This window comes from Haemaphysalis longicornis, unplaced genomic scaffold (genome assembly GCF_048455015.1).
Source record: "Haemaphysalis longicornis isolate Haplotype H1 unplaced genomic scaffold, Haemaphysalis longicornis Haplotype H1 scaffold_4, whole genome shotgun sequence".
NCBI classification, from domain to species: Eukaryota; Metazoa; Arthropoda; class Arachnida; order Ixodida; family Ixodidae; genus Haemaphysalis; species Haemaphysalis longicornis.
In genome coordinates, this window is record NW_027526361.1 from 108,399,318 (window position 1) to 108,471,162 (window position 71,845).

The 71,845-nt window shown below is 47.9% G+C and overlaps 2 protein-coding genes and 1 long non-coding RNA gene across 3 annotated transcripts in view; all 3 read right to left on the reverse strand.

The window, feature by feature from the left end:
* Positions 1-22,972, reverse strand: part of LOC144180482 (disintegrin and metalloproteinase domain-containing protein 10-like) — a 26,589-nt gene extending 3,617 nt beyond the window's left edge. The window contains exons 1-6 of the mRNA XM_077708821.1: positions 22,897-22,972; positions 16,533-16,710; positions 15,750-15,909; positions 11,467-11,565; positions 3,604-3,794; positions 286-491 (exon numbers count right to left, since the gene is read on the reverse strand). Coding sequence (XP_077564947.1) covers positions 286-491; positions 3,604-3,794; positions 11,467-11,565; positions 15,750-15,909; positions 16,533-16,662 — 786 coding nt within the window. The 5' untranslated portion in view covers positions 16,663-16,710; positions 22,897-22,972. The remainder of the gene's footprint in view (positions 1-285; positions 492-3,603; positions 3,795-11,466; positions 11,566-15,749; positions 15,910-16,532; positions 16,711-22,896) is intronic.
* Positions 22,973-24,115: 1,143 nt separating this feature from the next.
* Positions 24,116-50,701, reverse strand: LOC144179918 (disintegrin and metalloproteinase domain-containing protein 10 homolog). Its single transcript, XM_077708338.1, has 7 exons — positions 50,661-50,701; positions 49,984-50,102; positions 48,238-48,527; positions 45,659-45,886; positions 38,671-38,823; positions 36,883-37,075; positions 24,116-24,327 (listed from the first exon to the last, which is right to left on the reverse strand). The coding sequence occupies exons 1-7, from the start codon at positions 50,699-50,701 to the stop codon at positions 24,116-24,118; spliced, it is 1,236 nt and encodes a 411-aa protein (XP_077564464.1).
* Positions 50,702-57,521: 6,820 nt separating this feature from the next.
* On the reverse strand, positions 57,522-63,956 carry LOC144179250 (uncharacterized). Its single transcript, XR_013324189.1, has 3 exons — positions 63,203-63,956; positions 60,669-60,753; positions 57,522-58,119 (listed from the first exon to the last, which is right to left on the reverse strand). It is a non-coding gene; the product is annotated as an uncharacterized LOC144179250 (long non-coding RNA).
* Between the last annotated feature and the right edge of the window lie 7,889 nt (positions 63,957-71,845).

The following is a 71,845-nucleotide window of genomic DNA, read 5'->3' on the forward strand; positions in this document are numbered from 1 at the left end:
TTTTTATCTCGTTATTTTGCTAACTTTGATGTCTCCTTCTCAGAGCATAGAGAAAGAATCATCAAATTGAGGGGCGTAGAATTACCAGGCTACTAGAGAATTCACAAAGGATATTGCTCGAGCTAGGCCCTCGCCAGGTAGAGCGGGAGTAAGAGGGAGTATCCGGGCACTTTAAACAGGGGCGCGTACAAGCAGGGCCACATCATCATCAGCAGCAGCAGCAGCGCCAGCAACTATGGTCGAAGAGGCAACGAAGGCTTAGTCTACGTATGGCAGGTTGCTTACAACTAGTGCGTTGCTTAGGCCGCCGCTTCCGAAGACGAGCCTATGAAGGCGAACGAAAGGGCCCTCGGCGTCCACCAAGCGGCAACGCTGGAATACATCGCAGTAACCTCGAAGGTCGTGGCACGGAGAGCCCGGCTGCATCTTCCTGTTGCAGAAGTCCGCCATGCGGGCGTAGTGGCACGCCTCCCGGCACTCGCTTCCCGGCACTGGGCATTAGGGCATCGCGCAAAACCGGACGCAACGTTTTGGGCATGCTCGCATTGGTGTCAGTGGTATCCTTGAGAGAGGTTGGCGCATTTCACTCATACGGCTTTATTGTTTTATTCAAGACATATACAGGGTGTTGCAACAGTAAATGAGGATCTTTAAAACTTATAGGGCGAACCCCTGCAGCGTATGGGATTAAGCCTTTACAAAGGTCGCCCTTTGTGGTATATTTTAACACCAGTCTTCACACTGCAATTCAAAAAACAGAAGAAAAACGATTTCTGTCCGTGGATAAGGTGGCCGCCCTTGAAAAAAAAAGGATCAATGCCTAGGAACACACTTTTGGTCACCAGCACCTACGATCACGATTGTTTTTTGTTGTTGTAAGAAAGCCTGCAGTGGCAAGATGGCATGTGCTTTAGGAAGTTCTCATTCTTTTTTGCTGATGTCCTGGTTTTAGTGAGGTAAGCTACCACAGGATGTTTTTTCTCGGCTACGGTGACAACAAACGTACCCTTGTATAGCAGAACTCACTAAAACAAACTGCGTCTCGCTTGCTCGACCACAGCAAAAACCCCACATCATTCGTCCGGAGCGTAGGCAAAGTTCTGAGCATGGGTATACAGTTGCCTTGATACTCTCAAGAGTAAGCAACATTAAGTCCAGGGTAGTGAAAGCCATCTCAAGGACAAAATGGCGCGAATAAACTTTTGAATACATACTTTTGAAACAAGAAAGGTTATCCGTCTTCGGGGTAGGGATTAGTGAACTGAATATTTGGAGTTATATATGTATTTACTATTATTATTTACAAAGGCACCTCTGCTACTTGTCAAACGGGGCAGTACCAATTAGAGTTAATTGCTGCTGAACAAATCTCTTATTCTAATCTGTTCGAGAACACTTAAAAGCATACCAAAAGTGATCGAAGATTGTGTCAAAAATAAGAGTTCTAATTATATATGACAATACTTTTGTAGGCGTAAACCCTGTCTCGTTTGAACTTACCGCCAGTCCCCGAGAGCGGTGTGTCGACTCTGTAATGTGTGTACAGCATCATAAATGGATCTCGTTTTTTTTTGTAGGATGGATGGACGGACGGACGGACGGACGGACGGACGGACGGACGGACGGACGGACGGACGGACGGATGGATGGATGGATGGGTGGATGGATGGATGGATGGACGGACGGACGGACGGACGGACGGACGGACGGATGGACGGACGGACGGACGGACGGACGGACGGATGGACGGATGGATGGATGGATGGATGGATGGATGGATGGATGGATGGATGGTTACTTTTTTAGTCACAGGATGGTCGGAACGAATCAGTCACCTAGGCTCACGCAACCGCTGAGGGCACCGATGATGTGGGTCGCCATTTTCAGTTCTTTGAGATTTGCCGCAACAGCCAGCCACTCTTTGGTATTATTGTGTGGTTGTGGGGACACTCCCATAGAATGTGGAATGGGTAGATGGAATAAGGCAGTGGGGACACAGTGGGACAGGGGCGTCTGGCGCGTGTTGGTATCAATAGAGCCGAGTGGTTGTGTGCAGTGTATATGCTTGTGCTTCCGAATGAGTAGCTTTCGATATATCGGACCCCGTACCTAACTCCCACAAACATTCAAAGACAGCTTTTCCCACAGGGTACAAAAGGGGGGAGAGGACTTCCCTACACAAGCCGTTCTTTTTATAAAACTGAATTTTTGTACGCTTTTTTGACGTCCAAATTAGCATCAACGTTATCGGATACATGCGTTTCATTAGGATTTTTAACTGGTGTGCTCTAGCCTATTGCTATTGCACGAGCTTATTATTTCAATGAATTAGTATATTTCTTTTAGCGGTCATCTATTTCCCCATCTTTTCTTTTCACCTTTTTAATGGTGAAAGGATGTCACGCTGTATACCCAATGAGGGTCTGGGTTCCTGCACTATCTAACACGCTCCTGTTATACCAACACCTGGGCTGCGGTCTCTATGAATAGCTAAATATTTATTTATGTATTTATTTATTTATTTATTTGTTTGTTTGTTTATTTATTTATTTATTTATTTATTTATTTATTTATTTATTTATTTATTTATTTATTTATTTACTTTATTTATTCAAAGTACCTTACAGGCCGGGAGGGCTGTGGGTAAGGCGTGGCTAGCAGAGCAAATACTCACAAAAAAGTTTTACGAATAACTACACGTATAATATGTAACGTCGACAAGTCAGTGCAAAGCAAACGAACATTATACAACAAGCATGGCTGGAGAATGAATACAAGCAATAATAACAAAGTGAAACACTTTGCGGTAGCCCTAACTGCAGAAAAAAAGAAAAAAAAACATCATTGTGATCACAGAAAGTAACGCAAGCGTACTTGTCTCGTGGTTTTACACTAAAAAATAGTTGTGCAGGGGATGGCGGAATGTTTCTGTCATGTGAACGATCCGCTATCACAGAAGCCCATCGTGACGAACAGGAACGATACATTCTATTCAGTAATGTGGAGCTTTCTTGCTCTTTTGTACGTCTTTTTTCTTAGAAGTGGCGCTTACAAAAACGTTGAAATCTGCTTGCTTGGCCTGCATCCACCATTGTATGTTTTTTTTTACATTTTTTAGGTGTAAAAATGTGTCTTACCGGGTCTCCTTACGGTATTCTAGTAATATTATCAACAAAGTTTTTCTGAATTTTAATTTAGTGAGATCAATTAAGCAATAAATGTCCATTTGTTTGCCTAGGCGATTAAGGGCTCAGGCCGGCCAGAAAACAGTGCTTAGGTTAAAATGTTGCTTAACTTTTATGCACTAGTCTTGTACATTCTAGCCTACCCACATTGATCTATATGCTGCCTTTGGAGGGACACACGGGGGACGGACGGACGGACGGACGGACGGACAGACAGACCGAGGGACAGACAGACAGACACACAGACAGACCGACAGACGGACAGTGATTCCTCCATAGCTCCCGAATAAATCTTTCGTTCTTGCAATGTGATCTCGCCCCTCAAAAGTTGCTGCGTCGGGCACGCTCAACAGAGAATGCCCCTAGCATACCGTCGACCGGCTTTCCACCAGAAATAGCCCCCCTGGTTGCCGCGTACCGTCTTCCCTGCAGGCGATCAGGCACATCTCTTCGGGCGTCCAGCGTTCGCCCGTCAAGTAGCAGGCCACCATGCCGTAGCGGCTGCACACGGAGCGCACGCACTCGCCCGCCTCGCACAGTTGTGTATCGTGGTTGCAGAGCGTGTCGTCGCTCTTCCACGCAGACTCGGGACACTCGCTGCCCACGCCACTGTCGCCAATGTCACGATAAAAACGCGCAGAGTCAAGGCTTTTTCTCACAGTATTTACGGCGGGGATGGCTACCGAGAAACTACTGCATAGCACTTACTCCTGTCCTGATCCACTGTAAAATGAAAGGCCTATAGTAAGTCAAACCTAAGGTTCGACGGAGTGAAAAGTTTGGCGAGTTTGTATGTATTTATATTTTACCTAACTACCCACTGTACAAGATGACGAGCGAAAACTATAGTTGCTGACTGCAAACTGGACTGCAAACTGGAGTTCATTCCAGAAGGAGAAAAAGTTGTTTGGTACAATGGATGCACTGTATAGCTGCTTTTTTGTAACACTTCGCAAGTCTGATCGTGGTGGACCTCGATAAATTGAAGATCAGAGAAAACGCTTTACGGCATACCAAGCCCTGGATGTATTGTTAGTCGAGGTCTAAACGTACCTCTCACACATCGAAGTAAGAAATAGGTAAACTTGAGCAGATGCTATTTGGCTACTGTCACTGTAATAATACATTCAATGCTCAAAGTGTGATTCAACAGGGGCTTGTACGAACGTGGACGGAAGGTTTTTGAAAGCCCATGAAAAATTTGGGGCGCACCTGTACTTGTACGCATTGGGCATTTTTACGAGCGCCCTGTAAACCATTTATAAACCTTTCAGAATATATTTCACTGTATTTTTTCCATCAAAATTTTATTTCAGGGACACGTGAAGGTTTGTGAGTGCAGGGCAAATATGGTATGTACAAGAGATTGTTGTTTAGAAATGTTATATGCTTCCAGGAGAACCCAAGAGACAAGAAGCTTCGCCTCGTATTTTATGACTTTAGAACTCATTCGCCGGTTTCGCATTTCTGCAATGGTGGCGCATGTTTTCAATGAAAACGTTTGAGCTCTCGCACTCCAACACTGCTCAATTTACCAATGTTTGTAACTAGTCTGTTTACAAATCCGTCTCCCCAGAATAATTTGTTCGGTTTGATTAAGTGTGAAATAATCGTGATTACTGTAAGAGCAAGTCAGCGGAGGAGTATGAAAGCCAATGGTTGCGCACACTTCCCGGGTAGCTTTCGTCTTGGTCTTTCGTCTTGGTCTTGCCACCTGATGTGGGCCATTGATAACGCCCCTGATTTCGTTTCGTAGCGAAAAGGGTTCTTCTGCAAAGCAGTTCTGTACTTTTCATCGAGTCCAGGAATGCGTTATTATTTGGTATTAGCTGCAGACTTGCGGAAGGATGTTGATGTATTCTTACCAATTTCAAGAATTCCACAAAACACCAATCATACCGTGTACGCTGCCCTTGTGTTTCTCATTTCAAGGATCAATTTGAAATGAAATGCGAAAATCGCCCGAATAAAGATGGTTATGGTTCGTTTCCCCGAAGTCCGGTGTCGATCAGGAACGCAATCGCCCGGGCTCCGCTTGATTTGGCAGGAGGCTGGCAGGGCGATGGTGTTGAAGTTCTTGGAGAGGGTGGTCGAATTGACGAACTCGAGGCGTTGGGGGTGATTAAGTGAAACGAAGAGTTTATATACAGCTATTTAGACTAGGAAACTGGGTACATGAGTAACAAAAGGAAAAACTTCAAACTTCAGCTAGACGCTAGCTCCAAGTGCCCACAAATCACTCGAGCTTCTAAACTTGACTAACTCTCCTATCCTCGGAGCGTACAGAAACCGCTCGAAAAACGACGGCCGAGACCCTGTCTCGCCGCAGGATCCGTCTAGTTTCGCGGTACGGCGCTGTACCCTAAACTTCCGACGCGATCCTAACCTCTAGCCTAGAGGGCTCACAAATCCCAACCTAGCTTCAACGGTCGAGACTCCTTATCCCGCCAGGAACTGCCCAGCTCAGCGCTCAGACAAGAACGATTTCTAACGGTCAAGTTCGGCCTTATAACACCTCGAGCTCACGCTTTCTCGGGAACGCCCCTGTAGCATTCGTACACGCGGAAGGGAGTGCCCAAATTCACGTAGAGAGCTGTCACTCAGTGCGCTACGGAATATTCAATGAGGCGCCACCATCTTTGGGTCAACGGCCCGCTCGCGGACGAGCAAGCGCGCGCGACCCCGCGACGTTAGGGCGAAAGGCGGCGCGTTAACAATGGAGGCTCGCGCGGCGCACGCTCCGACGTCGGCAATTACACCTCACCGGCGCACGACGCCAACGAATCTCGGAAATCGGCGGCGCCCTCTGCGTTTTCAATGGGGGATTATCGCCGTGGTATTCGGTCGGCCAGACAATCCGTCTCCCGTGCGTGCCGTGACAAATTGGCGCCGACTGCTCTGCAGTGTTGGCAGTGCTACGTCGCCAGACAGAGTGGCGAGTTCTCTCACACGCCGCCCGGGCGCCTGGCGGCTGACCCCACGAGTGGGTCTTGCAAATCTGTCGGAACCGACTGAGTCCGGAACGGGGGATCATCCCAGCGGAATCCCGTTGGCCGGACTATCCGGCGCATATACCTGCCGTGACGAATTGGCGACGGCTGCCGCGTAGACTCCACAGTGTTGAGCCACCAGACAGAGTGGCGGGTTCTCACACGGCGCCGGGCCACTGATCTCATAAGTGGACCTTATACACACACACACACACACACACACACGCACACACACACGCACACGCACACGCACACACACGCACGCACGCACGCACCCGCACACACACACCACTGTCGAAAAAGGGCGGGTGAACGGGGACGTTCACGTCCGTCGTGGCGGTGTTAAGGCTGGGAGGCAAGTCAATAATGGCCTCCTCAAGCAACATGCTGGAAGCAGGGTAGTGCATTCGAGTATTTCCAACCACTCCGCAAATGGCCCCGAACATGAAGCGTTGCAATGTCAACGCAAGTCTCGACAATTTAGCCCCATGAGGCGAACACAACTTCGGGGAAGACGGAGCTGTATCACAAATTGCGACCCCGTTTCCTGCCCCATAGGCCAGGCGGCCATGCCTCTCCAATGCCCCAACGTACGGCAATGCCGCGTGCGGTCAACGTGAGCGAAGGGTTGATGCTGGAGCAGAATGTCGGCCCGCGAAAGCGACGACCTTCTCGGGGTCATTCTTTCCCTTACGTATAGAGTGCCCCGCTGCAACCACCTCACCAACGTCTGTTATTACCAAAAACCGCTCGTGCACGCTATGTGCATTCTTAGCAGCGGCCTGACCAAGACAGTTTTTCAGATGTCCCAGCACGCACTCATCCTGGCACAACTCAGAACTAGGGCCTGTGACACACTGCCAGGTCGCAGAACTTAGTGCGTCAACCCTTCCAACGCGGCTCCCGACTACATCTCGATAATGGCCGCAACCGACACTAAAGCTACAAAGCTCTATCTCAGACACCGGTTTCGCGAGATCGCCGATGGCGTCTCGTTCTTCTGTTTCAACTGTAGCTGCCTCCTCACATGGTTTTTCCCTCTCCTTCGCGGCCTCCTCGGGAGCTCTCATTCTTGGTTTCGCACTCTCCACGCATGCGTTTTGGTGTTCTCTATCAGCCTCCTCGGTTACACTCTCACCATCAAGACTACCTAGCCCCCTCGACATCTCCGTATCGTTCCTACCCTCGTCAAATGCTCTCAGCTCCTTGTTCTCCACCTTCTCGCGCTCTCTCTCACTTTCTCTTTTCTTTTCTGCATGTTCAACCCAGTCTACCTTCTCAGCTCCCTTATCCGCCCTTAACTCCTGCTTTTTCTCAGCCTGATAGTCAACACCGTCTCTTTTTCGCTCCATCTCGTCACATGCTTTCTCATCTTCTCTCTCCCTTCCCTTCTGGGCGAGCTCCTGAACGCCCGACCCGGAGTTCACCTTCTCGTGCAACTTTCGCGAGGAATTTGAAGCGCGGCGGGCCCCAAGACTTTTCTGTGCGACGCCAATCTTCTCCAGTTTACCGATTAGAGTTTAGGTACTGCCCGCGCTAGCAAGTTCAGCATGCATTAGCGCAGTGTCTGGTGAAACAGTAACTGGCGGCCCTACACTCGCGACAACGGGGCTAACCCTTGACTCGGTTCTTACACCGGACGCGCTCGCTGGAACTGCTCCGCGTTCTCGCTTCCTGTGCGCAGCCACGGCCGCTTATCTCGTTCTCGCGCGGCTTCAAATTGAAAAACGGGCTGCCCCCATTCAACTTTGCTGTCAGTGCATAACTGGGCCTGTTCGAATGGTTCTGTCTGATGCGCTGCAGCTCCGTCCCGAAATTTCGCCCGCGAGGCTGCTCGCCATGTTGGAGCATTGCTTCATTACATCGCTCTGCGGTATCACCGGACGCGCTTACCTCGTCGCTCCTCATCCCAATGTCCGTCTCCACGCGTTCGACAACGGTGGAAATGCTAGCTTCGTGTAGGGAGTCACGGCTGCTTGCTTTGTCATCGTCATCGCAATGTTCAACTTCCAAACATTGGCCGGAACCATTACTCTCCGCTGTCACCATACAACTGGCTGGGTCTGTGCCCCATTGATTCTGTTCGCGGGTGTCCGAGCGTAAGGGCGTCTGCCTTCCCCGCTCCAGCTCCAACTCATACATTCGCAACCACTCTTCAGATTCGAACTTCAGTTTTTGTATGCGTTCTTCCGATTCTCGCGCTTCTCTTCTCTCCCTCTCCTCCGCTTCTCGCGCTTCTTCTCTCTGTCGCTCCGCCGCCTATCACACTTCTTTTCTCTCTCGCTCCTCCGCCTCTCGCGCTCTTTCCTCCTGGCGCTCCACCGCTTCGCGCGCTTCTTTTCTCTATCGCTCCTCCGCTTCGCGCGCTGCTTTTCTCTCCCGTTCCTGAAACTCCAATACCAGTCGTCTAACAATTATTGTCTCAGACTCCGCTTGTACCTCCCCTCCTGCCGCCGTTCCACCTTGAGGTGGCGCCTCATGTGTCTGACCATTTCAGTCTCCTTCTGCGATGTTCACCAGCATGCTCCGCGTGACTACCATGCAACCCCAGACTCAGCCTACACCGCCACAACGAAGCGCAAGAAATCCCACTCACCCGCACCTTCGGTGGTCGGCTGCCGCGTCTTTGGCCCCGTGCGCTGGCTTGGCTCTGCTGCTCCACTCCGCGCAGAGCTCGGCTGCTGCCGATGAAGGCGGGCTGGCGTCCGCTTGCGGCCCCTGGCTGTGGCCTGGTGATTTCTTCTGCAAAATCCTGTCGGCTGCGCCAGTAAAGATCGTTGTGGTTCACTTCCCCGAAGTCCGGTGTCGATCAGGAACCCAATCGACCGGGCTCCATTTGATTTGGCAGGAGGCTGGCAGGGCGATGGTGTTGAAGTTCTTGGAGACGGCGGTCGAATTGACGAACTCGAGGCGTTGGGGGTGATTAAGTGAAACGAAGAGTTTATATACAGCTATTTACAGTAGGAAACTGGGTACAGGAGTTCTAAAAGGAAAAACTTCAAATTTCAGCTAGACGCTAGTTCCAAGTGCGCACAAATCACTCGAGCTTCTAAACTTCGTCTAACTCTCCTATCCTCGGAGCGTACAGAAACCGCTCGAGAAACGACGGCCGAGACCCTGTCTCGCCGCAGGATCCGTCTAGTTGCGCGGTACAGCGCTGTACCCTAAACTTCCGACGCGATCCTAACCTCTAGCCTAGGGGGCTCACAAATCCCAACCTAGCTTCAACGGTCGAGACTCCTTGTCCCGCCGGGAACTGCCCAGCTCAGCGCTCAGACAAGAACGATTTATAACGGCCAAGTTCGGCCTTATAACACCTCGAGCTCACGCTCTCTCGGGAACGCCCCTGAAGCATTCGTACACGCGGACGGGAGTGTCCAAATTCACGTAGACAGCTGTCACTGAGTGCGCTACGGAATATTCAATGAGGCGCCACAATATTTGGGTCAACCGCCCGCTCGTGGAAGAGCAATCAAGCGCGCCCCCTGCGGGATGAGGGCAAAAGGCGGCCTGTTAACAATGGAGGCTCGCGCGGCGCACGCTCCTACGTCGGCAATTACACCTCACCGGCGCACCACGCCGACGAATCTCGGAACCCGGTGGCGCCGTCTGCGTTTTCAAGGGGGGATTATCCTCGTGGTATTCGGTCGGCCAGACAATCCGTCTCCCGTGCGTGCCGTGACAAATTGGCGTCGACTGCTCTGCAGTGTTGGCAGTGCTACGTCGTCAGACAGAGTGGCGAGTTCTCACGTGCCGCTCGGGCGCCTGGTGGCTGACTTCACGAGTGGGTCTTGCAAAACCGTCGACACCGACTGAGTCCTGAATGGGGGATCATCCCAGCGGAACCCCGTTGGCCGGACTATCCGCCGCCTATACATGCCGTGACGAATTCGCGAAGGCTGCCGCGTAGAGTCCACAGTGTAGAGCCACCAGACAGAGTGGCGGGTTCTCACGCGCAGCCTGCGCGCCTGGCCACTGACCTCATAAGTGGACCTTACAGCCCCTGAGGGTCATTTCCTACAGACACAACTTTTCCCACGGGATCGAAGAGGGGCCAGAACAAGCAGGTGTGGGGACCATGTTTTCAGCTCCAAACAAGCATGGACTCTTGTGCAACAAGGTCATCGTTCCTTTGTCGTGCAAGAAGGCACGACAAAGCACGCTAAGCGCTTCGTGCATGCCGAGATAGCGTTCTGTATAAGGTATCCCTCTCATCCGGTCTCGGGCATGTGGGGCAAACCGAGCGATGTCTCAACGAGCGTCTGAAATAGCCTGCCCTCCCTGCGAGTTGGCACAGGAAGTAATTTTGGCCGCGCACTGTAACGCCAGCAAATGCTCCCCGCGTGTACAAAACACGACGATGCTGAAAGGGCATCGTAAGACACGTGTACGTGGAATCTACGACGCGTGGATGATAGCTAAACGTAGTAAAGACTCTATAAATACTGCTTCAGTAGCGCTGTACCACAAAAAACTCTGTTACTTAAACACGTTATTTGCCGGCTGGTGGCTCAGCGCCTGTACTCGCGCATTCGTTCCGCCTTCACTGACTTAGTACGTCTTGCGTCATTCCACGTTTTCGTTGATATTGCGTGGTGCAAAAAAAATGTCTTAGTTTTTAGTCAGCGCTTATGTCTGAATACCTCATTCCCTGTCACCGGGTTTCAATGCTCTTTTGGTCGTGTTATGCCAAACTAACGAGCCCAAATTAATATTCTCGTCTTACCTATAACCGCTTCTTTTTCGCGATTTGCAAGTAACCGCTTTGACGCAATAGAAGTACGGTTTCACTTACGCCCCGTCTGTCCAGAAATATAATCACAGTATTTCACCCCACCAACCAGTATATGAGGGAATTCATTAGTTTTTTTGTTTTGAGACTACGCCATCCGTCCGACAAAGGAAGCTTTCGCTTAATAATTTGACTAAAATCTTTATTAAACAATATTTTATAAATAGGGATGGTCATGCAGGATAGTGGCGCCCAAAGTTTGTTAAGAAACCGAGAGAAGCAATTATATAGGTGTGTTGAATTAGAATGAACATAAACAGAGACCAAAATATAAAATTTAGTGTTACCTGGCTATTCAACCACGTGTCCTGCGTTAACGTTTCGAATGTTTTCTGGAAGAAGTTAGACCATAGTAACGTTGGAAAATCGTGTCACAAATATCTACTTTTACCGTGTGCTTGCGCATGCGCTACTGATTTGTAACACTTGCGTCAAGTTTACGTTTGCAAAGTTCTTAGGTGACGGTCAGCTGTAGGTTAAACTTCAGCGTAAAGGATACTCGCAGTAGGCCTCAAAGCGGCAGTCCTCCTCCGTGCGGCAGAGCATGGACGAGTTGTGTACTTGGCACATCTCGCTGCAGCAGGCACCGTTCGCTGGGCTGCGTGAGAGCAGCCGTCGGTTCAGGTATCATGGCATGTTAGGCGTCATAGTAGCGCGATACAAAATAGTATAGGTTGTATTCACCTGCGTGGCACACAAGCGGGCAACCATGTGTGTGCGCCGTCACTGCATACGTACACACCGAACACAAATAAGCCGGAATGGGAGTAAATGGCTTGTGTCATAACTCAGTACCAATTCGGAGTTTTCAAAACTCCTTCCAATGGGAGTTTCGCCTTACTCCCATTATTTCGGCAGTTTTTCCAGTAGCATATGGGAGTTTCATTTTACTGCCACTACAATGGGAGTTTCCAGGGGTACCATTGGGAGTGTATTGTTTCCTCCAACTGGGAGTTTTCAGGGGGCGCATTGGAAGCAGTGTTGACCTGCATTCGAGGATTTTTTTTTTGTGTGTTTTTGTGCGCTTCATATATATGCGCTGCAGTGGACTTTATTACTGCATTTGGGAGTTCTTAATAAGGGCACAGACCGCATTTTTATTTTTCGTTGGGGATCACGTAATTTCTAGTCTTTTTCCGCTTCAAACGTTGAAAGGCGAAACGTGAAAAGTTTATTTTCTGCACAGTCAATTTATTGCATAAAAATTACATGAATACGATATACGTGTGAACACGTTAATAAGACAATAAAAACACTGAATCAACAAAACACCTACATCGAGAACACAAGGTATCTTGGTAAGAACTTTATCTACTACAACACTCCTCAACAAAAAAAAAATGTAAGCCATTTGCAAACAATGAGGTCAGCATGTCGTCGGTGCGCTGTTTGCTTGCACGTGCCTCCCAAACGCTGACGTTGCCGCACCCCTGGCACGTTCTTCTGGAAGCCACAGCAGCACATTCATTAGAGGGATAGCAAAACGCTTTAAATCTGCGGTAACAAATACGTAAGCATATGGGCATCTGACCTGAAAAAAAAAAAGAAAAGAAACGGCACTGTAAAGACGCTGAACTTGTCACTCTTGTGTCCAACTTTCCGTAATGTCTGAATGTTTGTTTAAAGCTACGCAAAATTGCACTTCTGTCCGAGACACCTGCGCTCACTAGTTCGTCAAAACGAAGTGTTCTGCTGTTCAAAAAGGTGCGCGACCCTTCCTTGTGGCGACCAACTTCTCAAAATGCTTCATTTCCCTCTTTTCCTTGCGTGTAGTGTTCTGGGAACGAGCTTCAGGTTTTACCCCCCGCACTGCCCCTCTCTCCCCTCACCGAAAGTTACGGAAAAATTTCGGTCGGTGTGACGCCTGCGCGTGCCCCCCTTCAAAAAAAAAAATAATAAATAAATAAGCAGTCGTCTGTCGACTCTACAGAATGCTCCCTCGAATGGCGTTTGCTGGTTATAGTTACACGCGCCTAGCGTACGGAGAGCTCCCACGGTGCCCCGACCTTCTCCCTTTCCAGTGAAAGCAATTAATCGCCGGCGGCACGCGGCAGTCACCCTCCTCGTAGCAGGCGCGGCTGGCACCACACCTACTTCTCAAGAAAAGCGGCAGCCCTGCGACGTTTGACCGGCCAACTTCACCCTCGCTTGCCAGTAAGCCACAGACACAGCCTAACAAAAACACCTAACAGCCGTCCAGAGTTCGGACAGTTTTCATTCTGCTTGCGAGTGTGAATGAGTGAGTGTTCTGCTCGAGACCCGCGCAAATAGGCATTGCTTTCACACTGTTCGGCCTCCCCAATGACGTTCCGGGCATGGTGCCGTCTTTCACGCACAACGCTCACCTCCAGTGGCGGAGAATCGCCCGTGCAGTGGCGCGGGAAACACGTTGAATTTATTTGACGCTAGAAGGGGCACAAGTCTCCCAAAATGTTGCGTACAATAAAAAACCTGAAAATCTTACCTTCAACCACCTCGCAGAGGCACAACCGCGTTGTTTTTTAACGAGCCACTCTCAGCGATCACTGCATTTAGGCCTCGCGTCGGCTCGCTGGCGTATTCCGTCGGCTCGAAGGTCGGTGACACGGAGGCGACGTTGCAGTCCGTCGCACGTCAGTCCAGGCTGGTTCCACAATGTTCGCAACGAGCTTCGGTTGTTGGGAAGCACTTCACATCCGTTCGTCCGGCCGCAAGTTCACACTGGCAATAAATTTTCGGGGACGCTGGAGCTCACACGACACACGACACCATCTGGCAGCCATTTTGTAAGGACGCGTAGAGGAGGAAGGGGTGAAGGAGGAGGAGAAGGAAATGGAGGTGGCGTGGGAGTTTTTAATACTCCCATTAGGACAAACGCAGTAATCACAGCCAGATACTGCGTTTTGTGAAGAGGTACAACCGTGGTAAATGCGCTTATTTACGACGGCTTGTGGCCCCCGGTGTAAACTGGCAGTTTTTCCACCATCATACTACCACACGTGGGAGCAGGCCGTCTGTCGTGAGGAGTTTAAAAGACGTATTCCAGCCAAGAAACTCCCATTCAGGCTAACTTGTGTTTTGTGTGTAGGGCTCAGCGGGGTGGCAGTACTTGTCTGTGCTAACCACACGACATGTGTTTGATGTTCCAAACTGTACACCACCAAATGCGAAGTAATGCCTTTACTGCAAAGTGAGTGCGATTAAGAATATATCTGTTGGCACCAGCGCCGAGAAACGGGTTGAAACGGGCAGACGACGCACGCAGGTGTTATTTTATTTCTTCGAGGTGCGGGTGCATTTGCTGCATCCCCGCCATGACTGTGTCGAAGAGGGCACATCACCCTTTCTAGTGTCACCGAGTGGAGAAATTGACGGCTAAACTTGTCAATCATTTACCATCTATAGCCTCGTTGTATGCGTTTACCTACTTTTCTTCAAACGATGAGTTAGTTATGGGTGTACAGTGTAAATTAAAGCAAACCTTCAAAATAAGCTATGTTTGTGCTTTCTCGTATCAACCGCGTAACGGCAGATTTAGTGACCACAAAGAAACGAGATTTTTTATAAAACCCGTTACATCATGACAGGGGATTTTGTAGAAAGCAATGGGTTCAATCAAACGGGACAGACTTTGGTTCTCAAACACTCTATTACACCCATGTCAACAACGGGTGAACAGTATGAAGAATTCAAGTGGTAGCGCAGTTTTATGAATTATCCATTCTGTTTCTGGCCTGAAAAGAAAGTCGGGCAAAAGCAACTAAAGTACCAGTTTTGTAATCCTTCAGTACATGAGCGGAGGGGGGGGGGGGGGTTTAGCAGATTTTTTTGACGCCAGAACAAAACTGGGACAATCTAATAATGAGATATGCCGTAATAGTTGCTCAGGAGCGCGGGAGGAAGGATGCGGCTACGAAATGTCGTTAGCAACATTCCACTAGCCATTGTTTGCAGCCAAGCTGCGTATGGCGGTGATGTCACGATTTCTAGTTTCTGTCTGTCAACAAGACACCAGCTGGTACATAGCCTTTTACGTAACGTGCTATTGTGGTGTATTGGCCAAGAATTAATAGAAGGTCCGCACACTACGGAAGGAACGTGGTTCTCTACTGGTCATAACTTTTCCAGAATGAACTGAATTAACCCATTTTCTTTTGGTTTGAAGGTATCGACGCTGATGTCACCGATAAAAGAATAACCGCTGAAACATCCGCACTCACGCAAGATGCAATTCTCGGAGATTGGCGTATTAACGAAGGTCGTGTACCATAGTAATTATGCCGGCCTCCCCCTGTACAAGCTCTTTCAACGTAAACTTGACGAACCCCTTCTGCTCTGCTTTGGAGAGATCGACATTGGTACCACCAATGACTATTACTGGAGTATGTTGATCACACTTCACCCAGGCAAAGTGCGTCACGTGAACTTCTTTATGCCAGCTTTCACGGTGTTTCAATGAGGTGATGATGATTCGGTGGAAATTCAAGGTACGGTGGAGATTGAAATGACGTTGAGATAAAGCTATTTGCAGAGCGAATTTCGTCGAGAGTTTGCAGCTTCGCTCAAACTTTTGTGTCAATTTATCTTCGCTGGTCACGCGCCTTGATACAGTGGAATGGCTGATTATTTTTTACTACTTTCCGGAATCCCGCATTGGTCTTCCACTAGATGTTACCAGCCTAGGATGAACCCATTATTTAAGCCTTCAACAGAATCTTTTTCAATCGTTAAAATAACCTCAAACAGCTGTTTCTTCCGTGCACAGTCCGTCCATGCGTACAAGTCGACCAGTCCTGGACCCACCTGCAGGCAGCGCCCCTCCGCAGCGTGCAGCCTTTTCGGTTCAATTCTCCGTGTTCCCGCGCGTAGCAGCAGTTCTCGCGACATTCCCGCCAGTCGTAGCCGCAGTCGCACTCCTCGTTCGTCTCCAGGATCGAGTTGCCGCAGAACGGCCCTCGCGGCTCTGCGATCGCAACAGCCAAGCCACCGAAAAAATGCACCGCAAGCCAAGCAAAGCGGATGAGGTGCTGGACACGCGTGAATTCCTCGATCACGTGCAGTAAACCCTGTTTAAAACGAAGTCCTCAGCACAGAATAATGGCTTTGTTATAAGCGATATTTTGTTTGAAGGGGTATGTTTTAGGCTGTAAACATGCGGTTCTGGTAAAACGAGGTTAAAAATACCGTGTTTCCGTTGTAACTATTAGATACTGTACGTTATAACGCTGGAAAATTATAATTATTTTCCCCCATGAAATATGTCACTGCAAAGACTGCTTACACGAATACTCCCGTTCTGTTCATCATCGTAGTAACGTTCTTTAAGATCCGTTTGTTCTTATTGAAAACAGCACTACTTCTTCCCCTTAAAGCTTCACGCCTAAAAAGATTACAGCAAAAGATGACACCAAAAAGGTGTCGACAAAAAATCGACGGAACACGGAAAAATGCTTCGCATCTGAAAGTTAAACTTCGCTAGTTTGTATAACCTCAAGAATTTACATTCCCGGAGGAACACCGGCGGGGGGAAGACAATCCGTCTAACCTCGTGCAACTTGCAGAAAGAAGGTTCGAGCTCTCTCTCACCTTGAAGGCAGTTGTCGCGGTGGCCCTGCTCGTTGAACATCGCGGTGAGCACGGCAGAAATATTGCGAATGCTGCAGATTGAGAACTTTCGGTTGTTCGGCTGAGTGCCGGGAGAGGCGCTGGCGAACATGATGTAGTTGCCTACGGAACCTCCGGGGACGCACTCGGGAGGGTCGTGCTACAGGGACGGAAAGACACGGTGCAAGGGGAAGTTAGGCGGCCACAATTTAGGGCACACGATTCGTTGGCTTGTAAATTTGAGTTTATGGTCATTCACTCAAATTTAAATTCAAGGTATTCTTTTGTGCTGCGCGAAACCGCCAACGTTCACATATGCGCTATAGTACGTGAAAGGAGCCTTGAAAAGCGTTTGGAGCACACTTAATGAACTGGCGCAGTCGTTAGGTTGGGTGGCCAACGTCATCTGTGTCAATGATGACATTTTCACGTGCAGCATACAGCTCACACTTGCGTCGCAAAGTCAGTTGCCGCATTCCAACCCTTTCCTGCGTGTATTCGAGCTCTGCCACCTTCCCCCGTGCACTTCATCGATGTTCCCATGCGTGTCACGAAGCATAAATCTTGCTTCTCATCATGCAGCATTGAAAAAATGAGTTGCGCTTACATTCGTGAAAGGGGGCAGCGCAAAATCGCGTCGGATGCGGTATAATTGCGTTTGAGCGTTTACACCTCACTTATAAAGAATTCTGCATGGGTGTGTGCACGGGTGCGCATTGCGGGTGAGTGCTAATCTGTATATAGCAGTTTTCTAGGTTTCAGAGCGCGCATACAAGATTCCAAGTAGAGGCACAGGTTCCGCGTGGTGGACGGTTTAGTTCTTGCCCTGTGATTGATTGATTGATTGATTGATTGATTGATTGATTGATTGATTGATTGATTGATTGATTGATTGATTGATTGATTGATTGATTGATTGATTGATTGATTGATTGATTGATTGATTGATTGATTGATTGATTGATTGATTGATTGATTGATTGATTGATTGATTGATTGATTGATTGATTGATTGATTGATTGATTGATTGATTGATTGATTGATTGATTGATTGATTGATTGATTGATTGATTGATTGATTGATTGATTGATTGATTGATTGATTGATTGATTGATTGATTGATTGATTGATTGATTGATTGATTGATTGATTGATTGATTGATTGATTGATTGATTGATTGATTGATTGATTGATTGATTGATTGATTGATTGATTGATTGATTGATTGATTGATTGATTGATTGATTGATTGATTGATTGATTGATTGATTGATTGATTGATTGATTGATTGATTGATTGATTGATTGATTGATTGATTGATTGATTGATTGATTGATTGATTGATTGATTGATTGATTGATTGATTGATTGATTGGTTGATTGATTGATTGATTGATTGATTGATTGATTGATTGATTGATTGATTGATTGATTGATTGATTGATTGATTGATTGATTGATTGATTGATTGATTGATTGATTGATTGATTTGTACTTGCTCAAGAAGACCCTCTGGCTACTCATGGTGCAATGCTCCTTCACAAGTTGCCGCACTCGCTTCTTAGCGCAGATTCTTGTTTATAGGGCATTGTCCAATACACTACCGGGGTTATGTGCTGCTCTGTGGGTACATCTCACCTTGCCGAAGCTTAGGCCTAATATATCCCGTGGAGGTCTTACTACTAGCACAGGTAGGCGCAGCTTGAAGTATTTTGTGTGGACTGAGTACTTTTTTAATGGGTACACCTGATTGGCAACGTCATGCCTTAGAGCGGGATGTTAGGCGTAACGTACTAGAGCTTAAGTTGGGTAAGGCTACGTTCAGACTACCGAGGCAAAAGCCAAATCGTATTATGAACGTACCAAAACGGAATGTTACATATTCGGTTGTTTGGACGTGAAATGACGTGATTTTTTTGGATTACTACTACAGTCGCGGCAACAGTCTATATCCAGCCTAACCTTCAAATTGTGCTTTACGACATACCAACCAACCTCATACGCATTCTACGTCTAGTTACGGGTACCGGTATAGGACGTCAGACCCCAGAGCTCGATTTCAGGCCTTATGTAGGGCCATGACATGTCCCGCTCCGCCACCTCCCTCTTCTGCGCATCGACCTTATCTAACGGTTACTGGTTGACAGCCTTACGTTATCGTTAAGCTTAAAGGTCGGCCGTCGCACGCATACGGGCGTCGGACCTCCCTCTATTCGACCTCACCCTTTGGGCAAGTTAGTTGTCATCTCAAAAATACGGGATGCTGATAGCCGGAGCGTTGACTTTCGCTGCCGTGCCTTTTTTCTCGCGCCGTATGCCTAGGAACGGCTTCAGGCATTGTATCAACGATTCCTGAGACACTGCTCTTACACTTGAGCGTAAAATTTCTGCATCCATACTACCGAGCAAGGAGACAATATATATAGCCACAACCATTTCTTACTGCTACCACTGGTAGCGCGGGCCATACATGTTACGATAAGCCAGAGGTTTCCTTTGTACTGAGTAATGCGGACATGTATGAGCCATCGATAGCATCATATTTATTAGCTTGAAGCGTATAGCCGATATATGCCTCGCGTTCCAGCATTATTCCGTTTTTTTTTGCTGTGTGGTAGAGTCCAGCGACAGACAGACAGACGGGCAGATTAGAAAGAAGCCGAAGAAAAAGTATCGTCTGTAAAGGGATCCTCTAACACGTTTTAACTTTTTTGAACTCATAAATACTTGCAGAGTGTACTTAAGCAACAAATTCAGTACGTATATTAGGGGGTCGCAAAATACCTCAGCCAGAAATCAATGCTTTATGGCCACCAGATAACTTGCAAACTCTTTCGAAAGGTTTTTCTCTCTTTCCCGGTCTTGACGTTCTTCGACCGCTAGAATTACGTCACTGCCGCGGTGTAGCGGCTATTGGCTGGTTTTCCTTCATTTGAAGCAATGAACTCATTCGACAGCCACTTAAAAGCGCCACAAAAGCAAAGCTGAAATGGCAGCTAGGCGTATCAGCCGCTCTGTGATGACGATAACTGTAGTTTTATCAGTGCTTAAAAGGCAGCGAAAAGAGTAAGCGTTTATCGAAAAAGTTTCGGAATCGCTTTAAAAACAATCCCGTAGTCCTTTAAGCAAATCTATTGGACAAGTTGGTGCTATTATACACTAGAGAGGAATCTGGCGCCAGCGTCTATGCGGCTCACATCAAGGTCATGTGTGTCGTCATGGACCGCCATCATACATCGCGTTCGCATTAGTTTCATCATTGGCTTGGATTGATACGTTTTAGTGACCGCACATTTAAACAAAGTGCCACAAAAACGCGAAGAATAGTGTGCAATTAAGTAAGTGGAAAACAAAAACAAGCTGTTTTAAAACTAAGGAAAAAAGAAGTAAAGCGTGTTTTTGCCGGAACGGTTGTGCCTGCTATTCCGCAGGCCAAGGTTGTAGTTACGAACAATGTCAGTATTTTTTTTTTTTGGGGGGGGGGGGGGGGGTAACTCATTAGAGACTTTGATTTTATTAATTTTACCATTATTTCAGATAACAAGTTGTTTGAAGAGCTTCGAAAGTTTTTTGAGCGTGCCTATGAAAACGTTGCCTTCATGGTGGACCGGTGCACCCTGACCGCCAGCAAGTTTAACAAAACAAAAAAAAAAGAAAGAAAACGTGGCGTTAAACAGTCGTGCCCAATGACAAGATAGGATGCGTACACAAGCGCCCGTATCTGCCCCATCTTGTCTTCATCGAAGTAAGTTTTGTTTCTTCTTTTCGTCGGCTACAAATTTCGCGGCGGCATATTACCCGCTCAGTCATACGTCCTTCGACTGCGGCATGGGCAACGTCAGGTGCGATCACGCATTGCCTGCTGTTTCACTAACACGGCTACCACAGAAGCGGGAGGATTTCGGCTTCCTTGTAGCTCGTAAACGTGTTAATGCATAGTGAAGAAAGCAAATCCCCAAAACCGCTTACGAATCAAATTGTCATGCCGAGCCCAAACCAAAAAGGGCGTCTTCCCATGGACCCCTATGACGACATGGCTTACGAGGCGCAGTTTCCTCTCTAGTATACTTACTAAGAAACTCTATGGTGCATTATGATTCAAACAAATAGAGCGCGACCTCGACAACGACAGTAAAGAAGGACAACGGGACAAGCGCTCACTTGCAACTAACATTTATAGAGCCATCGTCTCATAATTATACATGAATCATCAGGAGCATGCGCCCGCGCACTTCGGTACACTACATGGAACGCATCAACCAGATAACATGATCAAAGTGACGTTTTCAAAAATTCAAACACGCTGGCACGCAAAAGCACAAAAGCATCGCTGACGCACGTGTGCCCTTTCTGCTTAATATAAAACGCTTCCAAGAGCTCCCTCGCCACTGTATTATCACTTCTGCCGAGAATTCTAATCTGCTCAAAGAAAGGTCTGCATTTTTCCAAAGGACTGACAGGCCTGCAATCTTCGCAATGCCCGAGTAAATCCGCGCGCGTATTATTGTTACGAGAAGAACTATGCTCACGTGCCCGGTCATTCACACATCTGCCTGTCCGGCCGATGTAGGCCTCCCCGCATGAAAGCGGTATCTCGTAGACTACCCCGACGTCACAGGGCACAAAGCGCTTGGCATGCTTCTTTTCGCACTTTTTCGGTTTGGGCTTGCCATAAATTTGCGCACACAGGCGGCCAAGTTTTTGTGGAGCAGAAAACACCACCGGCACTTGGTACCGTTTGGCCACTTTTTTTTTAGGTTGTGCGCCACCCTATGTATGTAGGGCAGAAATAAAGGCTTCGCCTTAGGTTGTTCTGGCCGTTTCGCACCTACTTGGCTTTTGGCTTTCCGCAGCAAGGCTTCGGCAACACCCACCAAGACATAACTAGCTCGGGTAACCGACCGACAGAAGTCTCTTCAGTTGAGAGTCAAAGATCTCTTGAACAGCATGTGCACAGCACTTCTTCAGTGCACATTCTAAAACCAGAGACGCTATGGCTCTTTTAACAGTCTTGGAATGAGATGATGAAAATGGCAGAAGCTGTTTACGGGCACGCGGGCGATAGACCCAACAAACATGGTCGGATGAAAACTTAAAATGAATATCTAAAAACTGCAGGGTGTCATCACTGGGAATCTCGTGTGTAAATGCAAGACCGTTCCCATGGCGGCTAAAATTCTCTAAAATTACTTCTGCGGTTGCAATGTAGTTAGGTGAACACTGTTTTCTTAAAGCCACTAAAAAATCGTCGACATATCTAAACACACGCAGAACAACATTCTTGTCAAAACTTAAAAGCAAGTCCCGGTCGACACCAGCTAGGAAAATATTGCATAAGACTGGCGCAACGCATGGTCCGATACAAATACCTTGTTTCTTAATATACGTGCGTCCTTCGAAAGAAACAAATGTTGCGCCCAGATAAAACTCCAACAAACGCATAAAACAGACCACCGACAAACCACAAGAATTCTGGAACTTGACCACGCCGTTTAGATCAATGCATTACCTAACAGACGGAAACAGTTCCGAGTGCGGCACAGAATAGAATAAATCTTCAACTTCAAAAGAAAAGGCAAACCCCACCGAAGCGTCATTATTAATATAATCTATGACTTCAAGTGAATTCTTGGTAATAAATCGGTCGTAGATGTTAAGGCTACCGAGATGCCACTGTAAAAACCGGCTTAAATGCGACTGCCAAGCTCCGCGCTCACTAATAATACACCAAAAGGGCATCTTATCTTTATGCGTATTAGCTGTGAAAAACACTGAAGAGACTTCTGTCGGTCGGTTACCCGAGCTATGTCTTGGTGGGTGTTGCCGAAGCCTTGCTGCGGAAAGCCAAAGGCCAAGTAGGCGCGAAGTGGCCAGAACAACCTAAGGCGAAGCCTGTTGTTCTGCCCTATATACAAAGGGTTACGCACAAGCTGAAAAAAAAAATTCCCGCGCCTTCCCGCGAGGGGAACACTAGTAAATGCAGAGCATTGGGGCCTCAGTACTGGTTGAAGGCAGTGTTGCTTCCATCGCTTCTTCCGTGATGCTGGAGTGGCAAACACGAGTAAACGTGGGAGCGAGCGTCAACCAAGGAAAGAAGGAGCAACGCAGTGACTGAAGCACGAGCGACCGCTAGCCGCTTTATCTTTGCAGCGCGCGCAGTAGAGGGAGAGCAGTACGGGGGGGAGAGCGCGCATGGGCAAGCAGCGCGTGCCCTTCCACGCCCGACCGCGCTGCTATCACGCACATGTTACGCCGAGACCGCGACGGAGCGAACGGGCTGACTACGACGCATGCGCGCGCCAGCTGCTGTTGAGAGAGAGGAGGGAAGAAGGAGAGGCGCACCTGCTGCGGACGCGGAGCTGTTGACGCCGTCCGACGCAGGAACAGGCGAGACTAACAAATGCTCTGCATTTAAAAGCAGACGACGCTCGCTTTCCTAGCGCAACTCGCAACCGCAGCGCTGTGGTGGCGAGAGTCGCGGCCGGCCGCCTTCTCTCCACGGCCTTGGCGGGGAGATACGGAACTGAAACTAAAGCGTGGCAAACTGTTCGCATGTCAACGCAGTGAAACATGCCCCTCGCGAGGGGTACGATCAAATGCAGAGCATTTCTGGGGGCGCACGACGTTAAGTAGTTTGTGTTACGTTAATGTTGTTGCACTTGTGGCAACTGCTGACGAGAGAGCGCTCATCAGCAGTAAAATTGGCAGCCTCGGCGCACGTTGACTACGAAAGAGGGGAGAGAGTGTCCTTGAAACGTGCCTGGGCGCGCTATCGAATGTTGATCGCGCCGATAGCGAAACGTCTGTGCCGGTCATGTCGAGGCGAGCGATGCGGACAACTACGGACGCCAAGAACGGGTGACATCGTGAGTTAAAGAAATGCTCTGCACTTAAAAGTGTCAGAACGGTACCAAGTGCCGCTGGTGTTTTCTACTCCACAAAATCTTGGTCGCCTGTGTGCGCAAATTTCCGGCAAGCCCAAACCAAAAAAGTGCGAAAAGAAGCATGCCAAGCGCTTCGTGCCCTGTGACGTCGGGGTATTCTACGAGATACCGCTTTCATGCGGGAAGGCCTACATCAGCCGGACGGGCTGGTGTGTGAATGACCGGGCACGTGAGCATAGTTCTTCTCGTAACAATAATACGCGCGCGCATTTACCCGCGCATTGCGAAGATTGCAGGCCTGTCAGTCATTTGGAAAAATGCAGACCTTTCATTGAGCAGATTAGAATTCTTGGCAGAAGTGATAATACAGTGGCGAGGGAGCTCTTGGAAGCGTTTTATATTAAGCAGAAAAGGGACAAGTGCGTCAACGATACTTCTGTGCTTTTGCATGCCAGCAAGTTTGAATTTTTGAAAACGTCACTTTGATCATGTTCTCTGATTGATGCGTTCCATGTAGTGTACCGAAGTGCGCGTGCGCATGTTCCTGATGATTCATGTATAATTATGAGACGATGGCTTTATAAATGTTAGTTTCAAGTGAGTGCTTGTCCCGTCGTCCTTCTTTACTGTCGTTGTCCAAGTCGCGCTCTATGTTTTTGAATATCGTAGTCGCGCGTCTATGGACACACGCAGGGGCTGTTCACCTGTGCCCCGAAGCTGTGTCCCAACTCGTGTGTGAAGGTCACCTCGGAGACACGAGCCGGTAGGCGCACGTTGTTGTTGACGAAGGTGACCACGCCCGTGTTGAGGCTCACACGGCCCACGTAATCGGCCGACGCGTGCACGCCCAGGTCCGACTGAAACTTCTCGCAGATGCCGCCGGCATTACCTAAAGCAGCGGACGATGCAATTTATGCTGATGAGACAGGGTAACAGCAAAGGTACTGTGGAGCCATTCCCTGTACCGCTACGAAGTGCGAAACGTCAACGTGAAAAACAATGCAAAACACCAAGCAGTAGTTAGTGCGCCTGTTGGCTTCCGTCTCTCGTCTATGATTTTTTATTTACTTCTGCCGCGTTGTGTACGTTACGTATAGTAGAACCTCGTCCATAAGCTAAAAAAACGCGAGGAGAAAACATACTATCAGAGAAAACGTATGATTCGAATTAAAGAAAAGCAATCTAAATGCGAACATGACCATTTATTGGCCTTTTTTGTGTACATGTCTGTCCACGTCTGCGGCCGCATGCTGCGGCCCTTGGAGAACAAGAGCTCCTTTTATAAACAATGAAGACTTTTATCCGCACTGAGATTGTCCATCGCGCAGAAAATAACTCCACACCGCTACCAAGCCGACTACGGCCTGAGCACATCTGACCGCCGGAGACGCCATTTGTTCCGCCCCGTCCTCACCGCCATCTTTCTCGGAGGCTTCTTCCTACGTAGGCGCAACTTCGTTTCGGGATTCCCGCTCAATTTCTTCCGAGGTTAGCGTTTCGCACGTTGGGACGTCGTCGTCGATGGCCACAAACTACTCAACGCGAACTTTGCACCGGTGGACCGCAATTCGTCGCCCATGTCGCCGCAGTCGTTCACGCATGGCGCATCCTTTCTCCGCTCACGCTTCTGACAGACGTCGGAAACCACACTTCTTGAATCAGCTTCTCACTGCTCCCAAGTAACTACAGCAGGCCCAGCACTGCGGGTAAGCCTCACGGTGACCCAGTGGCGTTCCTGGCTAACCTTGCACCCGGGGCCCCAGCAAATTTGTCACCCCCCTCTCATACAAAATGTCAGCCATAATCAGAACAAATGAGCACAATTGCCACTATTTTATTTAATATTATGGTTATTCCGTTTATTTTATTTCTTTTATTTTATTTATTTCCTTTATTTTATTTTCCTGTATTTTGTTTATTTCATTTCCTTTATTTCATTTATGTTAGTTTCATTTATTTTATTTATTTTCTAAATTAGGTTTAGCCACTTATTTTGTTTTGTTAAAATAAAAAGTGTTGAAATAACAACAAAAGACGAATCTTTTTTTACATGGAAATGAACAAAAACTTCGCATGTTTTATTTAAAGCGAGGGCTTTGCGATACACAATACATAATACGAGCGTTCGATACAGTTAACCACGATACAGAACTTATGGGGGTAGTTTGGCAATAATGAAGAAAGACTGATGCTAAAGTTAGCGTGCGTTGCTTCTTTTAATGTTATTTTTTTCATGAATACTCGCTTTTTTTTAGCCTCTGAAGGCAAGCCTTGGTGCAACGAGCTCTGGACGCAGCTCGGACTCGCGGCCTCCTCGACTTGGGAGGCTGAGCACATCGTGGTGTGCACAATAAACGTTTATTCCTCCTCTGAAGGATCCGGGCTTGTAGATTACCTGAATATTTACCCTTACAGAAAAGCCGCTTGTTTTGGTTTTTAGAGCGCTAATGATTGCATTAAACCTATTCGAACTACGGTTCATTAAAATGATCTTTTCTGGAATATACAAGAACTGCTTTAAACGTGTACCACTTTTCGTCAACCAAACAATTTTCAAAAATTTTCATTCATTTATTTATGAATCGGGTTGAGCAGCAAAAGTGGCTTTCCCATAGTCGCAAATTGTTTTTGGTTTGTTGGACGAATGATGAGATGGCACATGCAGCGGGACAAGTGCAATACAAACAATACAGAGATCGCTAACGTCAGGCATGTCGCTATTATTTGAAACAATGTCTGGGACACTTAGTATTATGTGGAACATACAGATGAAGATGTTGTCCTGCTTAGCTGGGTAGTCGCTTGTGTTAAGTAAAAGCAGGCGCATAGTAGAGAGTTTTAGCATAGCATTCCCGTTTTTACGCCACCATATTTGCGGGAGTCGACTGCGCAGCGCGAGAGTTACCGCGAACGGCAACTTACCGGCACAGGCTTCACTGTCGCCAGCGGCTTCCGGTAACACGGTAAACGGTACCGCAAACACGGTAACGATATGCTAAAACTGCCTAATGATCAGAAAGTAGAGGATTCCGATAGCGTTGTCACAGTCCTAGAGGATTTCCAGGTAATGTGGGGGAAATAAAATTGGCAAAAACAAACATGGCACGATTAGGAAATTTTGTAATAAAATACATATAGTGCGTCGAGTAGGTCATTAGAAAATCCCGCGTTAGCGGATGGTGTAAAATAGCAGAAAAAAATATTCTTCTCATAGCCTGCAGTTATGCGAAAGGAAACAAAATCGAGCTTTGTAAAAAGATTCATTTAGAGACAGTTAAAATACGAACGTGTGGATCAGTCGCCGACGTCGATGATCGAATCGAAGCGATGATTCGATGACTCACTGGCTCGTTAGCTGACGGCACATACCCGACGATGGTCTACTCCAAGTAGCCTCAAAATGTACAATATGTACACTTTATTTACATTACGTATTTACAACTCATGGCTCGTGATCGCAAACAAGAGGTCGGGCAAGGCCCGCGTCGAGCGGGGCTCGACGCACTTCTCTGTCTCTGTGACCTCTCTGTCATCGTTCTCTCCGTTCGATCTCCAAAACATCATACTCTCGATTTTACCAACAAAACCCTGCCCACAAAAGGGACGTTACTACTTGAGAGTGAGGATTGCTCATTGATTAGCACATACTCGGTCACTGCTTGGCCATCAGGACAAACAAATCTAGGTGGATTTAAAATAGTCACGTGACCCACCTCTCTCACTCTCATACAGAAACCCAAAGGTATTCCGCAAAACACAAATATAACATAAATGAAAACCAACCAACTAAAAGCAGACCCAACTCCGGTAATCGGCTCTCGGCCGACACATCTCAAAGTATTGTCATACCGTGCACGCCTATGTTTGTGCTCCGCGCCGCCAGAATTCCTCCCCTTTGTTAACACGTGGAGCGCCTAACAAAGCCTGGTCGTCCTCCCTATTGACGGATACAGCAGCCAAGTCGTCAGGCTCAGACGTGTGACGAACTGAAACTTCGCCCAGTAACTCTGAGCAGTGCAACTGTCCCAGACTGAACGTCTGGTGACCCAATGTTTGACCCCTTGACCGACCTTCAGCTCCCGTCCGCTTCGGGAATTCTCGTGGCGGAAATCCTTATTCGAAATCTTACATCGCTTTCAGCCATTATGAAGTTACCGAAGCGTTTGTATGAGTCGTCTCCGGACCCGCTCGCCGGGTGGACACAAAAGCGCGGCGAATAACAAAAGCCTCCGTGGTTCTCCTTACTCCCCTCGCGCCTAACTCAGCTCGGCCGGCGGGGAAACAAACACAATACAGGTAAAGAAGCTGTTACAAAATGTGATCTGGTTGGTTGGAAGACGACGACACCGAATTGAAGACGAGCAGCGACCGCACGAGAAGCGAGGCTCGAGACATCATCTTCATCAAGCGAAGAACGCTAGCCACTCGAACGTCGTCAATAAAGCGGCGTCCTCTTACCCTCGCTTGCTTCCTGGTTTTCAACAATTTGGTGCCGTGACCAGGATGAAAGGATTACACCGTTGGAGACCCCTACCGAAGAAGCAGGCCCATTGAAGAGGACACAACGGTCACGAACAGCGCATCGAATCAGCTCCCGCCAGAGCCATTTCTACGTACCGAGCCCCATCATGGATCGTCCGAAACGGAAGCGTAATGTGCTTCGCGCCTCGACTACAAGGGTCATCAGCGAGATGAAGTCCATGATGGAGGTGACTCCACTACCGACCGGTGAGCTGGCTGAGACTCTTCATATGCTTAAACGGAAAGAGGCTGCTTTAACTGAACTAGACAAAGAGAGAGGACCTAGTTGCCGATGACGAACTAGACGATGAACTGGCAACTGTAGAAGATTACAGGGATTCTATTGCACGCAAGATCTTCCGCGCTGAAAGACACCTTCCAGCCGCATGCACTCTAACGACTAACGGTGTGGTACAGGCCGCAACGTCACCTCAAGAACGAGTTCAAGTTAAATTGCCCAAACTTGAGATCCAACCTTCTGACGGAGAATTCATACGGTGGCCTGCATTTTGGGACCAGTTAGAGTCAACGATACATAAGAACCTGTGCCTAACAGACGTTGACAAATTCAAGTATCTTCGCAGTTACCTGAAGGGGAAAGCGCAAGGCGTAATCAGCGGATTGCCTACAACTAACGACAGCTACCCCTTAGCCATCGAACTGTTGCAGCAACGTTTTGGAAACAAAACCCTCATAATTAACGACCACATGAGCAAACTGCTAAACCTCCCGAAAGCGACTTCCTGCGAAGACTTGAACGACCTTCAGACGCTTCATGAATGTGTACACACTCATGTTAGATCACTTAAGAACCTCGGAGTACATATTGAGTCGTACGGCATTATGTTGAAGACTGCACTATTGCAGAAGTTGCCCTATGAGCTCGTGCTCAGGTTCAACCATTTAACGTTAACGACGCCACAAGCACAGGGAAAAGAACAGGCTGGTGAAGTATCGAAGTTACTTTAACTTTTGAACCTGGAAGTGCGAAGTCGGGAGATCACTTCACTAATGACGGGATCAGACATGCCTGCCAGGACAAAACCACCCCGGAACCAGGTCAAAGAAAACATGCAAGGTTCTTCTTCCGCACTAACGTTAACGATATCCCGCCATGGATGTCTTCTCTGCGAATCGAACGACCACCTCACAGAAGACTGCCGCGCTCAAATTACATTAGAAGAAAAGAAAGCGAAATTGCGAAAACAAGGTTGTTGCTTTCGCTGCGCAAGGCACTTTCACCGCGCCAAGAATTGCAAAAATGCAAGAAGCCTCTCATGTCGGAATTGCAAAGGACGCCACATAACTTCCTTGTGCGATCCAAATTGGAAACGACCAACACCAGAAAAACTGACGACTATGTCCACATCGACGGCTGAATCAGAGACGTCCCAGGAAACGGCTTTTGGGTTTACAGTGCCTGGAGACGCGAAATTTTCAAAAGAAGTGACATGTTCGCACGTAGCAACTGAAGAGCCAGTGTTTGAGCAGGAAAAGGCTTCTTTGGAGGTGGATCAACCAAGAACTACAGACAAAGGAGGATGTTCCAAAGAACGTCCACGGGCCTCACAAGTCCTCACCAAAAACGAACGAAAAGCAGAATATTTATGCTCCACTTCAGCGCCTGAAGCTTCATCGGCTGAGACACTTTGTGCAAGATGGAAGCATGGAGAGCACCTTTTTGACAGACCATGGCAATTAGGCCGCCGGAACAAAGACCTGCTCTTGTTGAGCCCTGCGGAAATGACTCCAATGAAGTCTCCAGTTCTTCTCGACTACGGAAGCACCAATCAATCGCCAATCCATTGCCAGGTTCAAGATTTTAGCCAGCTGAAGCCAACCAGATCCATATTATTGCGCCGGCCCGGAGCCTGTTACAAAATGTGATCTGGTTGGTTGGAAGACGACGACCCCGAAGTGAAGACGAGCAGCGACCGCACGAGAAGCGAGGCTCGAGACATCATCTTCATCAAGCGAAGAACGCTAGCCACTCGAACGTCGTCAATAAAGCGGCGTCCTCTTACCCTTGCTTGCTTCCTGGTTTTCAACAGAAGCTAACTGAGAGATCGCTAATCCCAGGCATGCGATGTGGCTAATACTTGAAACAAGTCTGGGACACTTAGTATTAGGTCGAACATACAGATGAAGATGTTGTCCGGTTTAGCTGGGTAGTCGCTTGTGTTAAGTAAAAGGCGCATAAAGATCGGAAAGTAGAGGATTCCGATAGCGTTGTCACAGTCGTAGAGGATTTCCGGGTAATGTGGGGGAAATTAAAATTGACAAAAACAAACATGGCACGATTAGGAAATTTTGTAATAAAATACATATAGTGCGTCGAGCAGGTCATTAGAAAATCCCGCGTTAGCGGATGGTGTAAAATAGCAGCAAAAAATATTCTTCTCGTAGCCTGCAGTTATGCGAAAGGAAACAAGATCGAACTGTGTAAAAAGATTTATTTAGAGACATGCAAAGATTTTGGAGAAATTTTGGCAGAGACATCGTGAAAACTCAAGCGTGGCTGTTTTGCATTGCCTTTGGTGGTAATGGTTGGTCTTTGTTGGAGTGGAAGCCTGCTACTGTGACATTCATTGATTGATTGTAGGGTTTTAACGCGCCGACGCAACGCAGGCGATGAGGCGCGCCGTAGTGGAGGGCTCCGGATTAATTTCGACCACCTGGGGATCTTTATCGTGCGCCGAAATCTCGTACACACGGGCGTTTTTGCTTTTCACCTCCATCAGAAAAGCGGCCGCCGCGGCCGGGAATCGAACCCGCGACCTCGTGCTCAGCAGCGCAACGCCTTAGCCACTGAGCCACCGCGGCGGGTCTGTGACATTCATGTGAAAGGCACGGGTGACGTTGGGTGGGGGAGGGATTGCAGGACCAGGATATTTTGTGCACGGGTTCCCCGAAAGCCAAACATTTCTTGGGGCTTACCTTACTGCCATTTAGGTTCGCCGTGGCGGCTGCTAAAAGGACCGGTACTAGAAAAAGATTCATTGCAATTGAGAAACGAAATTTTCCACTTCCCCTGAACCGGAGGTCGAAATGATGTTTACGTCTCCCTCTCTCTCCTCGAGAACGCTTTGCTGAGAGAATGTGGAAAGGGGTGTCTCCACGTGCAGGTGAAGCACCGACGCTACAGTCCACAAGTTTCCCCGTATACATCTTTTTCAGGTCTCACGGAGAGCAGAGGACAGCAACCCAGAAATTATAGGAAACGTGTGTGTCTCCCTTTGAGTCGAGATTTCGGCGCAGAAAAGCGCTGCCGGGGACACGCATCTTTACTGTCACCCCCCTCCCCGAAAAAGCGGTTAGTGGCCTAGCGCACGCTGTGTGCCTGGCGTGTGCAAACACGACGTTTTCCCCGCTGAACAGGATAGAATGCAGCAGAAAGTGGTAACTTAAAGAACCACATCATAGACGGTACCACGAAACCACGACATCTCAAACTAGAGTGCAGCGTATTTAGAATAGCGTGCGCGATAGGGTTACACGTTCTGCGGCAATCGACCATTTGTGTGTCCCAACGCAGCGGTGTCTGAAGGACTAATTCAGTTGTGCCTTTGCGCGTTTTTTAATGCACTTTATAAGCGACCCCAAACCATCCACCGCCGGCGGCGGCGGCGGCGGCGTCCGGAGTGCTCCTCTATATTTAAAAAAGAAACAGCATCCGGCGCCAGGTTTCGATCCGAGGACTTTGCGGCCGCAGCGCGACGCTCTACCGACCAAGCCACGGACGCGACGGTGATATCAGTGTTAGTGACGCGCCTTATATCTTTAACGCATTCAAACTACGTCGTCAGCGGCGTGCGTTGGCGACTCAGCGGCGTTATAGCGGCTTGATAACTGCGTGGTGTACACGTGATACTACAAACCCGATGGAAGAGATGGAAGAGAAGGCGGCGAGGCGGTGGGCTGCGGGGGCCGAGCGCAAGCGCCGCAAGCGGGCCGACAACCGTGCATTCGCACTTTCACATTCTCCCCCTCGGGGAAATGCGGGGGAATTTTTTTTTTTAATCCGCGGAAGGATGGTGGATGGACGCGTCGCTACGACGGCTACGTATTTTTTAAATCATGTAGTGCCTGTGAGGTGTATTTTGGTATCGGTGGCGGTGTTTAATTATACTTTACTGGCAAAAAAAATGGCTTCAATCAATGCTGTGGAGGTGGTTGGAAAGCAAAGATTTAAACGACACCCACAACAATTGCCCATGCAACGTCACTTGAATTCACCCATGTGGCTGTACAAAGAGTGAAACCAGAGATTCTGTCAGCCGTTACCGGGAATACGCGGGGGCGGAGTCCCGAACGGAGCAACAGCGTCAGCCACGGCCGGGTTAGAGTGGCGTACGCCGCCGCTGTAGCCCGGCCGATAGTCGGCAGGGAGAAAAAAACGGAGAGGAGCGTCTTTGGAAGGGTGAGACAGGGGAACCTAGCCATCCTGATGTGCTAGCTTGGGGCTACAGCACTGCGCGACACAACCGCAGACACAGAAACAATGGGGCAAGTGAGCTTAATGATTCCCATTTAAACCGATTTAAACTAGTTAGCTTAGTAAGTTTGAGAATTCCCAGAAAGCTGAGGGAACTTTTATAATTTCTTTTTTTTTTTTTCAGAACCTGTTGCTGCTTTCGCCTGTTGTAATACCTCTTAAAACAAAACTGAATTGGCAATCACCAATTTAGAAAATGGGGTCCCATTCGTGGCAAGCAGTGCGCCATAGGTAGCGTTTCTCTAGCGGCCAGATGTCTGTATAGGGTTTGTATATTTTTATTTTTCCGCACTGCAAACCAACCCTTAACGTATGTTTGCCTTACGACCACTTAATTCAGTCGGGTGTGGTTTACCCTGGAAGTGCTGTCGAACAAATTAATCAAGCCGAGCAAAGGCATCGCGGAATGGACGCAAAGCTGCACAGAAACAGGGTCAAAACCACTTGCGTTGAAGCACACGAGAAAGTCGTACCGTGGACGCTGCCACCGGTGATCAGGCACACCCGCGCGGGAAACGCTGGGAAATTTTCGGCGCCATCTCTAGTGTGCTCTTTGAGTGAAACCCGCCGTCCCCACTCCCTCCCCCCGCCGCCTCCTCCGACGCTTTAAGAGCTTTTTGTACTGCACTCCACGAAAGTACCGTTGACTGGTGAAGCTAGAAAGCTTTGCTTTAATAGAGAGTTTTAGCTGACCGTTTTCGACGCTCCGCTCTGGTATCGGCGGCCCGCTCAGCGCAACCGGAGCCAATGCCGTTCGAGGCCAAGCGCGCCACGCATGCGCAATGGCGCTTCCGCTTGCTATCTGAGCGGAGCGGACCGTGAAAGACGGTCAGCTAAAACTCCCTAATAACTCCGTTTGCATACTGCTGCGGGCAACTGAAAATATAAGTCACCATTTCATTTTTCAGTACGCGGTACGCGAGAACGCAAGCTCGTCCCCGCCCAAACTTGAGCTCCCGTTTATAACGGTGGGCGCGCTTTAGGGCTGCATGCTTAGTGTTGTTGGTTATTGCGAAGAATTAAGTTGTAAACATAAGTATGTGTGCTCCTATTTGTGTGACTCCACTTCTAGCTGTTCGGTTGCGGGTGCGTGTTTCCGAACAAGCTGCCGTGCAGGTTGACGACGTCCGTCATGCCTTGAAGGATGACTCGTGGGCAGTGTGAGAGTTGGGATGTCTTAAGCTGGCGCCATTAAACGCTAGCTACAAATAAAGCTTATGTTTCATTATGTCCAAGAGGTATACGTAGAGACATTGCCGAGCGACAAAGTAATTACACTGCCGCTGAGCTTCTCTGTCGTTTCCGTTCGTAACACCATAATCAGTTTAACACCCGATCAGTTCGGTCTGTAGCCTCTCTCAGAATCGTCGGTTTATTTGGTTACGCTTTAAAAATATAACGCACTAAAAGGCCACAGGGACTCGCCAAGGTGGCGCTCAGGGGTTAAAGCATTGTGCTGCTAAACCAAGGTACGCGGGTTTGATTTTGATGGAGGCGAAAAGCACAAACGCCGGTGCGTTCGAGATTTCGGCGCATTTCCCAGGTAGTCAAAATTAATCCGTAATCCTCCACTACGGCACGTCTCATCACCTGTGGACCATCGGCGTGGTTCAAACTCTTATTCAATCCGAAGGTTACAGAGTTCATCTAGCTCCAGGCTGGCAAAGATGTGTTGTGAAAGGACATGTGATAGTTAGTGCGTTCCCAACCCATTGTGTAGTTTGTTGCCTTGTAGTTTCTGATCCTGCGTTGTTAGAAAACAAAACGAATTGCGAATTATTGTTTGTGTGAATACACAGGCACTACAAAATTGCACGGAACCGCTTGCATATTGCTTTGCCTCTTGGACATTTTCATATTACCATGGGCAACTGCTATAGCATCAAGCACCTTTTGAGTATTATTCCTTTGTGTTTTCTTAAGAACAAGCCAAGTGACTCATGCCGTAAAGCACAGTTCTGAAAAATCAATTGCAGTAAGTGTACTACGTTTCATGTTTGAGATCGAGTGTTATCAATCTTAAAGTTTAGGCTGATTATTTTCACAGTGCATCATTTCAAGAGACTGTTGGTACTGTATTTAGTAATCAGCGTTCATTTACCATTGTAGTGAAGGATTTTTTTCCGTATTACAGGCGCTTCAACGTAGAGGTGTTTACCGTGTACAAGGGGCGGATGCAACAAACACAACAAGTCTTCCAAGCTGGACAATTTTACAGTAGAGCTGTTGAAAGGATATTATGATATCTGCAGAACGGCGCATTACCGAGGAAAAGGGTCCCGTTTCCATTTATCTAAGTGCTTCTTTTTTGTAGGCATCTCATGCAGGTGAAAGAAGCATGGAACGGTTCGCGCTTTACAAGCTTTTTTTTGTTTACTATTGTGTTTGTGTTGTGCTCATGGGTTTAAGTTGCAAACAAACTTATTTCGTATCCTTGCCACAGTCAGCTTTCTAGTTGCCAAATTGATGTGGATAATCAAAAAGTAAATAACGAGCTTGTGTGCTGTGGTGCCTAACCGTATTTCGGAAGTTACGTCATTGCCTCCCCAATTTGCAGTTCGTTTATTGTGTGCAGTGACGTTATGTAATTGCTCAGAATACATGGACGCTCCAAATTTTGTCATACAAACCCACCTTAGCCAGAAAATTTGAACCTTTTAAATTTATTTGCATTGTAATGCCTGCTCAAACGCGTTGAAATTTAAAATTGTTGCCCAAAGAAGTAAATATAATTGTCATAATCAAATTTCTGTCAAATGCTTACTTATCGACTTGAAGTAAAAGTGTTTTTTTCAGAATGCTTTGCATGGATATGTGCCTATACAAAGAAATTGGGAAGCAGATTTCCTTCAAATTATTGCAAATTTTATTGAAAAGCTGGTAATGAATAACGCGTGCGTTACAATTATGCCGAGTGTGTATTTCGCCAGTTGATTTGCTGTTTAATTTCTGTTCTTGACATGTCATTGCGCAGAAAATTATTTATGCGTGATCGTTAAATCGTTTTGTGTAGAATGGCATGTATAAAGCAAAAATCTGGCTGCAGGGCAACTCACAGAATCGGCACTGGCCGTAAGGACTGGCCAGAAAACCAGAATTCTGCATGGAAACCTCACGGTGTGTACGCATAGGCAGTGTAATGGCAACATGATTTGCCGAGAATAGTACAATATTGGCCATAAAGAGATTGGTCGATTGTTGGCTTGGTACCTTTCCATACACCAGCCAATAATGGCGGCCGGCGTGTTGCCGAGCTCGGACACACTGGCCACTGATTATTTGCCATGCTTGGGCTTGGCAATTTCTGTTGGAAATGTGCCTTCACATGCCACTCACGTACATAATTTCCAATTCATGGCGCACAGGGGATATTTTGTGTAACAACAGTGGTTGAACTCGGGACTGTTAGGTTAATAAGTCGAACGCTCTACCGACTGACCCATCCCGGCGTCTAGGCGAAGGAAACCACGCAATCATACATGTGCAGAGAACAGCCAAACTGTGACGCAGCTATCTTAACCTTTATATCGCCACCCCAAATGAGGCGAGTCTTGGGCCGTCCAGGCGGGACGACGGTATTGCAGGGACTTCTAGTTTATTGCTTTTGTGCGCGTCATCTCATTCCCGCGTGCGTTCGAGTTCGCCCCTGCTATTTCACTTCCTGATCATGCCTCCAGGTGCTATACGCTCATGACATCAACCAGACAAAATGCAGCGAGGCTAGTACGAGTACATGCGCATTGCGTGTGGTTTTGTTTTGGCACTGTGAATTAAGTTTTCTGTCGTTCGATAAAGAAACATTACGTTTGCGTTAAGACGATAGAAAATCGACGACGGATCCATAGGGTGGCAGCACCATCAGTTAAAATACCAGTTTAGCAGACCCGCAGCAAATAGTTAGGGACGAAACCTTCGACAAACTGGAGCAGCCGTTTCATTCCTGGTGTTACGAGGACCCCTACATTTACATCCAAAGCCCAGGTCTCTCTGATATACCCTGGGAAGCAAGACAATGATATCTTAGTCAGCAATCATTCAGCAAGTTGAGCAAGCGATGATATCTGATTAAGGAGTCAGCACAGCTCCCTTATCTCTTATGCACGCACCACTTGGCAAATGAACACGGAGATAATTGAACGTGTGCATATTGTCCCTAGAAGATGTAGACAGCGGCCACATTACCATGCTCAGTATTTCCCAGTGATAATGTCCACAATGCCGCCCACGCGTGCTCGTGCTTTGATGGCTAAGGCCCCTTAAAATTCATATCGTATATCTTGATTTGTGTCGCCTTTGTCCTAAAGCAACTCGCCTTTTCACACAGGCTGTACCTTAAGTTTCTTTTTCCACGTCCCGTTGCGAACGGATATACAGGCAACAGTCAACCGTACATGATTATCGAGAGCTGCTCGGAAGAAGGTTACCCACCGTTCGGTTCTGCGACGTACGCGAGGCCAAGGGTGCCACCGGGGAAGTTTCGGTGCGTCAAAAGGTACGAGGCGCAGAAGTTGTCGTGATTCACCTTGGAAAGCTCGAGAAGGGCGAGCGTAGCGTCCAGGGCGTCGCTGCAGAATGGGTTCGACAATTTCGACGGCAATGTGCAGGCGCTCGAATCGTTCACCTGCACAGCCAGAGAAGGGATACGCTGCAGTTTCGGGCACGAAAGACAGCCTGTCAAAATGAAGGTATGCGGGGACTCATGTTTACCGCAAACTGCTTGGCGAAGGGATTTTGCGTTGAGACGACACTTCACGTGCGCACTTTGTTCCCCACGCCCCCTCACACTTATGCCTAGGCAAATACACGAATACACCAACGCTAGTAAGTTCAACTGACGGGTACACCAATGCGCTGTCGAATAGATCAATGCGTGAGAGTGCCACTCCACGGGTTTGAGTGCCACTCACGGCTTGTGAGTTTGAAGATACCGAATAAACCTAAAATGTGGAGAGTAGGTGCTCGTTTATACACCTTTGAGATCGTATGTTATAATCGTTGTTGGGATTAATGTTGGGAACCCGAAGGCTAATCCTAACCACACGCAAGGTAACGACAAACTCATTGCGTGGAAAGCTGCGGGCACTGGTAGTTACCGTTTTTTGACCTACGGGAGTAACGTCAAACCTAACGTCTGAAAAATTTAGTGTGACTGCGTTACCTAATAAACCAATGCTGGCAAGAGCATCACTGTGATTATTAATAACTTGGAAGTGATAGCTGCATCCACATGGCCACGAGAATACCCGGCTGACTACACACTACCAGCGTCACTGTAACAAATCAATTAGGGAACGCGAAGTGAGAAATTTCTGAATATATGTTCCGTTATAATCTTGTGCCTGCGAACACAGCAACTCCACAGAAAGAAAACTGTGGCGTCTGTAAGAACTGACAATACGATGAAGTGTGGTTTCCTTCACGAAAGCCCGAGCAACTGAAAAATTATTGGCGGAATGTTAGTGATTATCTGAATAAAAACGTCATTATTTCCTCCTTTCTAATCCTGTCATCTAATTTGAACTCTGTGCAGCGAAAGCCTTATGGCCGTCCAAGTATCTCGATTTAAAGCAGCCGAAAGTTTTCACCGGCTGCGATACAGATATACTTTGATTTTTTTACAGAAATAGCTTATCCCGAGCATTTCTAACATATTCTGACCGCATTTTTGTATCACGGTGCTACGCGGGTCTGGACAACGCTGAGTGCAAGAGCCGCGGGTTGTGAGCTGCCGGGTCTGTAGCATGCATCACATAGTGTACCCTGAAGTAAGATATAAAAATTGCGGGTCTAAGCGCTGTAAGAAATGACAATCTTCCCGGGAATAGGAGATAAGGATATGAAAAGTAAAAGTGAGGTACCGAATAAGTGATAGACGGCTTTCAAAATAGACAACGCCAGTCGTTTGTTCTGCAGACCGAGTAATACGTGCTATATTTGGTGCCAATAATATTAGTGTTACAATTCAGCAAAACTGAAGATATTACCTACTACGCGTACTCTTATGCAGGACACTGGGAGATGAAGTAGAAGTAGTGGCTGGAGTAGCAGCAGGAAACCGCGAGTAGTACACTGAGAGAAAGAAGAGGTTGAGACGGTCGCCCTTCGACTGCCGAAAAGGACCTATTCACCAGGGACTCCGGCCTCAACCCTTAGCTGTAAATAAGTCCGTGCCATCTGTTGAACCCGCAAAACCAGCGTTGGTGATGATGAGGATACCTGAAGGCGCTGCACTGCGAAGGCGATGTCGGTAATGCCGTTGAAGTTAGTGCGGCTGAAGATACCCGAGGCCGCGTTGACGTGCGTGGCCACGAGGCCCGTGATGGCCGCGTGTGCCCGGGTTGTGTCGCCGTTCATGTCCGCCAGCGTCACCTGCGGCCGGGTAGCAGCTGCTGTGCAAGTTTGCATTCCCCGCAACTCGCGTTATGAACCCGCGTAGCTCAAATCGGGGCCGAAGATGTACTTGATCAACATAAAATGCTCCGTGGCCTTTTGATGGAAAAAGAACACTTGTGTGGTACATCGTTTTTTAAAGACGATAGTCTTTCTTGGGCCAGTTAAACCCAGAAATTTTGGTCTGTCTGTATGTATGTCTGTAACTCGATTAAGCCACCCGGCCAAAGTAAAACGTGTACTGCGCAATAGTCTTATATACTCACAGCAAAATGTAAACGACTAAGCCCGGTTTATATGTTCATACTTGTCAACTTTGTTGAACAAGAACAAGACATTACGCAAATATAAGACAGGAAATTAGTATACAAGGGATATTTGCAGTGTTCCTTTATTAAAAAATTTCTATATGCTTGGTTTTTCGATAGCAAATGATATTCTACATCTACTGCAGAACAACGCGTACCGCCGGCTGTTGCCTGCGCCACCTCTGGGCGGCATATGAAAAATCACGCGGCAAGAGCAACGAAAGGTTCCTTTAGCTAGGTTTCACGTTCTGCTTGGAATGCACGTGGAGCACTGCAACGCGCTTCTATAAACCTTGAAGTCGGCGGCCTCAATTCACGCGTGTCTCCGCTGTACCGCAGCGCTGGCATCGAGGAACCCGGCCTGTAGCAATGGAACGCGATATATTCAAATCGCCTTCAGCAAACCTTTAGTGTGTTTACTTTGGGATGAGCGCGACGGAACAGGAACAGCATGAGAGGTGAGCGGGAAAGCGAAGGGGGGCATTTCCTTGGCAAATGTCTACAAAGAATATCGTCTTTTGACGACATTTGCAACGAAACGAGCAGATCCGCGGCCAATTTTTTGGAGCGTAACTTTATTGGGCTACGTTTACAAACATTTTAAAGCGGAGCTACAATGATTGACACCGTACTTCGTGGTCTTCGTCGCCCGATGTGTATTTAAGTGTGAGGCGTTCCAGAGCGCGAGAAATTCTATAGTATGCGCTTCAACTCGGCAGTATTGAAAGGGAACGAGTAGCCGCGATGGGGCTCATGAGCTTTATTCCGGAACTCAAGCTGAAAAAGGGTTAAGCTCGGCCCCTGGGGAACGAATGTCGTCGACGAACGTCGCCCTGCTCGGCAGACTCTCAGCGATCGCAGATCTCCTATATTTTAATTCACTGTACAAGGCAAGAACGGAAACTCTCCCCAAGTAGTGTTAGTCGAGAACAAGGATGGGTCCGTTCGCTCTTGTGTCGACTACCGGGCGCTGAATAAAATCACTCGGAAAGATGTTCATCCGATGCCTCGCATCGACGACGCTCTAACTAGTCTCCAAGGAGCAGAATACTTCCCGAACCTCGACCTATATTGGCAAATCCCGATGCACGAAGATGACAAAGAGAAGACGGCCTTTGCCACCCGACACGGGCTTTTCGAGTTTAACGTGATGCCATTTGTTCTGTGTAATACGCCTGCCACGTTTGAACGAATGATTGACACTGTACTTCGTGGTCTTAAGTGGAATACGTTTCTGTGTTACTTGCAATGCATCGTTGTTTTCTCAACTACATTTGACCAACCCTTACAACGTCTAGCCGAAGTACTCAGCTGTCTTTCAAATGCGGGACTGCCGATCAACTCAAAGAAAAGCACTTTCACAAGCAAATCTATTAAAGTATTTGGACACGCCGTCAGCAAAAACGGAATTCAACCTGACCCAGAGAAGATTTCGGCCGTTTTAAATTTTCCCCGTCCACAACAGCAGAAAGATCACCGCAGTTTTCTCGGACTCGGATCATACTTCCGCAGATTTATACAACATTTTGCAACAGTTACTTAGGCTTTACATAACCTTCTCCGTCTTAGCATCCCTTTCGTTTGGGCAGGAATTTGCAAACGGGTTTTTCAGGCGCTCAAAGCCGCCTTCACATCGCGGCCCATCTTTGCCATTTTAATGACAGCGCTCCAACGATGCTACACACAAACGCCAGTGGCAAAGGCATCAGTGCCGTCTTGCTGCAACTGGATGCTCAACAGAAGGAGCGGGTCGTCACCTATGCCAGTCGTTCACTCACGGCGGCAGAACAAAACTACAGCATAACGTTGCAAAAGTGTCTCGACGTGTTTTGGGCCATCCAAAAGTTCCGTCTTACGAATACGGACGGAATTTCAGTGTCGTTACCTACAACCGTGCGTTGTGCTGGCTGTCGACACTCAAGAACCTTCTGGACGCCTTGGCGTTGGCTTGTTCATCTACACCAGTACAGTTTTACTGTTACTTACAAATCCGGCAAGAAGCATTTGGATGCCGACGCCCTTTCACGTTGTCCGTTGTCCAAATCGCCAGCCCCTGCCTCCGCATCGAAGCAGTGTGCTCTGCCAATCGCACCCATTCCTCGCGACCATCGTTTCAGACAGTCAACGCATCGACCTTGCAACGTGACGATAGTTACTGTCGTCGAATAGACAGAGTTGAAGGCTCCGCACGACCTCCAAACATCCGCCTCTGCCACCAGCTGAAGAACTTAAAACTTTTAGTGGAGTCCTCTGCTACTACAGCCATCTTCCTGCAGGCAGCATATGGGTCACTCTTTTATCTTGGAAGCTGAGGGCAGTCATGTTAGAGGCGTTCCACAATGACGCGTCGGCTGGGCACTTTTGGTTTGACAAAACGTACGACCGAATCCGCAGTCGTTTTTATTGGCCTCGGATGTCGACCAGCGTGGTAAAATACATTTCATCTTGTGCCAAATGCAAGCACAGGAAACGCACTCTGTCTTCCCCAACTGGATCTCTACAACCAACTCCCTGCGCTCCTTCGCCGTTTGACACAGTGGTCATTGAACTGTATGGGCCACTTCCGCGAACACCTGCCGGCTACGGCTTGATTGTGACGGGGTCGACCATTTGACCCGTCACGCAGAAGCATCTCTGCGATCTGATGCCCTCAGCAACTTGCAGATTTTGTGCTGCAAAATATCATCTTGCGCCCCGGTGCACCTCGCATCCTTTTGAGCGACCACGGCAGGGCCTTCTTATCCCAAATTGTGGGTAAAGTGCTTCGAGCAGCAAATACTGTGCACAAAACTACAATTGGGTATCATCCTCAAACCAACGGCATCACCGAACGCTTTCATCGAACTCTCTCCGACATGCTGTCCATGTATATAAGCCGGACAACAGCAACTGGGATCAGATTCTTTCATTTTTACGTGAGCCTACAATACGTTCGCCTACATAGTGACTCACTGCGACCAGGAGGTCCCTTTCAGTCGAAGGGGTAGATACTGTGAGCGTGTGTAAGAGCATTCAACATAAATGGGCACTTGTTCTGCTGGAGGACACCTTTATTCTGTGGCCACTAGCGGTCAGTTGGTGGGGCCAATCTCTCATTTGTGAATTCCCATTATAATCATCATCTGTACATAATCATTACCATGAGTGCCTTCTCCTGTCGAGTCACCGACGGGCTGATTAAGGCAATACCACTGGTACTGCTGCCGAATTGTGGGGGTCTCCTCTCGCCTTAGATTATATACATCATACATACATATCAATACACATACATACATACATACATATATACATATATACATGCATGCATGCATACATACATGCATACATACATACATACATACATACATACATACATACATACATACATACATACATACATACATACATACATACATACATACATACATACATACAAACCAGTGGGTCGAACCGAAAAAATCGGGTTCGGTTACGGTTCGGGTTCACGTAAATTTATTTTGTTCCGGTTCAGTTCCGGTTCGACTAATGCGATCCGCGGACCGGTTCAGAAAAATATTATCAAGGTGCGAAAAAACAGTTTTGTATACTTTAAATTCACCATAAAACTGAAGTATATTTCTTCACTCGAAATAGTGTTTTTTTTTAAATTAGCTGCAATACTACTGTCAAATTTGAAAATCCAGGCCAGGTGTAACAGAAAATGTACCAGCCTCTTTTTCGCCCCCCCACCTACTGTCGTCATAGAGACTACACAAAGCAACCGCCAAGAGACATGAGTGTGTTATTTATTGAGGCCCCTTGCTTCGTTTTATTGTACTGCTTGGATGTTAAGAATGACCTAAGATATTGCCCATTTTGCTTGAATTAATTCCTTTTAACGTCACTGCCGGTACTGAGTGGCCTAAAATTTGAAAGTTTTTTCGGTGTTTCTCACCACTTCTTCTGAAAACAACATCCTTAACGAGTCACCAAAGGCAGATCTTTCAAATAAGGCAAGGTATAGGGCTTTGTTTTCATGGTCCATTTAGGATCCTTGGGCAAGAATGTAAGAAGACGCGGAGGAAAAATATCGCCAACCACGGGCTGCGCGCCCCCTTCGTGATCGGGCTTACTGCGGCGATCAAGAGCCAATGCTGTCTGCATCCCCATTGCAAAACAACCAACACATAAAGCTTCCACGTAAAGCGCGCAAACACACGCCCGCGCACACAATATGGCGTTTTATTCGCCTGTGAACAGCAGCTTTACCTGTACAGTTAAGAGACTACCAAAGACGCTAGTGGAAATCAGCGAAACCAAACGTACAGTGCGCAACGCTGGGAACACCTGTTAATTCGAAAAAAAAACCCGCCCGCATCTTCCCACGGGGGGAACCCGAGTAAATGCGTCGCAGAGTGGTGGGGGTATCGCGTGAATGTTGCGTAATTGGGCATGGTTTGCGAATGCTTAATTGTTATTTCGTCTTTAGTATTCTTATTTATTGAATGAAGGAGAAGTGAAGGCAAGGAGTGTAAAGTTAAAGTGTGGCTTTATTGCTTGGTGCCGTCAAGCAAAGCGTCAAGTCAAGCGAAAGCCAAGCAAAGACGCCCTTGACTGAATTCCGAACGCGCGCTCCGCCGCTTATATACACACCACCCGCGTTCGAGGGAGAGGAGTACGGGGGAGAGACGCGCATGCGCACACTCCCGTACACAAGTGCGCGAACTTTCCACGCACCCACCACGCCGTTATCACGTGTACACGCCCTGCCGCCGTTACTGTTGAGCGCGACGCAGCGCACGGGTAGCTAGGACGCATGCGCGCACAGACGCGCTCCCCCCGCACAGCCGCAGCTGTTGTTGAGAGCGACGGAGCGCACGGGGTACACGCGCTCCTCCCGCACCACCGCACCTGTTGTTGAGAGCGAGGAGGGTACGGGGGAGAGACGCGCACCTGCGCCTCGACGCGACGCGCATGCGCAGTGAGCGCAGTGAGCGCAATATCGACGAGTGACATCGCGAGCCTAAGAAATGCTCCGCATTTAAAAATACAATCTATAGAATTTCGAATAGACACGTATCTTCGCTTACCTCACCCGCCGCGGTGGCTCAGTGGCTAAGACGTCATGCTGCTATATAAGCCCAAAAACGCGGTTTCCATTCCCGGCCGCGGCGGCCGCTTTTCTGATGGAGTCGAAACGCGAAAGCGCCCGCGTGTTCGAGATTTTGGAGCACGTTAAAGATCCCCTGGTGGTCGAAATTTATCTGGAGCCCTCCACTGCGGCGCGCCTCATCACCTGCGTAACATCGGCGCGTTAAACCTCCTAATCAATCAATATACTCTTATCCCCGTGTAGTACACGTTGAAGAACGTTATTTCTCCGGCCCTTTCGCCTTATTTTCCCCTCTTTCTCGTTTCGTTAGGTTCGCCTCGCTTGTATAAAGCCGATGTCTGGCACCAAAAACAAACATATGCGCGTCCCTTCCTTCCTGCGTACCGTTCGTGGCGCTGTTTTAATTCTTGTGATTATGCATGTAACTCAAAGCCAAAATTTGAACTATACAGCTGCTGCAAATAGGCATAGGCAAATCTAGGGCTTGAACCTCGGCTAATACGCAATGCAACAATCTTGTGGACTGATTGCACTTGCACCGTCCCAATGAGGGAGCCAGAGAGAGAGAGTGTGACGAACGTTCTATTGAGCCTTTAAAGCCACTTGTGGGAGCGTGGTGACAGGCGCACCGGCGACCGCGGAAAGGGCAAATTAGGTGTTTCAAACATCGCGCAGGCTGCCAAGGGTTTGACATTTCTTCCCAACCTTGTGCAATGCTTGCTCGACCAACAGAAACATACCATTGTAACTAGGGGCCTTAATTGCTATACTGGTATGCAGTCATTCAACCATGTTGTGGCTATGGCGTTGCAAGCGCGGGTTCGATTTCCGGCCGCGGCGGCCGCTTTTCTGATGGAGGCGAAAAGTGAAAACGCCCGTGTGTTCGAGATTTCGGCGTGCGAGAAAGATCTCCAGGTGGTCAAAAATTAATCCGGAGCTCTCCACTACGGCGCGCCTCATCGCCTGCGTTGCGTCGGAGCATTAAAAAACCTCACAATCACTCAAATAATCAAATGTTCACCATGTTTTGACCGTGACGAGTCCGTTGGGATCGTTTTGATTTATTGAAAGGTAAAAGCGAGCCAGAGATTGCGAAGTTGATGGCACGTGAAAGAAAGAAGCCCCTAATGACACTTACCAGCCGTGATTAATAACGGGATGGTCGAACCGTTTCGTCGAAAACCGGAAACCGTTATTTCTTTTTTGGGTTCAGTTCCGGTTCAGGTTCAGCCGGCTCATAAAATTATGTTTCAGGTTCGGATTCAGTTCCGGCAAAAATACCGGTTCGGTTCCGGTTCGACACCCTGAACATACATACATACATACATACATACATACATACATACATACATACATACATACATACATACATACATACATACATACATACATACATACATCTTTCCACCTGCACATAGCCGCCTTCATCACTCACCTCGAACAAGGTGTGGTCGACGCTGATCTCAAGATTGCATACACGACGCACGCTGAGTCCGAGCTGCCTCGGTCTCCGTGAGCGTCGTCCGCTATTGGCTCGCTTCGACGATGCATTGATGTCACTGCTGTCGCTGCCGTCAGTGGCGACACCTGACGACTTTGGCGGTGGGGCTAACGAGGCGTGCGTCTCGCGAAGCCATCTGCTTCCCCGGTCTTCCCTTCTGACCTGAGAGAAGTTTTGCAATCGTATTACTTCAATTGCTGCGGGTGCTCTGTTGCTCAGCTATCAGCTAGCAGTTCAGCTATCTGTAATATTCGCAGACGTGGCCACACCGGTTAGATTGCGGCATTCTGGCAAAATTGACGGGTTTGGCACTGTGCGAAAATAAAAAAGAGCGAAGGAAGCGCGAATTATTTTGTTTTGATGGTATTAGAAATAGGAAAATGTTTCGCTTAGGCCAAAATGCTTTGTCTGTTCCTTTTTTCTTTTGTACCCTCATAGAGACAAGCCTTCCTGGTGCCAAGCCTAGCAGCGCTGTAACTCCTACCGGAAGAGTTAACATAGAGATTGACACATTTGGTGTTATAAGCCCGTGCTTCTAAGAAAGTGCTTCTACACTGAAAACAGAACTTTTAGTGATACTTAGTTTCTGACTTACGGTTAACCGTCATTACCATGCTGATTGCTAGGGTTGCGTAAGAGTTTAAATGGCTACTTAAAACTACACCAACGAATTTTCCATCTAAACTTTTTCGCATTAAGTGAAAGTAGCACAAAATAGAATGGCGTCCTCATCTCAGCAAATGGTATGATTTGGCGTATATGCCCATCCAGGTATGTTCAACGGACTTAAAAACTATTGGGCACGAATACAAAAAACAATACAAATACATTCATAACCACTTCTCTACTGAAATAAAAAGAAAGTTTTTGCTCACTAGATAGCTAGCGCCATGTAGTTAAACTGGATAAACCAAACTGCGTTTATGCTTTTTTTTATCTGAGTAAAGACATGACATATTTCTGAAAGAAGGAAACTAGGCAATAAGGAACATCTCTTTCAAGTTATAAGCTCTTTCTATCCGTACACGATGCTTGTTGAGACCGCGGGTCGTGAATTAGTGATTCCCATATGAATGTGATCAGGTGAGTCTTAAGCGACCTATTTGCTGTTGTCCAGGTGAACGTACGGTATTTGCAATGTGTTCCGACTATATCAAACTTTGCAGACGTCTGCAAGACTCCGGTGGGTAGCATGCGCGAACTACGAATACCTTAAGGAAGCTTTACCACACTTCACTGATAGTTCAGCTTGTTTAGCCGTTCTCTGTGACATAAATTTAAAGAGCTTAAATGCCTTCGATACGTAGTACTTTTGTGTAGCATGCGGTTCTTGCGAGGCCTGCGGCATATCATACGGAGCGCTGACTTACAATTTTGTCAATGTATTGCATTAAGAAACATTATCTTCACGCTCAGCTCGAAAATGATGTGGCAGTGAACATGGGCAGTAAGACTTTTTGCATATCATTGGAAAAACACCCTGGTTTTTATAGCCATCACTAAGGTTTAATTACCGGCTGTTGAGCAGAGAGCCCCGGTTTCTCTAAGTCGAAATGAGACAACGCCCTTGTTCCGTTGATATTTCCTGTCCATTTACACATTCTTGTGCCAGAAAACGGCTCAACGCACAAACAGCTCAGTTTTCTGGGCCCGTTAATAATGGATCAGCGCATATATTAGTACGACAGCAAAAGCTACGTTTACTTTGTGTCCCACTCATGTTGCTGTCGTGATGCTGCTGCAAAATGACCCATTTTATTGTCGAATTTACGTTGCTCAGTGCGGGAAACAGGGCAGGTGTTTTAGAGTTGTGTCGGTTCAGTTTTCCTATGGCTTAATTATCTCAGCAGTAAACAAAACTAAAGGGTATGGTTTCGGTTGGTACAGCATTTAAATACCAGCGAAGAACATCAGTTGTTTATTGGTGTTGTATTTTTGTACATCTCGCTGAAGGACGTGGAGAAGGCCATATTACGGCCGCGAATTGAAGGTCAATCTTTGTAAAATAGCAACAATCCAGCAAAGTATTGAAAGCGGTGCCCAGGAAACCCAGAAATCACTGCCTAAACTAGTGCGGGAAACAGGACGGGTGTTGTAGAGTTGTGTCGGTGAAGTTTTTTTGTGACTTAATTATCTCAGCAGTGAACAAAGCCAAGGGGTGTGCCCTCGGTTGGTACTGCATTTAAATACCAGCCAAGAACATCAGTTGGAAATGGTGCTGGCCAACATTAGGGAGGACCGCATTACGGCCGCGAATAAGCTCAATCTTTGTAAAATAGCAACAGTCCAGCAAAGTATTCAAAGCGGTGCCCAGGAACCCCATACCAAGGAAGAAATAACCGCCTAAACTAAAGGTGCGAAACTGTATCCAGTGGTTCCCGCCTGCATTCATAAATTAGCTTTTACGCCCAACCCGGATCGTCACCATGTGTCATTACTTCTGTCAGCCATCGCTTTGTAACGCTAGTCGGCTTATTACTGAACTGGGGATATATCAATGAATGCGCCCATACACGTTGTGAGCGTCCGCGCGGCCTGGCGTAGCGTTTCCGCACGGCGTCCAAGGTGTCCCTGGCGGCACCGTGCAGGCCGCATCCGGTGCCGTCGAAGCTCACGTCCCGCGCCGAGTAGATGAAGGAGTGGAAGGAGGGCCCCAGGGGACGGGAGGAGGCTGGCCAGGAGGCGGGGGAGTGGAAGCGGGAGGCGCGTTCCACGTAGAACTCGTCGCCTTCGGGACCCATGGAGATGCGACCGCTGAAGACGCCGTCAATTATGGCGCCCACCACACGACTGCCGGGGGCCCCTGGCAATGGAAATCATGGACCCCAGTTGACAATTGTTACACCAGCAGTAAGGGTTACACACAGTGGTAAACGGCAGGACCTAAAAGGCATATTTGCGTAAACCCTTCGTGCCATGCGTATTATGTACACACAGTCTAAGTTGGCTTCATTTAATGGAGGCGAACTTGGGGTCGCACTAAATGATTTGCAAGGAAACTTACATTGGCCCAATGGGCCATGAAACGTCCACTGCTAGGGGTCATGCTGAGGCATAGGAAAACAGCCGCATGGATTAGGGAACGGACTAAGGTGCAGGTCATTCTATTTCAAATTAAGCAAAGGAAATGGACATGGGCTGGTCACTTAATGCAAGTAACGGAGAATAGATGGACCATCCGTTTGACAGAGTGGCTGGAAAAAGACCGCCAACGCAATAGGGGTCGGCGGGTGTTTTTTCTTTGCCTTCTTTCTTTGAAAAATCATATTCCAGCCACCACATTTTTCCCCTTTGGTTGGCTTGGCTTTCTTGACTTTCTGCGCCCTTGCTTCTGTTTTCATTCAACCAGCTCCTCTTTTCCCATACTTATATATATATATATATATATATATATATATATATATATATATATATATATATATATATATATATATATATATATATACATGTGTATATGGATGTGTGTGCAATAAAATATTTGAAGACCTATTCCCCATGTTTTCTCCTGGGATAACCCCGGATAATGTTTCAAAGTTTACTTCATAAGCTTATGAACTCAGAAATAAGCTAAATAAGGAATTCGAGCAACCCTAGTTTCTCTCCTGCACTCGTTAATTGTTGCATTTATTGGGCAAGGACCGCTGTAAACGCTCGTAAATGAAGTACCGTCGAATTTACATGTGAAGTACACTTGTCCTTGCCTTTGCAATACCCTTCTCCGTGATATTTTCAATAGCTTTTCTTTCTAGTTATTTGAGCGGAGGTCGACGTAAACCAATTTTCTCGTAGCCTAAATATTTTCTGACTGAAATAAGGCATACATGAGGCAAGTTCACATGGACACCTTTCACAGTTAACACTCACTTTGACCGTACAATAAAAGTGCGTCGCAAGTACCTCATTCTGAGAGAACTTACCTCGTCAGATCATGTAAAAGCTTTGCAATAATCTGCGGTGGACAGCTTCAAAGACGGATCGATTGTGGAGTCCGCGATGGGTGGCATGAGTTGATCAGCACACGCGACATCTTTCCAGCCGTATACTGTTTTAGGCGTGCTCAGATTCACTGCATTATTTGTTTTATGTGTGCTCCTTGAGCTGCTGTTAAATGCGCTTCCATACGCTCCTCCCTTGTGACCCTATTTTTTGGGGTGGGCGCATTGTCTTTTGTGGGTCATCAAGTGAAACCGTGCTGTTGTACGCAATGTGCCACTTTGCTGCCTTAAGGGAGTAGTTAGGGTTATGTGACCGCATCGAACCTTCAACGTGTCCGGAGTAGAGGTGGTCGAGGCTGGCTCGGACAGGGCCACGGGTAGTCACCAGGGTGAAGTCGTCGGAGAAGGCAGAGCGGTCTTTCACCAACTGGAGCCTGAATATCCTGGCGGCGCAGAGACACACGTGCAGAAAAAAACCTTCAGTCTCAAGAATAAAATGAGACCACAAAAAACGTGAATTTCGCGGGACATTATGACGTGAGGAAAGCCACCTTCATGCTGTTGAACGTAGTCTGAAGTAGTTTTTATCAGGTTGTTCTAACGTTTGCGCAACGAACTCATTTCCTTACTTTCCTTAATTAGGCTTGTAAAAGCGGCATGTGTAACACAGAGTTACACATGCCGCTTTCGTGCTTCGAAGTCTTTTTGAGAATGTAATTTTAAACCTGTAACAAGAACCGCCATTGCAAGTTTGTGACAACTATGACTTTTTGTTGTGTTAATTATCACCGAATATTTACTCTCTTGATGGCGAGAAGGGGCATTTGTTTGAACGCTTGGAACGTAGGGTTTAAAGTTAGACCCAGGAACCCCTCCCCCATAATCCAAACCTTATTCTTAATAAACGGCGAAATTAAGTTTACGTATCGGTACAACCCCTAGAGGGCATTGCACCGATCAATGCAGCTTTTTGAACCCCCCAGTAGATCTTCAGTCAGCACTTGTGCATTCCGCTTCCATGAGGAATACTTGCCGGATCCATGCCCGCCCCTTCCCACGTGATACATACAGCGTGTAGGCGAGCACAAAAGTGGAACGCGCCGGCACAGTTGTCGAGGTTAAGACGTATTTCGATTATTCATAGCTCTGACGCATAAAGGCCTGAATGCATGGAGCGAATATGCGACGAAAAGTCGACGAACAACGCCCGGCGGCGTGCGCCCAACGCGCGGCGGCGGAAAAATTACGCCCACCTCCCCTCACGGGAACCCTGGTGTGATGCGACGCTGAAGGGGGTAGAGAGAGTGTTCGCTCTCACCTGGGCACGCGCCGGCGCCAGTGCGTCTGCCGCGGCTATCACGCAACACAATCCACTTTAATCCAATCCAATCCAAATCCAATCCAATCCAATCCAAGCCAAGCCAAGCCAAGCCAAGCCAATCCAGTCCAATCCAATGCCCCTCGCGAGAGACTGTTCGCTATCGGAGAGGAGAGGGGGAGAGTGGAGGAGAGACGCAGCTGTGCGGACACCGACGACGACGACGGACGCACGCAGGAAGGACAGGGCCGCCGACAAGAGATGCTCTCAGCGTCGCATCTAAAAACGTCGTCTGCCACCGATCTGGCGACGACAGAAAAGTTCGCCGTCGTCGACGGCATCGGAAGCGGCAAACCAACAGGGTACCAAAACAAGCCAATCAAAAGGTATCGCCGCTCGCCCCCATTTTTGCCTACTCCGCTTGTCTGCGTCGTCTGCTGGGCGGGATGTTCACCGTTCACGCCGCTGCACACACTCGAGGTCCACACAATGAAATAGCGGCGACCTGTGCAGGTGGGAATAAGCGACTGTACATAAGCCGCTTTCGGCTACTTTACGGCCACCCAAACACCCACCGCCCGGATGCCTACCTAATGACCGTAACCACCCAGCGGAGGTAGTAACAAGAATTGGCCCCGTACCTGCTCCTTTCGCTGCAAATGTCGACAAAAGACGATAATCTTTATCCACTTTTGCCAAGTAAATGCCTCCCTTCGCTTTCCCGCTCACCTCTCATGGCGTTCTGCTTGCGCGCGCTCCTTCGAAGGTAAAGACGCCAAAGGTTTGCTTAAGTCATTTTAAATTTCCCGCGTTCCACTGCTCCAAACCGGGTGTCTCAATGCCAACGCTGCCGTACCGCGAAGACGCACGTGAATACAGGCGCCCTACTTCAATGTCCTACTTCAATGTTTATAGAACCGCGTTTCCCTACTCCACGTGCGTTGCAAGCAGAACGTGGAACCTACCTAGTGGAACCTTTCGTAACTGTTGCCGGTTGATTTCTTAAAACGGCGCCAGAAGCTATAGTGGCGCGGGCGACAGCAGGTGACGGCGGAGTGAATTTTCTTTCTGCAGTTGATGAAGTATTTAATTTCGCAAGTCAAGCATGTTTGATTTTTTATGAAGGAACAATGCAAACATCACTCCTGTATTATTCTGTTGTCTTATATTTGTGTAATGTCTTGTTCTTCTTCAACAATGTTGACAAGTATGAACATTACACCGGACTTAGACGGGTAGATTTAGCTGTGACTATATAAGATTATTGCGCAGCCATTCGTTTAGTATGGTCCCTACAAATATTTGCTAGTCTGCCGTCTGCACGCCTTCTCTATGGGGAGGCGTGTCAGCACCAAGGAGGTTAAAAAAATTCCGATTTTTTTTAACCTCCTTGGTCAGCACCGCTGATGCACGTACAGGCCTGCGCAGAGGGTGCTGCGAGCAATCGGAGCACCCCGAGCTCCCGAGCAGCCGCGGCGAGAGCGGCCGCCCGCAGGCCCGTGCTGCGCGCTACTACCGCGGAAAGCGGGCGTGCATCAGGGAGAATTGTGGGCCAGTTACAGCGGTAAAATCCAATGGCTCGAGGTATACCATGAGCCATTGTATACATCAGCTCACAATTGAGGCTGCGATAGAACTACTATGAGTCCTTTCAATTTGGCGGCACGAATTTTTCGCGAATCGGGCTACGGAGCCTATTTGCGGCCGCTGACCTCCGTGAGTAAGACTGAATTCAGGGTGAAACCGCAGCAACAGCAACGAGAGTAGCCGTCTCGCTACCGCCGCTGGAAGCATTATTGCGCGCAATGTTGCGACAGTAAGATCACGTTCAAAGAGAGCCCGGCGGTGCCAGGCGCAGTGTTTGTTCTAATTGTGAAAACTACTGGGTTATCCCGAACGTCATGCATTGAAGGTGGTTGGCATGTACCCGGCCAGGTTGGCTCGAGAAAAAAAAAAAAGCTGTAGTGAAATTCTTTACCAAAAAAAAAAGCAAAAAAATACCCGTCCCTAAATATTTCGCGCCGAGCCCTTCCACTTCCCCTTCGGAGGGGGTAAAGCAAGGAATATGGTCATTGGAATAAACAAGCCTTAAGAACTTAGCTTCTTAATTTGAAACAGCCGCCAATAAAATGATTGGCCATAACGTAAATATTCTCCCTTGTTGCTTTCCCTGCGTGCGATCTCGCGGACCTGCCGCGGTGGCTCAGTGGCTAGGGCGTTGTGCTGCCAAGCACGAGGACGCTGGTTCGATTCCCGGCTGCGGCAGCCGCTTTTCTGATGGAGGCGAAAAGCAAAAACCCCCGTGTGTACGAGATTTTGGCGCACGCTAAAGATTCCCAGGCGGTCAAAGTTAATCCGGAGCGAAACACTACGGCGCGCCTCATCGCCTGCGTTGCACCAGCCCTACTATCAAAAATCGTGCGTCTCGCAATTCACTCCGTGTATGCGGGCGATAAAAAAAAAACAAGAAAACAAAGAAGCCCTGTGCAATGAAGAATGCAAGCGCAGTTACTGTTTGGCAGCCTGATTCTAGTAAAAATAAGTTTCGCGCGCCCCTCAAGTAAGCGAATTTTCCAAATCGTGGTATTCACAATAATTACAGGCGCGCAAAATAGAAGCTAGTACTACAGTTTCTGCTTGTTGATTGAAAGTGCCAAAAAACATCGTATGCATTCGTACACTCATAATATTTTTATTCGGCATTTACATTTAACAGATATTCCCAACTGAGGAAGCAGCGTTCGACGTGCGATGGGGTCTAATTAATGAACGACGCGCATTGGTCAGATGCCGTTCAAGCTTCAAAGCATATATTTGACTGACAAGCAAAGAGAAGTCAGGATGGTTCCAAATGGCCACAAAAATTTATGAAGCGCCCACACATCACACAAATATTTTCACGCGCTTATATATCCACGGCAGTGTACGGCGGATGTATACACAAAAACGCTTCTTTGTTAGGTAACGTAATCAAAATTCCACGTGATGTGCTCCAGCTAGCAAAAGATGCCGTGCCGAGAGTGTGTCCGATTCCCAGGAAAATGTGTCGAAACCTTTTCCCCGGGAAAAGATTTAGAGGATAGAGCGCAGCGACACGATCCCACGGTTTGGCTCGATCGTTAATAATACGCAAAAACGTACTCCCATCAATTCATGCTTTGGGAACAAACTCTTCGTATTTGTAGGAACCAATTTATTTGGCTAATCTGTTTTGTAGACAGAAACTAAGAGAGGACGAAACGCAGTTACAATCGGCAGAAATCACCCAGACCTAAAAAAGGCAGCACGGCGAAGCGCCGTCCCCCGCACTGCTCCCCACGCCGACACTGGCCGGTCGCGCTCCGATTGCCTGCCGCGCCGCCGCTGCATGCATCAAGGAGGAGACCCCTTTGCGGCCGGCGGACGGCAGACTAGCAAATCTTTCTAGGGACCATACTTTTACTGTGGCCGGGTGGCTGAATCGAGTCACAGACAGACAGACCGACAGACAGACGGACGGACGGACGGACGGACAGACAGACAGACAGACAGACAAACAGACAGACAGACAGACAGACAGACAGACAGACAGACAGACAGACAGACAGACAGACAGACAGACCAAAATTTCTGAGTTTAAGTAGCACAAGAAAGACTATCGTCTTTAAAAGCTTCCCGCGTAACTGGAGCAGACGATGAAGTGCAGACTATTTTCGCCCAGTGTAGCCAGACCACAATCAGATCGCTGCTTTCTTTCAACTGCGGCGGTAGATGCATATTAGCACCACAACAAGGAGATTAAAAGCTATTTTTAAACAATCATTTATGCTTTTTTTTGGAGTGTTCCATAATTTTACAAAAAGTTGTAGTGGTATCGAGAGCTTTTTGCTTGTGATGCGCTTCATTTCGCTGCATTTGCCTCATATAGCCACACTAACCACACTGACAGCGACCCAGCAGCAAGGCAGCGGCGGACGCCGTGTCTTCGCCCCGTGTAGCGCAGCCCGACGAACACACGGCGCTGCTCCGCGGCTGATTGTCCGCCCGGCGAAATTCGTCGTGAAAGTTCGCTCCATGTATTAAGGCCTTAAAGGACAAAGAAGAATCTCACACCACAAACGCTGACTTCACAGAACATTTATGGCAAGGGAAAAAAAAGCACCGTGTAAAGAAGCTGCTTTTTTCTGGATATAGGGAAAATCAAAGAAAACAACACGTGGAGAACATGAGCCAGCTGTGAGCATAATGTTGAATTCCAATGCCAGATCCGGAGCGGTCACCGTGCTCTACCGCGGAGCGCGCAGACTCCGCGAAGAGCAGGTACTCCAAAGCTGCCTTTGGAACGCAGCCGCTCCCGCCGGAGCAAAGTGCCGAACCGTGACGGGAACAGGAAATCCCCAGCTTTCTTTGCATCACGCCTTCCCGAAATCGTACGTTTCCCGCGGGTATAGTGCTAGAATATACTTCTAGGCACTGAACCACTGGCGCGTTCCTCTCGCGCTGCGCGGCTGGAGGGGGCACACAAGGAGGCGAGCACTGCCCGGAAGCGCCATGGAGGAAGAAAAATGTTAGGAGGGAGCATGACGTCAGGCGGCCCAGCTTCGGCAAGCCAAGCTCCTCTGACGCCGCTTTCTCCTCTCCTCGGGCTCCTCCCGCGCAATGCATTATGGAAAATCCACCACGCTCAGGCCCGCGGTAGCATTTAGTGGCTCTGGCTGGCTGCCGGTGGAGATGGAGGCGGGCGCCGTCGCCGAAGGCGCCGTACAAGATTGTTCGCCAGCGTTGCGCTCCAAGCTTCGTATCGTGGAAGTACTGCCGCTGTCGCTGTTCAAAGCAAGGCGAGACTTCGATCGTATTCTTAAGAAGCACCCACACGAGCTGCAAGCCGAATTTCACTTCTGACGTTGGATCGCTCGAACGCGCCGCCGTAAACATTCACAAGCATGGAGCGGCGTATACAGCTGCGCGGTGTTTGCCAGGTGTGCTGTGACGTTTGCGTTTGGCATTCTGCTGAGTTATTGCGCGTAACGAGTGTCGTGTCGGCGGGGAGGTGGTGAGATTAGCTTTGGTTTCGCTCGCGCGCGCTTTTGCATACGTTCGCCTTTTCGGTGCTCCGGCGTGGTGGTGCGTTTTTATCTACTTCAGTGCACTGGAAAACAAAGGGTTCAGAACCCTTATGTTGGGTCTGACCACCTCGCGTCGCAAGCAGTACGCCGGCTGTTTGTCCGCTGAGGACCGCTCGATCGGTGCGATACGTATATAAAAAAAAAAACGAATGCTAGATAACGTCTGGGAGGGACCTTGCTGAATTTTGGACTGACTGCGCCTTGGTAATAAATGGTTAAAGAAAGGGTTGAAATGGTTGATCTTTTCAACTTTGCCTGAGCGGCAAAGTTGAAAAGATAATCTCCACTTGTGCACGCGGCGGCGGCACACAACTCTCCGACTGCGGCGTGAACTTCGACGGGTCCGAAAGCTCGAGTAAACAAAGATGTTTTCTACCTCTCCCGTCCGACCACTTTGCCCGCACGATCAGGCCGCTGCGCGTTTCGGGTTGCAGGCAGAGCTGCGCGCAACGACTCGTCGCCGAAACTCGAATACGCGGACGTCCCGGCAACCAAACGGATAAGCGCACCACAACCTCCTTGAGGCGCACGCACGCAGCGTCGGCGAAGGGCATGGAGGAAAGAAAAGGTTAGGAGAGGCCCTGGCGTCACATTTGTGAAGCCGAGTCCCGCCATGACTTGAGCCCACGGAGCCCAGCACTCTATCCCATCATCCTTTGCTGCCTCCGGTTTGATTTGACTAAGATGGCGTCGCCCTGCCCTCCCGCTTCGCAGCGAAAACAGCTTCGTCGCTAATTCCTCGGTGCGATGTCATGTTCTAAGCTGTTGATTTCGCCTTCAATTTGCCCATTCTAACCCTCACCCAAAGTTTCAATCGAGAAACGGCCTTCGTTTTTGAGATAGAAGGACGATTTTTCAGCTCTTAAGCCTGGGAAAGTAGCGTTTGTCGTCGTCATAGCGACAGGCTCGCGAGACGGTGAACGCATACGAGTTAAGGCCGCGTCCGACGGCGGAGTTTTCAAACTTGCCTAATCTAAAAACGTTTGTCGTAGCGACTGTGCTGGTTTGCAAGCGTTACGAGGCAGCCACATACCAAGCGCCTTAAAAATTTGTCCGTTCTATTTGCCCAAATTTGGCCGCCGCAGTTGTAAACAAGTAAGCAACATTGTCCATGGGCTCAAGAAAAATGACGCCACTTCCTCCACACTTTTCGCAATGCATTGGGATGCTAGGGGCCTCTCCTGAGTTTCTTTCCTCCATGGCGAAGGGCCACATGAGGCGCAAAGAACTACCGCTTGCCTGTCACGTGAATAGAACACCTCCCATCAGTCTTTCCTTTTTATTTTTTATGACTAGGCTTCACGATTGTCACGTGACGCTCCCTCCTAAACTTTTCTTTCCTCCATGGGAAGCGCACACGGAGGCGATGTTGGCGACGTCACGCGGCAAAACTAAGTGCCCTGGTGAGTTCCGGCGTTGATTCCGGCCGTTGGTCCCTTATGAAAATTTCTATGTCCAGTCAAAAGACAGTCTGCGTCCCGAAGGAAACAGACTGCGTGCGTCCTGTGTGTTTCCTCTGTGTTGGAATTTCGCCACCGACTTTCTGCGTACTCCAAGTGTCCCGTGTGTTTCCGTCCTCCATGCGTCCAGTCTATCTCCCAAAGGCAACACAGACACCATACGGCCTTTGTGTGTCCCCTATATGTCTTGAAGGCAACAGACCGCATTCGTCCCTTGTGTGTCCCCTGTATTGAAATTTCGCCACCGACTTTCTGCGTCCTCCAAGAATCCTTTATGTTTCCGTCCTCTACGTATCCCACAAGCTTCCACCTTTTGAGTGCCCTTTGCATGCTGTCAAATAACAGTGCCCAACAGCCAGCTGCATGTAGAAAATGTCAGCCAGCTCCACAGTCACTGTTTCATGCTGCAGCTGTTTCTGTAAGAGCAAGCTGACGAAAATCACATGAATCACACGACTCTTGCAAACCTGACTATTTTATTCAGGTTGGATCCATACGTGCTGCTGCCGCCTGCCACACCAGGTGTCGCCTCATCTTTACCCCTCACAGGACGGGATAGCCACTGCCACGCTTGAACCTGAAATGACAAACGCATTGATCGCATATGAAGGGGTTCAAACAAACACGTCTCAAACATTTGCTGGTTATGCTTATAAATATAAAGGAGTGTTCCCATACAAAACTGAACCAAGTATCCTGAAAGAGAAGGTACAACTTCTAGGTTGCAAAATTAGCCACAAAATTTAGACCACATAAATTAACTAATGAGCTTACGAACATCAAATATGACATACTGTTACATAGGCAACACAACCCAGAACTAAGTACTGTTTAGATTCATGGCCTCCTCATGACGGGCATTTATACAGCCTCGCAAGAACATTTGAGATGAGATTATTGCAGCAGCACTGTGGGAACAAAGCAATATGGGAGGGGGGGGGGGGGCAGGGAAGGCAACATAAAATTGCATGAACATGCTAAGACAGGCATTGATCAGTCGTCATCATGAGTAGTTGCTTGTGTCTACGCGTTCTTTGGAACCTATAAAGGCAGCAGTTTTATTGTGCATTTCGTTTACGAGACAGCACTTGCATTGTCTAGTTTGTTTGTCTGTGCTTGCTTACAAAAAGCAAAATGTACATCACCATGAACTGACCAACCTCTAGGTTGGCTCCTCACTTCTTATATTTCCTTGTGTCGATGGGTAGCAGACACAGGAACAGAAATAAAAAACAACCCTAGAAAAACGTGGTGGATAGCACACTTGCACCCATCATTGCACGCGTGCCACGTGGTCACTCATCCCAACAGATGTACAGTGCACGGAGTGACCCCCAAGCAGCGAAAGCTGGGCGTGGTCGCTCTGTACATTGTCAAAATACAAGCTACTAGAAAGATTTGACAGATAGCACAAACAGTGCAGGTGCGCCAACTTTGCACCATGGCACGAATTTTTCAACGCACAACAGAAAACGCACCGGTATGTCAGTGACACCGTGGAGGAGAAATTCGAAGACAAACCAGGACATCAGTGACAGTGAAAGGGTTAAAGCGGTCGAATACAGCAAATTTAATTTCAGGGTTTATGCTTACCAGCAATGAGGAAAGCTACCGCAGTAACTTGAGCCGACTACTCTGTAACGTGCACTCAAATGCTAAAAACACAAGCATTTTTGCATATGTTTGCACACAGAGCATTCATACTGTTCGGAAATAATGCAGGTTTTTCCTACTATCAACATCATAATATTGCCCCCAACCACGCCATTTGATTTGTTTACAAAATGTTTTGTTACAAGCACCTGGCCACACCCTGCAATCTTATCCTTTTTTAAGGGAACCGTCTTTTTCCCCTTTTTCCTTTGTACGCTGCACCAGCAGTCCTGTTTGATATGGAAAGGGTGTTGCTTTTCTATCCCTATCCTAGCTTTTCCTGTTTTTTATTGAAAATGTTCTCGATCTAAATGAATGAGTGCAAAAGAAACCCTGCAGCTCCTCACTTCGCCAACGCTCATCCAACCAATTCACCAACGCTCATCCATGCACGTCCCTTTGCTGACTCCTTCGAGGTTTGTGTTTTTTTATGTTTACTGCGGAGCACAAGTTTGCTCCGATAATCTATATTTTTACAAAAACCCTGCATTATCCGTGGCTACATAACAATATTCCAAACAAAGTCTGATACACAAACCAGAACCCCCCACAGCTCTTTCTTCAATTGCTGAGTACCCTTCTACAATTGATTGATTGTAGGGTTTAACGCGCCGACACAACGCAGGCGATGAGGTGCACCGTAGTGGAGGGCTCCGGATTAATTTTGACCACCTGGGGATCTTTATCGTGCGCCGAAATCTCGTACACACGGGCGTTTTTGCTTTTCGCCTCCATCAGAAAAGCAGCCGCCGCGGCCGGGAATGGAACCCGCGACCTCGTGCTCAGCAGCGCAACGCCTTAGCCACTGAGCCACCGCGGCGGGTACCCTTCTACAATTAGGACCATCATTATATTTGCTAGAGTAAATAGCTGTTCGGGGGGGGGGGGGGGGGGGGGGGGGGGGGGGGGGGGGGGCTACGATGGCCAGTGAGACTCATTACACTACATGAAACACAGTGGCAAAAAGGCACGCAATACACCCTTTTCACTGCTAGGCACAAGTTGCATCTTGGGCATTGAAGTGAATTCACCTAAATTCTATTTCTGGGTGCATGGAATTGTTTCACTCATGTAATGTAATCCATAATATGACTTTTGAGTAGAAGTCTGTAGTTCATCTGTTCATCTATAGTTCATCTAGTTCATCTGTAATAGGCGGTAGAAGAAAAATCCCCACACACTGTCTGTGGGTACCACGCAACTACCACAGTGAACAAGGTGACAAAGTCGTTATTAATTAATTCATGGAGCAAGGACGCAGCCCTGATGCGACAAAAAAAATAAGAAAGGTACCAGGAAGTTTCTCACCCTCATCGGTTCCTTATTTTTTGCCCCATCTCTGCAATGTTCTTATGTCTTAATATCACTAAGGTACCACAAGAATGCCATAATGGTTTTCTATGTTTTCATGTTCTCTCAGCCTTCAAAATCGAGATTTTCATGCATTTCACAGCCGTAATGAACTCCACTTACAGGTCGTGCAGGATAGATAGAAACAGGAGGCAGCCAATTCTTCTGGTAGCTCACAACGTACATCCTCCATGTCAAACACCTGGCCCTGTAAAAAATGGAAGTTCAAGTAGTAAACAAGCCGTAAATATGCGGTATAATGCCGTGAAATACTCGCTCTGACAGGACATGACAGAATTTCTTTTTTGTAGGTGCAAAAAAGGCACCTTCAGTTCTTTCAAGCCAAAAAATAAGTACAGTGCTCACTGATTGAAACGCAACACTGCGAGCGTGTGGCCGCCAATACATGCAGCGCCGTCCATGGACGCCGCTGTCGCTGACAGCGCACCGCTGTCGCTGCGGGGAACCACTGCCCCGCTTATTGGCAACCGGAAGCAGCAAGCTTATGGTCAAAACACTCTCATCCTCATGGTATACCACAATGCAACACCTAGCTTCCACGGGCGTCCACTGGGGCGCTGCATGTAGCGCAGGCCACGCGCTTGCAGTGTCGCGTTTCAATCCGTGAGCACTGTACATAGATTACAATCCTTACAAGGCTTTCAGCCATACTTTAAAGGAACAGAAGCATCCTTACACTGAATTAATGTTAAACTAAGCCTATTAAATATCCCTAGGTTGTAGAAATCTGTGGCCCCAGATTTCCACTGTGCAAGCATATTCTCTGGTCCAGAGGGTGCGAAACATGGTTACGGCTTTTAAAGGAGCCATGAAGAGAAAACACAAGTTTGGTTCATTCAAAGGATTCTGTTGCTAGAATCATGCTGACACCATTTTTAACATAAACTCCACTCAAATAAGCTACAAATTAGGAACAAAGGAAATGGCCATGCGACCCACTAGCTCATTTCCCGCAACAGAACCTATGTCATACCAGCCAGCTCTGCAGTTAGCGGAGGGCGGCAACAGCAAACGCGAATTAGGCAGAGGCTATAAGCTTGCCGAACGAACTATTTGTGCTTAAATTTAGGGCACATTCTTTTTACAGTAGTAAGAATGGTGGGACCAACAGTAAAGGTTAGGAAAGCACACGTAAGCATAGAAGTACCGATGCGTACTGCTGTTGGTACTGCGCGCACTATGCTTGGTTTAGCTGCACAGGACTGCGGGGCTTTGGGGTTGTCTCGGACAACAATGGCCGATTGACACAAGCAACGGTGTCTTACGTGACCATATTTGTGGAACGAGCACTATGTTTCACGAAACGATTATTTTCTCGCTGAACAAAAACAAGCCACGTTTAAATACGGTAAAAACAAAACAAAAGCAGAAAGCGGCTTGCCACGGTATGGTGGCATTATCTAGGTTAACTAACGGTAAAGAAGGTTTCCCAATCGGCTGCAGAGCGGTCGGTTCCTGTGATGTCATTGCAGACCCTGAAAATGCACGATTTAGCGGGAAAACCAAAATTTTAGCTTCAATTAATGAATTTCTCAGTGAATAAAGCATCGTTTGCATTTGGACAAGTGCTGGGGGCACCATACCACACGAAATCTTTCGAATAACACAAACTTGTATTTTGTCTTCATGGCGCCATTAAAATTCTCTCTGAGGCACATGGTGAACGTCTCAGCGTGCCAATACCTCCAAGGGGTAGGCAAGTTGAAATGCTGACGAAACGAAAAAACAGGATGGCGAAGGAGGACGGTGGCAAGCCCACGCCCTGTTTAATCTTTTTCGCACCGTGATTGTATCCCCATCACATGCATATTTGTAAGAATCAACACGTTTAACCCATGCTCAACATGTTACGGTCAACACAATTTATGCAAGCCAGCTACAAATAATGTCACACCACACAAGAATTTCTGTCTGATCATGACGATGCTGGATGAGCTTAGGAAGGTGGAAAAATTTCTTGCATTAAAACAGTGAAAGCTGCCCTGTGACTGCACCAGCAATGCAGGCTGGAACAGCATGTTTTCAAGCTGCGACGTCTAAACAATTATCTGGTCAAATGTTCACTGCCTAAAGACCTTGTGCATGTGGTACTACTTATAAAGTTGCTAGCAATGCTTAAATGTTGAAAATTCAACGTATATGCAACTCTTACGTATTATAACTACAAATGTAATGCAGCCTCCTTGCATTTCTTTACCCGTAAACGAAAACTACCCGTTAGAACAATGCTAAGCTGCCTACGTCCTGTAAAAAAATATACTGTGGGTCAACTGCCTCCTAAAAAAAAAATCGGGGAGTGGGCGTTTTGTTTTACAACCATTAACGCAGTTTTCTTTCTTCTTTTTTTTTCATGCAACAAGCTTTAGCGTCGAATCCACCCAAGCCAAGCGGCGGCCGCTAGGCCGTCAGCATAATATTTTCGTTGCCGGCAATGGCAAGGGGGTCGATCACTCACACAGCATACTGGCCGCCGCTCCTGGAAGCTCATTATGACCGCGCCGACGCAGCCGGTAATTTACAATAAAAGAAGCGCGGCGAGCCGAACACCAAGGAATATACTCAACACGTTTAACAAAACAGCACTGCGGCAACGCGTAATAAAATTTTAACATGCACCACGATAAACAATCACTTACGGCAGAACACGCAGCATTTTTCACACGTCGCGTCGACAGACTGGAACTTGCAGTAGAGACTCTTGATTCACGTAGGCACGCACAACTTGTCAGGTATTTTGTCGAATGGCGACCTCGATGTGCGTTTGCTACAGCAGCGCAGTACGGCGACGACACAGACGCTTTGCCAGCACTCACGATGTTTCAGGTGGCACAAGAGCACTAACACGTAATATTACGGCAGGAGGAGCACGTAGTAATTCACGTAACACCAGCAAATCGAAAACAAACCACCAAAACCACGCACAACGAACAAACCACGTCTTTTCTTGCGCACCTATAACAATGACTGCATATATGCTAGCCTAGTCTAGACTTATTACTACAGTTGGCTATCTAGCAGTCATAGAGTTTTAGCAGTTACTTTCTTCCTTCATCATCACCCCTGAAGCAAACTAGGCAGACGCCATTATAGTATTTTGTTAAAGTTGATAATAGCAAACATATATATAATGGCAGTATATTTTCTTGATGCGAGCAACGTCTTTTGTTGTCGTAAGTTGTTGCTACTCAAAAGCGAATAAAAATGGATTAACAAACGAAGTTATTATCATCGTCATCTACATCTAGATTGACTGTTTTGTGTTTTGTTCAGCGTCCAAGCATTCACCATTCACTGTTTGTGGGCTTTTCACAAACAGAACGGCCGGATAAAAAAATTATTCCCCGCAGACATACGCAAACACACGCGCACACGCATACGCACACACACACACACACACACACACACACACACACACACACACACACGCGCGCGCGCGCGCGCGCACGCACGCACACGCATGCATGCACGCACGCACGCACGCACGCACGCATGTACGCACACAAAAGCACCGTGCGTGTACGCACACAAAAGCATGTACGCACACAAAAGCAAACAATTCACTCAAATGGAGGCTTAGCAAGACTATGTGAGCTCAAGTATTTAGACCTAGGTTTAAGACCTCGTTGTGCACTGTTTTGGTGGCTTCGAGGTTGAGTACTCGCCTACTGATTCAAAGGGCGGAGGTTCGAGACCCGCTCGGTGACCTTTTTTTTTTTTTTGTTACCGTGTTTTAATTGAAGGTTTTCTGCCTTAGGTTATATTTTGACATTGTTGTTGCTCTTGTTGCTCTCGTCTGGCTGTGCCCCTTTTTTTTCTGTCGCAATATATTTCTACCGCAAGCTCTGCCCCCCAAAAAAACAGTACACCGCTTCAGCATGTAGTTGCAAGGATAAGCCATTTTACAACGACCCTGAAGGAAAACACAGACTAGGACAATCGGAAGCCACTTTTTAGGTTGTTTTTGTTTTCATTGCTTCGTTTTCTATTCGGCTTTTTGTGTTCTTTTTACTTTTTCTGGTCTGTATATTCTTCTCCCTCCCACTTTTTTTTCGTAATGGGAGGGACGAGGCACTTCGAACAGCCTCGTTCAATATGTATCCTTCTTACGCCACTGTTTCATACAAACGTACCAGTTGGTAATATTAATTCTGCGAATTTATCAGACCTCACTAGCACGAAATAACGTATACAGTGCTGCAGAATTTCCACAAACCATCGGCATTGTTTCTTACCATCTCTAGCCAAACCAAAAACTTAACCTTTCGAGTATAATTAAGGCTTACATGCTCGACTTTATGTTTACTTGAGGAAGCACAATCTTCAGAAAAAGAATGTAAGGCAACAAATAGTTATCCTTCCTCCCAGTGTCCTAGAGGCAACACAAAATACATAAGTCAGTCTTTTGACTTCATTTTGCCTTCAGTACATACATAAGCAACAGCATTACGGCACACAGAAGAATTAAGACAGCAAATTCAAGTTCTATCTTACAGCCTTTGTCCTAGAGGCAACATAGGGGAAACAGGCCAAAGTCTTTTGACTTCATTTTGCCTTGAGTACACACATGGGCAATAGCATTGCGGAACTCAGAAAGAGAAGAAAGCAAGTCATTTTTAAAGTTTTATACCTCTCATCCGAAATAAAATCTTTGTATAGAAATTTAAACTTTGTCTTTACCATAGTACATATAAAGGTAAAACATCATGGCTGTTTATCCGGCAGTCTATAAAAAGTACACAGCCTGCTTATGTCCTAGAGGTAACACAAAGGAAAAGTCAAAAGAAAGGCCACACAGTCAACATGCAGGAGACACAAAGTAAACAGAAAGGAAAAGTTCATTTTCATAAGGGGTTGGTTCCGGCCGACTCCGCCGATTTCGCCGAAGCAACTTTTCTTGCTCCAGGAAGCGATCTCGGCTGCGACGGCGCACCCGATCTGCCATTGGAACCAGATTTGGTTGCTCTCGACCTGCCATTCGAACGCGTCTGCTCCAGAGAGAGCAGAAAAGTTGCTCCGAAAGTGTTCCGGATGTGCCATTGGAATTCAACAAGAGAAGATATTCATGGACGCGTGCAGGATCCCTGTAGCAAATTCAATTCATTTTTTTGATACCGCTAAGGATGGGGCACTTTCGAGGGATCTTGCAGCCTGGCGATCTCAGCTGCATCTGTGAAATAATGTAGGCATCCGAGATCGCCAGTCTGCAAGATCACTGTGTCAGTGCCCCTCCATAGCCCTATCAGAAAAAGACAAAGGATGTGTTTTATCTTCTTGCCATAAATGTTGTTAAATATCAGCGCTTGAGTTGTAACATTCTTCGTCCTTCCTGTGTCTGCGCTGAATATAATGTACATGAACCAACAAGCCCGACAGGTTTTTAGAAGTATTTCGCTGTATCCTATCGCAAATGGGGCAGATTGATGTGTAGAGGCAACCCTCGCTAAAATTTTTCAGCTCAAGCACTTCCATCCGAATTACCGTTTCATTTTAACCTTCACGAGCGAAAGCCGCGTACTCAGTCCGCTCTAGGGGCCCTTTGATGCACTTATCGCCGTTGGCGGGCTTCCTACTGAGGGTGCCATGATATCGACTTTCACACTGCGACGTGGAGTGTTGAGAGATGCTGAAGTGGTACCTGAAAATTTCTTCTTTGTATGAAATGGTTACACGCATGTGGCAGTTTGAAATGAATTTTAAAGACAGATCAGTTAAACTTAACAATTTCAACCAAATTCATCTCCCAAGGGTGGACCGATGCAACGTAATCAGCACCAGCTACCATTCTGCAGTACGGTTGGAACAGCTAGTCTCCAGGAGCTAGAGTTGTCCCGTTACTGGTAATGCGAATCATCTAAGAAAAGCGAATCATCCCAACGAGCGCTTGACCCGCAGCCCCTCGCTATGAAGGCCCAGCTTCGCTTCACAAGGGAACCGAATAAGTGACATGACTAGGCCACAACGGAGCATTGTAGGACGCAGTCTGTGGTTCTGACTGCTGCCACATTAAGCCCTGGGATTGATGGATTTCTGTCCGTGAGAAGATACCTCAGCCCTCGTTTATGTCGTCCTCCCTATCTGTCATCCAAAAAAGAACACTTGCCTTCCGTGAGCCCTGAAGGCAATCTCGACGCTGCGCTTGTGATGGCGTTGCTCTGCGGAGCGCTTCCAGCGGCCCAGTCCGGGAACCACGACGGGGTCGTACGAGAGGGGCTCGTAGTGACGCACGAACTGGTTGAGAACGCGCCCTGCGCGCCAAATAGCACACTATCAAAACTCCCCGCGGCGCTGTTAGATTTTGGCGTAGAATACTGCTGATATACCGGACCTCCCAGGGGCAACAACATAAAGACCGCCAAATAGCCCGTCTTTCTAGCACCAAGCAAGGACATTGGATTTTGTACCAGGTTGCTCTGAAACCTATTGACCTCCACATCATCACCCCTCCTTCACCGTTCCCAGATAACCTCAGCATATCTCCAATCTAAAAAAACCTTGCAGCAGATACTAACCCAGGGAGACATTCTGCTGGCGTTCTCAATCATGTCCATTCCAATGATTCTACGATAATCTACACGGACTCATAACGGACGCACGTCGGGAAATCCGCGTGTTCAAGTGGCAACGAGGTAGTCACACACACCCTTGGTCCTTTCACTAATCCCCCACGTGCAGCGACTCTAGGGACCCTACCAATAATTAAGACTATTACGGATTTCTCCTTAGCATTCTTTACGCCCACAGGATAAGCTACACACGGATTCAATGCACACTGTCCGCGCCATTTATATGGTACAGTATTCCTGAAGAAATTCCGTATGATCTAGGCGAAGCCTTAACAAAACTACGTCCCCACTCAGTCACACGCTGGAATCCTAGGCAAGGAGGTAGTGCATAGCCTTGCCCGAAACTCCTGCACACCGCGAACTTCTCTCTCTAAATACAAGCTCAGTTTAATAAAGTTTATTCTCTCTTTCTCTCGGCCAGACATGAGGAACCAGGGGAAACGCGGCCAGGCCATCGAGTATGCCACGTAAGCCTGGAGGGAAGCAACTCAACATCGCATTGGCTCCGGCTCCACGCCGCCGCCTTGTGCTGAGACGGCTTAAGCGGCGGCGGTCGGACGCCCGAGTCCCGCATCACCGCTCTACCAACCAGCGCTTTGACGAGGTGCCTGCTGCTGTACAGTAATGGTCCCCAGGCCAGGGTCTAAGAAACCGGTGCCGGCAAATACACACTGTTTCTGCACTACACTTTTGAGGCGAAACCGCCATAACTTGAGCGCTGCACGTAGTGACACAGCTCGTGCGCTGCTATCACCTTATTCAGAAGTGAATGACCATGCGGGAAGGAATTTAAATAGCCCCAATAACCCCGTTTGGTACCACTTGGACCTAAGGCCTAAGAAACGCTGTTCCTTGCAGGCGATTGAAAGGTAGGGCACTTACCGCCGTGTGTCTGTCGGCTGAGTAGAACCAACGTAGCGGCAATAATGGCAGCCGAAACTCGTGTTCCACCTTCAGCCATGGTCTTCTTTGCAGTCGTTACGGTGCCGAAAAAAATGCCAAGCGTCATGACGTACGCCACAGGCTTCTTCTTCGTCATTACGTCACGTGAGCGGGGCGTTATGCACTCACGAAGATTGTAATCAACTTGTGATTTGTTAAACCGGGCTTATGATCCATTATTTTAGGAAATGAAATAGACGGGGGCGTATTAACTGATAGCCTCTCCAATCAATAAACCAGTTATCCAAAACCTTCTTCATATGCGTCGCACGTACCGACTGAAGTGGATTGGACAAGGCTGACTGGTCGTAAATCTGTCGGAGGTTTGGGTTTAATCTGGCGACATTTCGCTCCAAGACAAGTGTTCGATAATCAAGTGTTCGATAATCGTTCATTCCTACCTCCGACTAGTGCTTAATTTACAGTGCCGCAATTCCGCTATATCAAACTTTACGTAGGATAGGAATGATCCTGGGGTAATCCTGCAACGGTTTTTAGTCCGTCTTTCTTGCCTCATAGGTTCGCCCTCACATTTTTTTTTTTTGTTTTCTGCATTCGAGTTTGGGCCATTTCCTTTTTGTTATTCCTTCCTGCGCTAACTTCCCTAACAACACCATTCGCAGTTTAGATCTAAACTGTTAATTAGTAAACGTGCATGCAGCTCTGATGGACATTCGAATGTCCATCAGAGCTGCATGCACGTTTACTAATTACCAGTTCGGAGCAGTGGAAGACCTTTTTGCTTATTTCCGGCCCCGAAATACCAATCAAGGTTGTCCAACTGGCCTAATACGCCGCTCGAGCCCAAGGGCTGCAGGCCGCCATCTGAGGAGGAGGAATTCGGGAAGGCTCCGACTTCCCCTTCCTCCTTTCACCCACTTTTGGGCAAAATGAAGTTATTATCATCATTAGTCACGAGAATGTGCATTTACAGTGACGAACGGTGGCTATTATCATCAGTCTGAAAATCCCCACTAAGATGAGAAATGGCGTAAAGCGTACTAATTTTCGCCTAAAGAACTGAAGCAACTGATGATGTTTCGGTTAGAAATTCTTCAAGTTCAAATATCTACGGATAGAAAATAATAAAAGGAGACGCCACGAAGGCGCCACCCAGCTCCGTATAAGTCTCGCGACCAAAGACCACGCGCAGGTTCCAACGGCCACAGCGCTTTCAGTAAGTCCACTGCGATCAAGGAAGGACACAACACCGGTCAGAATGCAGCCTGCACGGGACGGCTCCGCCCTAGTAAAGCGCACGACGACTGCACTGCAGCGTGTAAAAAATATTTTCTCCGTCTTGGCAAGTAAGTTTTGGGAATCCCACTGAGCAGCAATAGCGTGTGAAAGGGGGCAGGTTGCTTCCTTGAGGACCCGCTAACGTACCTTTCCTAGACGCTTTTAGAAAGGAGTGTTTTCCGTGAGCGCTACCCCGACAAATTACGCCGGAAGGTCTTAAGTTATGTTAAAAAGCGGCGCGAAGACTTGCCAAACAACGAAGCCGGCTGCCCCAACTAGCTTATTCCTGGTTGATTGGACTACGTTTACCCATGGTTGTGCTTGGAGATTGAGCTTCTGAACCCAATGACGCGGGCTCCATCCCGCTCGCAATTGCTGCTTTTCTGATGGAGGCGAAAATAAATACATAGTGCTATTTTCGCGCGCCCGGTAGCCCGTCGGCTGAGTCCTGCTATTTCTTCTGAAGCCAGTCGACCATCTTTGATGCCGCGCGTTCCCCGAGTACAGTTGAGGCCGGCTGCGAAGCTAGCTTTCCGCGCTGAAGGTCGGCCCGACAAGGCTTGAATTCTGCTGAGAGGCTACACCGGGAGGCTAGCCCCTGCCCTCCGCTGTTTGCTGACATGCGCTTCTTTCATGATCTCCCTCCTCGCCAGGCTCTCGCTCCCCACCCCAAGTAAAGAAGCACGTCAGCTGTTGGCCCTGTTTCCTTATCGTCGTTAAAGGGGGCCACATATTTCGATATTACCGATTCTTCTCTGTGTTTGATAATTGCGTAGTATTTGTCTTGCGTACTAAATACTTTCGTTGTTGGCTGCTGCTGGAAGAGAGTGCCGCGTAAAACATAAGAGGCTCTTGGCATTTAGCTGCAAGGCCCTACTTAACCCACTTTCTTTGCTTTGCCGTACAATTTACGCCGGCCAGACAGGTGATCGTTACATGTAAGATGAAAAAAAAACGGCAATTCTGCTAGTAGGTATATTTTGCCTGCACTGTTATCTGATTGGTCGTTCAGGCTTACTTCATTGTGACTGCTATGTCTGCCTCTGCAGGTAGCACAGTTAATAGTGGTTAGCGTGGCGCTGTGGTTAGGCCTCTGATTTGTGATCGCGGAATCACTGGTTGGACTCAATCGTCTTCAATGCTTCTGTTATGGTGTTTCTTTGATTTGTTCCTTTGTTGCGGCATCGAGTTTTTATTCTTTGTTGGAGACCTACCTTCATGGGTTGGGCTGGCTGAAATTACGTTAGGACCTGCCTTTATGGGTTGGGTTGTGTTAGGATTGGTTAGGTTTGACGCACTAAGGCCCCAGTCTACGGAGCACCCGTCCCTGGGGCTTTATGAACTAGCATTAGTTTTATCTTCGGACTATAAGGTGCTTGCGCATTGCAAGTGTGTGGTCTTTGAATTGGTTCTTTTGAGTGTTGTTTCGCCGTTCAGAGGTCCCTGAGGTATATATCTTCCCACTCTCTGACATAAACATTGTTGCATGGTAACGCTCGTCTTCGCCCCTCCTCTTGTCCTGCTTCTGGTTTTGTGCACCAGAAAGCCCCAACTTTACAGTCTTGTGCGGGCTCTTTGCGACTACAGCCAGACAGTAGACGATGTCCTTGCAGGATTCGGTATGCATTAGCTGGCGCAGACTGCCTAATCAACAGGTTATGTGGAAAAAGTAGCATCCGAGACTTTACTGTTTTATATAAATACTCAGGCATATCGAGTGAGGTGCATGTCAGTGCTTCCACTGTACTCCCCACTTCCTACCTGCTTAATCCTCGTCTCTTCGTGACGTCCATTTCTAGGATAGTTACCACCTCGCCAATAGCACTTTGTATGCGCTCGGGACAGCTGGATGGGAAGAGGTAATGGGGGAGGAATAGTGGAATAGAGGGAGAGTGGAGAAAGACGGTGAGGAAGAGGAATGTGGCAAGGAGGAGTTGCAGTGTAATCAGCAGGAGGGCAATTGTGATGAGAGGAGGGTGAGAAAAGGAAAGGAGAATACTTGTGCTACCTAGCTGTTTCAAACGCCTTCCCAAGTCCTTCAAACCAATTGGCTATCGAATTCTCCATTGCTCAAATGTCAATCGAAGGTGGCGGTGTAGCGCAGACATAATATAATGGAAAGGGAAAAGGTAAATCGCGTACTATTGAACCATCCCAACAGTAAGCCACTAGAAACAACTAACTGTTTGAAAGGCTTCCGCTCCACGAGGCACGTGCTCGTTGTGAGAGGTTCCCGCGCATTTTAACAACGATGCTGCTTAAGCTAGTGGTTGGGCCGGTGAACGTGCGCAAAAAAAAACTCAACCAGCGATGACGTATCGCACGGGCCAGCACCGCAGCTGCACCTAGATTTGCCTCGCCATGCTCAGCCAGCACTCCTGGCACCACGTGTCAGAGGCGAGATACAGCTGGTACAAGCACCGCTGTGAAAAAAAAGAAAAGTTTCATTTTTGCAGCCACCCCATACATTTGGGGCGATTTCCCGTTCAAGCCAGAACAACTTCCGAAGCGCTGTAGGCGCCGCCATACCTGGGA

What these genes read in the sequence shown, in the direction of transcription:
- LOC144179918 (XM_077708338.1), bottom strand. Translation starts at nt 50,701, where the DNA reads ATGGATCCGGCAAGTATTCCTCATGGAAGCGGAATGCACAA. An exon ending in CGCGCGGACGCTCACAACGT is followed by an intron (nt 45,887 to 48,237) that starts GTATGGGCGCAT and finishes AACTTCTCTCAG; the next exon opens with GTCAGAAGGGAAGACCGGGG. An exon ending in TCGACCACACCTTGTTCGAG is followed by an intron (nt 38,824 to 45,658) that starts GTGAGTGATGAA and finishes ACCCGGCCGCAG; the next exon opens with GTGACGCTGGCGGACATGAA.